Source organism: Zea mays, chromosome 10, assembly GCF_902167145.1.
Source record: "Zea mays cultivar B73 chromosome 10, Zm-B73-REFERENCE-NAM-5.0, whole genome shotgun sequence".
Taxonomy (NCBI): Eukaryota; Viridiplantae; Streptophyta; class Magnoliopsida; order Poales; family Poaceae; genus Zea; species Zea mays.
This window is the reverse complement of record NC_050105.1, coordinates 53352510-53424445: the sequence shown is the minus strand read 5'-3', so window position 1 is coordinate 53424445 and position 71936 is coordinate 53352510. Positions and strand designations below refer to the sequence as shown.

At 47.6% G+C, this 71936-nt stretch overlaps 1 protein-coding gene across 2 annotated transcripts; it reads left to right on the top strand.

Annotated features, from left to right (window-relative positions):
- Positions 1–36776: 36776 nt before the first annotated feature.
- Positions 36777–65036, top strand: LOC542482 (Chloroplast SecY-1). Of its 2 annotated transcripts, none has more exons than XM_020546190.2 (8): positions 36777–37015; positions 37107–37310; positions 38229–38614; positions 39260–39559; positions 39636–39725; positions 57963–58086; positions 58198–58361; positions 64523–65036. In XM_020546190.2, the coding sequence occupies exons 2-8, from the start codon at positions 37238–37240 to the stop codon at positions 64751–64753; spliced, it is 1368 nt and encodes a 455-aa protein (XP_020401779.1). In that variant the 5' UTR covers positions 36777–37015; positions 37107–37237; the 3' UTR covers positions 64754–65036. The 2 variants fall into 2 exon arrangements, with proteins under 2 accessions (XP_020401779.1, NP_001105505.2); NM_001112035.3 differs by having other exon boundaries at positions 36808–37015; positions 37135–37310; positions 64523–64963.
- Positions 65037–71936: the final 6900 nt, after the last annotated feature.

Sequence of the window (71936 nt, the reverse complement as noted above, 5' to 3'; positions counted from 1 at the left end):
ATGAAAAATATAATATTGATAATGAGGTGGAGAATTAAAGGAAATGGGAAGAAAAGAAAAGAAAAGAAAAGGAGAATATATAATACAAAGAGAAATTATATTTTCAAAATTGGTACTTCTTAACCTTACAATATAATTAAGAATAATTTTAGCACAAGTTTGAATTCAAACTCGAATTCAAATTGAACTTGGAAATATAGAAATGAGAATAGAGGATAAAGAAAGAAAAGAATAAAATGAACCAAGCCAACGTGGGCCGGCTGCCACACTTCTCGGCCCATTCCGAATCCCCCCCCGTGCGGCCCGGATCAATTCCTACCGTGGGCATTATTCTTTTCTTCTCTCAACTTCCCCTTTTTAGCCCATTTTCCATAATCGGCCCACGCCGCTCAGCCCAATCTCCTATCAGCTGCGCCTGCCCCAAATCCCAGCTCGCCAGCCGCTCAATAGGTTCACGCATGCATTCCTTTGCTCACCGACCCGTGGGGCCCTGTGGTCAGCTGCACGGTCGGGTCGTCTTCTTTCCCCCAACGACTTTCCACCATCTGCCCGTGGATCTCGCGTAATCACCGCGCCGCTCACAACACGTGCCTGCGATCTGGTAGAAAGGGTTGAGGGATTCCTGATCCCTCCTCTGCCCATATCACGTAGCCGCAAAACCCCTCAACCCTCATCTCAAGCGCCGCCAGCCCAGCTTCCAGCCTCCATCTCATCGCCATGGGAACTGGGAATCGTTCACAGAACTGCCCACTTCCATGGTGACGGTGCCCACTGCGCTACTTTTGGGCGGGTCTGGGGTGCTCGGGTCACGGCGGCCGCCTGAGCAATTAGGATTTATCTTCTTCCCCCCTGCGTCGCGCGAGAGCATGTGGTCGCAGCTGGGAAGCTCGAGTTACGCCGCTGCGGCGGCACCCCGACTGTTGTCGTCTTCACTGGATCCCTCCACCGCCTCGTGACGCGCGCTGTTGAGATCCTCCACGGCTGGCCTATCCCCTTTTGGCGATCTGACCGGGAATTTCTGGTGAAATCCGCGTCCACTGCTCTCAACTCTATGGTCGTCTCCCAGTACTCCGTTCCATTACCGCCCCGTGCCGTGGATCGGTTCGGTCGTCACCTCCACCACCGGTAAGATCGGGTCCCTGCTATTCGCCTCCCTCCACACTTCGTAATGGGTCTATCCAAGGTAGGAACCGTGCCCCCATGTACTTGGTTGTTTGGCCGGGGCACCGGCGACGCTCTGCCACTGGGTGTTCGCGCCGCCATGGTTGGGGGCGAGTTGGGGAGAAGATGGGTTCCTGGCCGTTAGATCCTTCCTGAGCGGACAGGAATAGTTCATAGAAGGGTTGTTTGAGTACATCGCATCCAGGCCATCGGATCTCGATCTAACGGTTGACGCTGCGTACCAGTTTATTACATCCACCATCTAATCTTGGTCGTTCAGACTTGATCGGGTGGCTCACAGTTACCCGTACCCCTTCGCCGTTTGATTTTGTAAAAGAGCCCCTTAACTTTTTCTATACCAACCCGCGGTCCTCGGGCCTGTTTCCCTGAGTCTCGGGAATATTTATAGAATAACCCCTGCCTTCTCTGGGAATTGAGGCCCAGTCCAGGAATTAAATGAAACCAGAAAATAGATTTAGAAAATGATTTTGAGTATAAAAATAATTATAAAACTTGGGTAATTCATAGAAAAATTATATTAAGCCCAAATTAATTTGTTCCAATTCCTATAAATCTATAATATTATTGTTTATCACATAGTACATCTGGTTTGACATGAAAATCATATTAAAACTTATTTCCTAATTAATCCTATACCAAACCCATGAAACCTTAGGAAAATCATAACTCCTTCGTTTTAACTCCGATTTGATCCGTTCAAGTTGCGTTAGTCTCGTACAAGCACGTAGATCATCATTACACAATATATTCTTATGTTTGGTGTGATGTTAATTTATCTATACCATGTTTGTTTGTATTGCTACGACTAGCGCGAGGACACGTGTCATCGGAGCAAATTGGTACCTGGAATCTCAAGTGCCAGGCAAGTTGTGCCCTTGATCACTTACTTTTCCCAGCCATGTTCTTATTAATTATAATGATCTGCATAGGTTAATTTTGATGGGACCCAATAGGTTACCCTAGTTTTGATATCTTTATACCTTGTTTACCACTGAAATATTTTTTGGGTAGTACCTGCTATTGCTTTATGTGGATTTGGGTATGGAGATACATTATTCATGATTACACCTTTATTATCTTTTTATTATTATTGCTCATGTTAAGATCATTATGTTAATGGGAACATGGAGCGACCACCCGGGAAAACAGTGCTACCACAAGGGTATAATGGGACGCCCTTGGCTGATTAACTAGGAAAGCTAGTGGAGGTCTTCCTTACCCGAAAGGGGCAAGGGCAGTAGGGGAGTGGTCAGTGTAGGGAGGTCCTTGGGTTGATTTTGCTGCGATGGCGGTCAGGCAAGAACCCTGCACTGGAGCTTCCTATAAACTGTAGCGGGATTTCTGAAGCTAGTGGAACTTTGTAAAGGCCTCGTAGTGTTACCCTGCCTCGCCTCCTCGGTAGAGGTGTATGGGATTGGCCATCTCTTGGTAGATGGGTAACATGACTTGTGGGTAAAGATGCGCAACCTCTGCAGAGTGTAAAACTGGTATACTAGCCGTGCTCACGGTCATGAGCGGCTCGGACCCTCACATGATTAATTATGGAACTTAAATTTAATTGGACATTTGCATCGCATTTGGGATTATTTTACTATTACTTTTCTTTATTATTATTAAGGTTTGGTATTTACTTACACTTAGTAATTGCTAATAAAATTTTGACCAACTTATAAAAGCAATGCTCAGCTTCAGCCTTTATTCCATTGATCAGCCTTACACTTCATGAACTCCCCACCTTTGGTGAGTTCATGCCACATTATTCCCCACGACTTGTTGAGCGATGAACGTATGTGAGCTCACTCTTGCTGTCTCACACCCCCCCACAGGAGAAGAACAGGTGGTTCAGGAGGAGCCACAAGGCGAGGAGTATGATCTGATCTAGGTGGCGTTTCTCAGTCGACATTGGCGCCAACGATCCTTAGTTCGTTTTACATTTATTCCTTTATTTTGTAATAAGTCTTCCGCTATGTAATAAATACTCTGATGTTTCATGACATTTATCTCTATACACTCTGTTATTATATATGTTGTCTTCTTTGGCGCATGTATGAGATGCACCCGGCTTTGTCCTTTAAAACCGGGTGTTACACTTCGTAATCGTATTCTCATTAACCTTCGTCCAAGGTTCATTATCCTCAAGGGAATAATGCTTCGTGGACGAAGGACGTTAACATTTAACATTTTATGTTGCCTTGTTCTTAATTCATAGCATTTGAGAACAAGTCCCCAACATTGGCGCCCACCTCCGGTGAACTCACTTCCACTTTTTTGAGCTGATGGCTTCGTTCAACGATCGAGCTGGAGCTGCTTCGGACCCGAAGCTGGTGCTCCCGATAACAGGTGGTTCGTGCTCAGAACCAGCCAACAAAAAGCAGAAGAAAGAGGCGCAGAGAAGGGTACAACATGTTGGAGTGCAGGGACCCTTTATCAAGTCAAGGTGGTCCCACATTCCAATCACCTTCTCCCAGGAGGACCTTCAGCTCAAGGATTTTCCTCATAACGATGCTATGGTTATTTCTTGCGTTATCAAAGGGTTTCTGGTCCACAATGTCTTGGTTGATACAGGCAGTGCAGCTGATATCATATTTGCTAAGGCCTTCAGACAAATGCAAGAACCAGAAGACAAGATTCATGATGCTACACACCCTCTCTGTGGCTTCGGAGGAAGACAGATTGTAGCACTGGGCAAGATCACCATGCCAGTGACCTTCGGATTCATCAACAACACTAGAACTGAGCAAGTTGTGTTTGACATTGTTGACATGGAATACCCTTATAATGCAATTATTGGTCGTGGCACCCTCAATGCTTCTGAAGCAATTCTTCATCCTGCTTACCTTTGCATGAAGATACCTTCGGATCAAGGACTCATCGCTATTCATGGAAGTCAGGAAGCTGCCAGAAGGGCCGAAGGAAACTGGACTGACTCCAAAGCAATCCATAACATAGATGGAGCTGAAGCTTGTGAACAGTACAAATTTAGAAGGGAGAAGGCAGCTTCAGCAGATCAACCGAAGCCTATGCTCTTATGTGAGGACATAGCAGAGCAGAGGGTGCTGTTGGGCTCTCAATTATCCGAAGAACAGGAGAAAACCTTGATAAGGTTTTTGTTCAACAACAAAGATGTTTTTGCTTGGTCAGCCAATGATCTTTGCGGAGTTAACAGAGATGTTATTGAACACTCGCTCAATGTTGACCCATCCTTCAGACCCAGAAAGCAGAGGCTTCGGAAAATTCTGATGATAAGGCCGAAGGTGCTCGTAATGAAGTCAAAAGACTCCTCAGTGCAGGAGTTATCAGAGAAGTAAAGTACCCAGAATGGCTAGCTAACACTGTTATGGTAAAAAAGGCCAATGGCAAATGGCGAATGTGTATCGATTTTACAGATCTCAACAAGGCTTGTCCGAAGGACGAATTCCCGTTGCCAAGGATAGACTCCTTAGTTGATGCAGCAGCTTCGTTAGAGCTTATGAGTCTTCTCGATTGTTATTCAGGCTATCATCAAATTTGGATGAAGAAGGAGGATGAGCCAAAGACCAGTTTCATAACCCCTAGTGGAACATATTGTTACCTTTGGATGCCTGAGGGGCTCAAGAACGCTGGAGGAAGTTTCAGCAGAATGACTGCGAAGGTTCTCCAATCTCAGATAGGCAGAAATGTCCTAACTTATGTTGATGATATCATTGTAAAAAGCACGAAACAGGAAAATCACATTGCTGATTTGCAGGAGACCTTCGCCAGTTTTAGACAAGCTGGCCTAAAGCTGAATCCAGAAAAATGTGTCTTCGGAGTAAAGAAGGGGAAATTTCTTGGATGCTTGGTTTCAACAAAGGGAATTGAAGCTAATCCAAGTAAAATTGAAGCTATACTTCGAATGGAGCCACCAACTACAAAAAAGGGGGCCCAAAGATTGACAGGGAGGCTGGCATCTCTTAATAGATTTATATCCAGATCAGCAGAAAGAAATTTACCATTCTTCGAAGTCCTGAAATCAGCCGAAGTCTTTCAATGGGGACCAAGCCAACAAAAAGCCTTCGAGGAACTGAAGCAATATTTGATAGATTTAACAACATTAACTCCACCAATGCCAGGGGCTCCTTTGTTATTATATGTGCCAGCTTCGCACTCAGCGGTAAGTGCAGCACTTGTCCAGGAGAAGCTTGATGGCCAAGTCAGGAAGCAGGTCCCAGTGTATTTTGTATCTGAGGTTCTTAGTATATCAAAGAAAAATTATACAGAATTAGAGAAGGTGTTATATGCTGTTTTGATGGCATCCAGGAAGCTTCGGCATTACTTTCAAGCATACAATATTGTTGTTCCTTCTTCCCAGCCGTTGAAGGATATTATGAGAAATAGAGAAGCTACTGGGCGGATTGGAAAATGGGCTGCAGAGCTCAATGAATTTTGCATTGATTATGTGCATAGATCTTCGATCCAGTCCCAAGCGTTGGCAGATTTTATCGCCGATTGGACGCCAGGGGCTCAGGATGAAGAAACAAATAAAGATGCCGAAGTATGGACAGTGTTTTGCGATGGGTCTTGGGGAACCTTCGGGGCGGGAGCAGCTGCTGTGTTGGTCTCACCATCCAAAGTTAAAACTTGTTATGCGGCAAGACTCGATTTCAGTTGTACAAACAATATTACTGAGTACGAAGCCCTGCTTTTGGGTCTTCGGAAGCTAAAAGCAATGGGAATCAGAAGGGCCATTCTTAAAACTGATTCCCAGGTTGTTTCGGGTCATATCGACAAGAGTTGCAAGGCTAAAGATCCGAAGCTTGAAAAATATCTAGACACGGTCCGAAGAGTCGAAGCTTCCTTCGAAGGATTTTCTGTCAAAAATATCCCTCGAGGACAAAATGAGCATGCTGATTTGCTAGCTAAGTCAGCAGCACAGGGGCTGCCCTTACCTTCGGATGTGTTCTTCGAAACAATAAAAGCACCTTCAGTGGAACTTCTTGAAAGAGCAGTCCTCAATATATCTCCTGTTTATAGCGAAGATTGGAGAACTGAGATCATCTCTTACCTTCAGGGTAAATTCCTTTCAGATGACGAAACTTATAACAGAAGGATAGAGGCAAGAGCTCGTCCATATGTCATGATAGAAGGGGAGTTGTACAAGCATGGAGTTTGTGCTCCACTACTCAAGTGTTTATCTAGAACCGAAGGCATAGAATTAATGAAAGAAATACATGCAGGCCTGTGTGGATCTCACATTGGATCTAGGCCGTTACTTGGAAAAGTTTTCCGTCAAGGGTTTTATTGGCCGAAGGCAGCTTCGGATGCAGCGGAATTAGTTCAAAAGTGCGAAGGTTGTCAGAAATGTGAAAGAGATCAAAAACAACCTTCGTCCTTAACCCAGCTCATACAACCCATCTGGCCATTGCAAAGGTGGAGCCTTGACTTGTTAGGTCCGTTACCACCGGCCCAAGGGAACTTAAGATATGTTGTAGTGGCTGTGGAATATTTTTCCAAATGGATTGAGGCAAAGCCTTTAGCTACAATCACTTCGGCCACCATTCAAAAGTTTTTCTGGCAGAATATTGTTTGTCGTTTCGGGGTACCAAAGGCTATCACTGTGGATAATGGAACACAGTTTGACTCCGAAGCTTTCAGATATTTCTGTGATCAAATTGGTACGAAGATCCATTTTGCATCAGTCAGGCATCCGGAGTCAAACGGACTTGTTGAAAGAGCCAATGGCATTATAATGACAGGAATAATGAAGTTAATCTTCAATCAACCCAGGGGAAAGTGGCCAGATCAATTAATCAAAGTGGTGTGGAGCCACAACACAACAACATCAAGGTCAACAGGCTTTACTCCATTCAAGTTATTGTTCGGTGACGAAGCAATAACTCCGGAGGAAGCTAAAACCGGATCAATAAGAGTAGTAGCTTCGGCAGAATCAGGTTCCGAAGCTGCTTATTCTGTGGAAAAAGATGCTTTAGAAGGGATCAGGCTTCAAGCTGTGGAGAACATCAATAAATATCAAGCCGAAACAATCAAATGGCGTGATAGAAAGGTTCGGCTAAAGAATATTGAGCCAGGACATTTGGTGCTCCGAAGAGTGGCCAACCCAGATACAGTGGGCAAGTTGCAGTTGAAATGGGAAGGACCTTTTTTGGTAGTATCTTCGTCAAGACCCGGTTCGTACAAATTGAAGGATATGGACGGTAACGACATTCCTAGATCTTGGAATGCGGATGAGCTTCGGCGATATTATGTATAACTTGATGTAATTTTTTATATTTCTTCACTTTTTCTTTCATGGCACCCTTTTCCTTTCTGAAGGGGGAGAAAGGTTTTTAATGGGGCCATCATATGTAATTTCCTTTTTTAGTTCTATAAGAGCAAAATCCCCCAAGGAATGTAAATGTAAAAGTTGAGAACGCACCATCGAGTGCCGAAAAGTAAAAAGCGAAGAAGCTCCAAAGTCGTTCCTAAGGGAATGCAGAGCTTACAGCGAAAAGTCAACGCTGATTCCGCCGAAAGTAAAAGGCGAAGAAGCTCCAAAGTCGTTCCTAAGGGAATGCAGAGCTTACAGCGAAAAGTCAACGCTGATTTCGCCGAAAGTAAAAGGCGAAGAAGCTCCAAAGTCGTTCCTAAGGGAATGCAGAGCTGATGTGTGATTGTTTCTAAGGAAATAATGGTTGTGATTATGGCTTCGGATATGTGTTTGGACATTCATTTGCACATCACATTACATCATAGCATTTGCATTCATAAACATTCATCCAGGCATATGTAGGATAATCATCATCATGGCATAAGTGGTTGCTTCGGCAAAAAGAAAAAAAAAGAAGAGCTTCTTCGTGTACAAAAAGGAGAGCTTCGGAAGAAAGGGAAATGTTGTTTTCTATGCTTCGCTGTGTACGAAAAGAAGGGAAGGTGTTTTTTCGCCTTCGGCTCAAAAAGATAATTTCGTCCACATCAAAGCACCTCTCATACATTAATGGAAGGATGAGAGCATATTACAAGGTATGAACAAAATTCATTAAAGACAAGTTTAGTTACATTTACAAAAGTTATCTCAAAAGTTTCTTGAGTCTGTCTACAGTCTACTCCTATTTAATCTTCAAGGGACTTCAGCTTCGGCGTCATTCTTTTTAACCATCGGCTTTAGCTTCGTCATCCTACATGAATTAAGTTGTTGTAAGTAAAAATCGAGCTTGAAGGAAGAGGTAAGCACAAGGTATGACTTCTTACTGGTTCAAGATGACTCCGAGCTTCGTCTCCAGCCTTTTCTCGCCCGCCTTTTGTCCATATCATCTTTACAAATCTATTGGAAATACTTCGGGCGAGATCAGGAATGTCATCTAGGATTGATGGTGATAAAGTGAAATTGGGCCTATTGACAATCTTTCCATGATCGCAGCCAGCTTTTAGGAAAGCTGCAGCAGTGCCCCGAGAAGCTACCCAGGCACAGAAGTCACCGTGCCCGGCTATAATGTAACACCCTGAATTTGGGGGTATAAAATTTCTTTGCTCATATTCACAAATTCAGGTGTTACTTCCCTTTTCTCATCCTTCCCCAATCTTCTTTTTCTCATTTCTATAGGAGAAAAGTGGTTATTTTATTTGTAATTATAACTTAGTAGGTTAAACTACAAGGGAGTATGAATTGTGCATCATGTTGAACCCTAGATTTCACTTTTGTTTGGTGCATAATTCTTAGAAAGTATAATTTGAATTTGTGGCTTATTTGGATTTGAATCAAATAGAGAAAATAAAAAGAAAAGGGAAAACAAATTCCAGAATAAAAGAAAAAGGAAAGAAGCCCAACCCTGCCGCCCCATCGGCCTTTCGGCCCACTAAGCCCATCCCGCGCGCGCGCCTCTTCCCCCCCCCCCCCCCCCCCCCCCCCGCTCTCTCTGCCCTGGCGGGCCCGCCCGTCAGCGCGGCCGCCTTCCGCGCGGCCGCCCCCGCTTTCCCCTCTCTCTCTGCTCGCGGGCCCGGCTTGTCAGCCCCGTCGTCCTCGCGTAACTGCCGCCCGAGCTGCGCGCGGCCGCCTTCTCCGCGCCCACGTCGCGCGTGGAGCTCGCAACCGCCCCGCCCCTGGCCACTTGAGCCCAGAGCCCCACTCGCCTTCTCCCCCTCCCTCATTTGCGCACCAGCAGACCCCTCTTCCACCTCCCCCTCGCTGCGCGCACGCCAGAGCGCCGCCGCCACAAATCCCCGCCGTCCCGAGCTTGTTTCCCCGTCGCCGTTGGAGCTCCGCCGTGCCCGTTGCCACGGTGAGCTTCGCCTCGACGTCCGCAACCTGGGACGCGCCCCAATTCCCCCTCCCCCTCCCTATTTCTCTCTGCCCGCGCTCACCCGCCGTCCTCCGTGCAGCCGCGGAGGTCCGCCACCGTCGCCCCGGGCCACCGTCGCGCCATTGCCACCGCCGAGGAGTCCCCAAAGCCCGCCTTGAGGTAAGGAACCTCTCCCGCCCCCTCCAAACCCGTGTATTGCCTTCTGCCATGTTTAATTCCTCGCCGGAGTTGTTTTATGCTGCCGCCGAGCCGCTTCGCCGTGAACCGCCCCCCTCCGGTGTCCCTGCCCCGACCCAGCCCCCACCGGGCGATTCCCCGTGCCCTCCCCAACCTTCCCGGCTGCTCAGGTCGCCCCAGAGACCCGCCGAGCGCCCGCGCCCCTCGTCTCCGGCGAGTCCTCCGCCGCGGGGATGAGCACCGCCGCCCCAGCTAGCCGTAGGAGAAGCCAAGGCCGGCCACCCGATCCCCGCCGTCCGTCCCAGATCGGGCGGCCCCGTTTTAATTAGGCCGAGCCCAATCCTGGCCGTCCGCCGGAGATCCAGCGGCCCAGGCCCGCTTCCCCCACACCCCGCCTCCCTGCCGTTTGGGCCCCGCCTGTCAGCCTGCCCGCGCCCCGCGCTGCCCGCTGGCCCCGCCTGTCAGCCACCCAGGCCGCCGCGCGCTCGCGCGCCCGCCCGCAGGATCTAATCCTGGCCGTCCGCCTGAGATCCAACGGCCGTAGGAGCCCGATACCCCTTCGCCCGCGCGTTTTCTTAATGAGACCCCCGGTTTTCTGGAATTTAAACCCGCCGTCCCTGGTTTCTCTCAGTTAGGTCCTCGGGCCTTTTATTTAATTCAAAATAGGTATTTAGGGTATATTTTTAACCCCTAAACTTGTAAAATTCATAACTTTGTCATATGAACTCCAAATTAGGTGCTTCAAATTGCAAAATGCTCATGGTATTTTTGTCTATCTATTTAAACCATGTTTCCCTGCTGTTTCCATGTACCAATTAATGGTTAATCATTAGGATAGGATTAAGGTTATTGGAACCCTATTTGAGATAATTAGAAGTTGGTAGACTTTAATAAAAGTGGGAGCACTTAAGTTTATGGACTTAAACACCTAAGTTTAGGAACTTAAAACCATGTAGTGATTTAATCCCACCACTGACTTAAACCTGATTAGTGGATAATGAATCACTTTGTATAGTCCTCTACCCCAGACCTAGGGAACACCAGAGTGCCTATCCCTTTTCTACTATGAACTTGTGATCTCTTTGCTGCATATGTTTGGTATGTTGCTTTTGTTTGTTATCCTCCCAAGTGCATAGTGTGAATGATTACTTTACGTAGACAACGAGCAGTCTGTGTTTCCCGAGGAGGTTGCAGAGGAAGTCCCTGATCAGCAGTTTGGTGAAGGCAAGTGTCCTCTGTCCCATTATGTCCTATACATTTATAACTTACTACCCCGCATTACTTACTTGAAACCTAAGGATTGACTAGCTTTACACTTTACTTTATCCTTGATGACCTTATGGGCTGTTATGGTTAGCACTCTGCTATTGCCTTAACTTAATCAATGAACATGATGTGACTATTTATGATACTGTTATCCCGATGATGTTGATGATCTTGTGATACTCTAGGGGGCTCAGGCTGTTTCCTGAGTACCTCTCCGTAAGGACTTGTTCGTTGAGAGACCACCCGGGATAACAGTGCAACCATGAGGGTGAAATGGGATGCCCTTAGCTGATTAATTGGATGAACTAGAGGTGTAGTTGCCTAGCCGTCGTGCCGTCAATGGGGTCCAGGCACAGTGCTTGCTCTGCCGAGGCTGAGTGCCGAGGTTCTTTCGTTTTGCTCTTTGTTAGTCACTCTCCTGCGGGGAGGGGTACTGTGTTTATCAAACTGGAGAAACCTAACGGGCAGCTATGATCTCTAGGGAATCTTTGTAAAAGCTACGTAGTGATGCCCTACCGGACCACCTAGGTAGTGGTCAATGGGGATTAGCTCTCCCCGGGTAGAAAGGGAATCATGACTCATGGGTAAAGTGTGCAACCTCTGCAGAGGGTAGTGAAACTGATATATCAGTCGTGCTCACGGTTAAGAGCAGCCTTGGGATCCTCTTTGATTAGAGATACAGATGGTTCGAGATACAAGGATTATGTTATGGTTTTGGTTCGACTATGATGATGTTGTTCCTCGATGAGGAAATGGTTTACGGGTTGTTAAATGCTAAAATCTGGCTTCTACTAATGATAAATACTTGACCAACTAAAAGCAACTGCTGGAGCCTAACCCCACATAAAGCTAGTCCACTTCAGCCAAACGGGACATTTGCTGAGTACGTTGATGTGTACTCATCCTTGCTTTACCACAAAACACCAGGTTGTCCGCATTGTAACCACTGCTCAGGAGAAGGCGAAGTCGTGGAAGGAGACTTCCAGGAGTTCCAAGACTACGACGAATTCTTGGTGTGGGTTGGCGGCAACCCCCAGTCAGCTGCCTGTGAAGGCCTTATCTTTACTGCGTTTCGCTAGCACTTTGATTTAACTGTTAAGTTGATGACTATGTGGATGTCTATGACTCTATGATGTAATAAGTTAATACTCTTTTATGTTATTATTCGAGTATTGTGCGATGATGTTCATTTATGTAATCGCTGTGTACGTGAGTTCTGATCCTAGCACGTACATAGTTCGCATTCGGTTTGCCTTCCAAAACTGGGTGTGACATAAGTGGTATCAAAGCCGTGCTGACTGTAGGACCGCTGACCTAGAGTAGCACTGGTCGTACTAAGGACTATTGACCTTCCCTCTCACCTTGACCTCTGTTGTTACTTCAAAAGTCGGTCACCTCGACCAACCCTATGTTTTACTACATATATATACTATATTATACCTTGTAAAAAAAATTTATCTTATTCTGCCTATGGTTTATTCACTTGTCATATTAGTTCTGCTCTTACTCTTATGCTTACGGTGTCTTTTGTAGATGGCTCGTCTTAGACACACTGCACGTAAGTCGGTGATTCCTTTCCTGCCGTCTCGACTTGCGGAGCGTCCTCTGCACCGCACCGTGTCCGGTCAGTCGAGTCACCTGGAGAGACTGCACCACCGCCTGCGTGAGGAGCAGGAACGCCGGCGCCAGCACAGAGAGCAGTAGGGCTCTTCCTCCCCACCTCAGCGAGAGGTGGAGTCCGTGAGGCCCCGTTCCTCTGTGGCCCAGCTGGAGGCGCCCCCTGCACCACCGCGGGACGCCCCGGCTGTTGGAGGAGCTACTGGAGGAGATCCTGGAGGAGACCCCGACGACGACGACTCAGACCACAGCACGGAGTCCTCTGAGCCACAGGAGGCGGAAGGATGGGTCGCCCGACCCATCACCCGTGACGCCGCTCGCGGTTGTCACTTCCACGACGCACTCGACACCTTGCTGCGCCAGGCTTTCGACCGGCACACCTGGTCGATCGAGTATCGTTGTGTAGTCTACCAGCACAGTCGCGGGAGGTACCCGGACCGCTGGGAGGCTACCTGCCTAGTTCGCCGTCCGGAGGATGACCTCCGGGGTGCGGAGGCCGTTTCGGAGCACTATTCCATCTCCGAGAGGGACACTGCAGAGGCGGCTATGCAGGATGCAGCACGGCGTGCACTCTCCCAGTACTGTTCTTTGTTCGGTGGGGTGGCCGACGGTCTTAACCTTCGGTACTACCCCCGCCGCCCTACTGGCAGCACCGAGAGTGTGGTTGTCTCATCTGTTGGTGAGGCTAACCCTAGGTTGAGCAGCACAGTCAACCTAGTCGCAGTGCTTAACACTGAGCTGGACCACTCTCTCGATGAGCTAAGCAGGGCTCGAACGGAGATTGCGGAGTTGCGTGCTGAGCTGGCAGAGCGCCATCACCAGGAGGGTGGTTCCCCCGCTCCTGTTGGGACTCAGCACCCATACCGCTCGCCGCCACGTGGTCACCACACTTATGGTTCCCCTGCCTGTAAGACCAGGATAGATCTGGATCCTTAGATCGTTAGCGTCGGAGGTTGTAATAATTCTTAAGTCAGATGTCTCAGTCTTAGGTAGTTAGTTTAGTTGCTTATCAGTTGCTTCCATTTAGTTTAGTTTGCTTATCAGTTGCTTTCATGCTTGTTATGATGAACTTGTGCTGGATTTGAATCTTTGTAATGACTGTTGCCAACCTGTGGGTTTCCCCTGCAGTTTGGCTTAGCTAGTAATGATAATGAAGTCAGTTGCTTAGTTGGGAAACCATTTACTTCTACTTTCCTTCTTATCTGAGAAGCTGTGTTGAATCATAATGAGGATCAGTGAAGCTCTTTATTCACTCAGTGTCATGAAGAATTCTGTATTCTCTTTTCTTATGTTGAAGGATTGTAAGATCAATGCTGATGTATGAATGTCTTCCACAGATGTCTGACAACAGGCGTCGATGCAACAGGCGTGCTCAGCAAGAGCAGCAGGACCAGCAGGAGGAACAACAGAGGCAGCCTCCCCCACCACCCCCGATGTTAGTGGAGCAGATGTTCTTGATGCAGACTCAGGCAGTGCAGGCCATTGGGCAGACTCTGGCAGCCATGCAGCAGGCTCAACAGCAACCCCAACCCCAATTGCAAGTGCAGATGCCCCAGATGCCACGGGATAAGCGTGGTGAGTTCATGAGAGGGCACCCTCCTACCTTCGCCCATTCTGCTGACCCCATGGACGCAGAAGACTGGCTGCGCGCAGTGGAAAGGGAACTGCGCATCGCCCAATGTGACGACAGGGAGAAGGTTCTGTATGGTCCCCGTCAGCTAAGGGGAGTAGCCCAGTCCTGGTGGGAGTCCTACCTCGCCACACATGCTGACCCCGAAGCCATCACCTGGGAAGAATTCAGCGAGAGTTTCCGCAGGTACCATGTGCCGGAGGGACTGATGATCGTGAAGAAGGAGGAGTTTCTGGCTCTGAAGCAGGGACCCCTGTCTGTTAGTGAATACAGAGACAAGTTTCTGCAGCTATCTCGTTATGCACCTGAAGACGTCAATACTAATGCTAAGAGGCAGTACAGGTTCATGAGGGGTTTGGTGGATCCCCTGCATTACCAGCTGATGAATCACACCTTCCCCACCTTCCAGCACCTGATCGATAGGGCAGTTATGACTGAGAAGAAGCGTAAGGATATGGAGGATCGGAAGCGCAAGATGAGTGGACCCCAGTCCGGAGGCATCAGCCGTCCATGTTTCTCAGGCAGTTCATCTCAGCAAGGCAGGCCTGGTCATCCACAGGGATATCAGAATCAGAATCAGCGTCCGCATCAGCAGCAGTTTCAGAGGCAGTACCCACAGCAGCAGCAGCAGTATCGTCAGCACAGCCAGCAGAGAGGTAATCAGTATCAGAAGCAGAACAACCAGGCACCTCGCCTTCCTGCCCCAGCAGCAAATCAGAACAACCAAGCAGCCCTAGCACAAGGAGGAGGCAGAGGATGTTTCCACTGTGGAGATCAAGGCCACTGGGCGATGCAGTGCCCAAAGAAGATGGCGCAGCAGCAGACCAACCCCAATGCTCCAACAAGGCAAGGTGTACTGCAGCCGGCAGCAGGCAATCGTAGCCAAGCGTACAACCGTGGAAAGGTGAACCACTTGGAGGCCGAAGCAATCCAGGATGCACCAGATGTGGCAGTAGGTATGTTCTCAGTCGAATCTCATCCCGCAAAAGTGCTATTTGATACTGGTGCAACTCATTCATTTGTCACTGCAACATGGGTAGAATTGCATAACATCTCAGTAGAGGCAATGATGCCGCCCATGAGGATTAATTCGGTTGGTGGCAAGGTGCAAACAGATAAAATATGTTCAAATATAATGGTGGAAATAAGGGGGATAGGATTCCCCAGTGACTTAATAGTAATAGACACCCCTGGGATAGATGTTATTCTAGGGATGAATTGGTTAATGAAGTATGAAGCAAATGTTAGTTGTGACAAGAGGACCGTAACATTGAAGTCCCCGTCAGGAGAAGAGGTAGTGGCCGAGCTAAGGATGCCTAAATCAGCGGAGGGAGTCTGTCACCAGATTTCAGTTGATAGTAAGGAGCCCAACCCGCTTGAGGCTATCAAGGTTGTGTCAGACTTTCCGGATGTGTTTCCCGAGGAGCTAACGGGCATGCCACCCGAGAGAAAAGTCGAATTTGCCATAGAGCTTATCCCTGGTACCGCCCCCATTTCCAAAAGAGCCTATCGAGTGTCTGGACCAGAATTGGTGGAACTCAAGAAGCAGATTGACGAGCTGTTAGAAAAGGGTTACATCAGACCAAGTACCTCGCCTTGGGCCGCTCCAGTGTTGTTTGTAGAGAAGAAAGATGGTACCAAAAGGATGTGCATAGACTACAGAGCCCTGAATGAAGTCACTGTCAAGAACAAGTACCCCCTGCCAAGGATAGAAGATTTGTTCGACCAGCTCAGAGGTGCCAGCGTATTCTCGAAGATAGATCTGAGATCAGGTTACCATCAACTCAGAATCCGACCCTTGGACATACCGAAGACAGCATTCATCACCAAGTATGGGTTATATGAGTTCACAGTTATGTCCTTTGGTTTGACAAATGCGCCAGCCTTCTTTATGTATCTGATGAACAGCGTGTTCATGGACTATCTAGACAAGTTCGTGGTAGTATTCATTGATGATATTCTCATATACTCTCAAAGTGAAGAAGATCATGTAGAGCATTTGAAAATGGTATTGCAAAGACTTCGAGAGCATCAGTTGTATGCCAAGCTGGGCAAATGCGAGTTCTGGATTCATGAAGTCTTATTTCTGGGTCATATCATAAATCAAGATGGGTTAGCAGTGGATCCAAAGAAAGTAGCAGATATCCTGAACTGGAAAGCACCGAAGGATGTTCGTGGGATCAAGAGCTTCATTGGAATGGCTGGATATTATAGGCGTTTCATTGAAGGCTTCTCAAAGATTGCTAGGCCAATGACAGCGTTACTAGCAAAGAAAGTTGAGTTTAAGTGGACCCAAAAATGTCAGGAAGCATTTGAAGAACTAAAAAATAGATTGACTACAGCTCCTGTGTTAGTCCTGCCTGATGTTCACAAGTCATTCTCAGTGTATTGCGATGCTTCTTACACCGGATTGGGATGTGTGCTAATGCAAGAAGGAAGAGTCGTAGCATACTCATCTCGACAGCTGAAGATCCATGAGAAGAATTATCCCACACATGACCTAGAGTTGGCAGCAGTGGTTCATGCCTTAAAGACCTGGAGACATTACCTGTATGGGCAGAAGTGCGACATCTACATAGATCATAAAAGTCTGAAGTACATATTCACCCAGTCAGAGTTAAACATGAGGCAGCGAAGATGGTTGGAATTGATCAAGGACTATGAGTTAGAGATACATTACCATCCAGGCAAAGCCAATGTTGTTGCAGATGCTCTGAGCAGGAAGAGTCAAGTCAATATGTTGGCCTCGTACCCGATGTCGTATGAGTTAGCCAAAGAGTTCGACAGACTGAGCCTCGGTTTCCTGAACAGTACGCAAGGAGTAACAGTGGAATTAGAGCCCACCCTAGAGCGGGAGATCAAAGAAGGGCAGAAGGACGATGAAAGCATCAACAAGATCCGGCAGCTGATCTTAGAAGGAAGAGGCAAAGACTTTCGAGAGGATGAAGAGGGGGTAATATGGTTCAAGGACCGATTGTGTGTTCCCGACCTCAAACCCATTCGGGAACTGATCCTCAAGGAAGCTCATGAGACAGCCTACTCCATACACCCAGGGAGCGAGAAGATGTACCAGGACTTAAAAAGAAGGTTTTGGTGGTATGGAATGAAAAGAGAGATCGCAGAATATGTCGCCATCTGCGATAGCTGTCAAAGAACCAAAGCAGAGCATCAGAGACCCGCCGGATTGTTGCAGCCGTTGCGGATTCCTCAATGGAAGTGGGATGAGATCAGGATGGATTTTATAGTTGGCCTACCTCGTACCCGGGCCGGTTATGATTCCATCTGGGTGGTTGTGGACCGCTTAACAAAGGTGGCCCATTTCATACCCGTGAAGACAACATACACCGGAGCAACGTTAGCTGAGTTATACATGTCACGGATAGTCTGCCTTCATGGTGTGCCAAAGAAGATAGTGTCAGATCGAGGAACGCAGTTCACCTCTCATTTTTGGCAGCAGCTACAAGAAGCTTTGGGCACACATTTGAACTTCAGCTCGGCTTATCACCCGCAGACAGACGGTCAGACTGAAAGAACTAATCAGATCCTAGAAGATATGTTGAGAGCCTGTGCGTTGCAAGACAAGTCAGGATGGGACAAAAGGTTACCTTATGCAGAATTCTCCTACAATAATAGTTACCAGGCCAGCTTGAAGATGTCGTCGTTTCAGGCACTCTATGGACGGAGTTGTAGGACTCCGCTGCATTGGGACCAGCATGGAGAGAGACAGGTGTTTGGCCCCGACATTTTGCTTGAAGCCGAAGAGAATATCAAAATGGTTCGGGAGAATCTGAAGATAGCCCAGTCAAGACAGCGAAGCTATGCGGACAGAAGGAGAAGAGAACTGAGTTTTGAAGTGGGAGACTACGTCTATCTGAAGGTGTCACCTATCAGGGGAGTCAGAAGGTTCGGAGTTAAAGGCAAGTTAGCACCTCGGTACGTCGGGCCATATCAGATCCAAGCAAAGCGTGGAGAAGTGGCCTACCAGCTCAACCTACCAGAGAGCTTGTCGGCAGTGCACAACGTGTTCCACGTGTCGCAATTGAAGAAGTGTCTGCGAGTACCAGAAGAACAGTTGCCAGTGGAGGGTTTGGAAGTCCAGGAGGATCTGACATACATAGAGAAGCCAACGCAGATTCTGGAGTTTGCAGACAGAGTCACCCGGAGGAACACCATCAGAATGTGCAAAGTCAGATGGGGCCACCACTCTGAGGAAGAAGCGACCTGGGAACGAGAAGATGATCTGAAAGCCAAATACCCCGAACTCTTTGCTGACCAACCTTGAATCTCGGGGCGAGATTCTTTTAAGGGGGATAGGTTTGTAACACCCTAAATTTGGGGGTATAAAATTTCTTTGCTCATATTCACAAATTCAGGTGTTACTTCCCTTTTCTCATCCTTCCCCAATCTTCTTTTTCTCATTTCTATAGGAGAAAAGTGGTTATTTTATTTGTAATTATAACTTAGTAGGTTAAACTACAAGGGAGTATGAATTGTGCATCATGTTGAACCCTAGATTTCACTTTTGTTTGGTGCATAATTCTTAGAAAGTATAATTTGAATTTGTGGCTTATTTGGATTTGAATCAAATAGAGAAAATAAAAAGAAAAGGGAAAACAAATTCCAGAATAAAAGAAAAAGGAAAGAAGCCCAACCCTGCCGCCCCCTCGGCCTTTCGGCCCACTAAGCCCATCCCGCGCGCGCGCCTCTTCCCCCCCCCCCCCCCCCCCCCCCCCCGCTCTCTCTGCCCTGGCGGGCCCGCCCGTCAGCGCGGCCGCCTTCCGCGCGCCCGCCCCCGCTTTCCCCTCTCTCTCTGCTCGCGGGCCCGGCTTGTCAGCCCCGTCGTCCTCGCGTAACTGCCGCCCGAGCTGCGCGCGGCCGCCTTCTCCGCGCCCACATCGCGCGTGGAGCTCGCAACCGCCCCGCCCCTGGCCACTTGAGCCCAGAGCCCCACTCGCCCTCTCCCCCTCCCTCATTTGCGCACCAGCAGACCCCTCTTCCACCTCCCCCTCGCTGCGCGCACGCCAGAGCGCCGCCGCCACAAATCCCCGTCGTCCCGAGCTTGTTTCCCCGTCGCCGTTGGAGCTCCGCCGTGCCCGTTGCCACGGTGAGCTTCGCCTCGACGTCCGCAACCCGGGACGCGCCCCAATTCCCCCTCCCCCTCCCTATTTCTCTTTGCCCGCGCTCACCCGCCGTCCTCCGTGCAGCCGCGGAGGTCCGCCACCGTCGCCCCGGGCCACCGTCGCGCCATTGCCACCGCCGAGGAGTCCCCGGAGCCCGCCTTGAGGTAAGGAACCTCTCCCGCCCCCTCCAAACCCGTGTATTGCCTTCTGCCATGTTTAATTCCTCGCCGGAGTTGTTTTATGCCGCCGCCGAGCCGCTTCGCCGTGAACCGCCCCCCTCCGGTGTCCCTGCCCCGACCCAGCCCCCACCGGGCGATTCCCCGTGCCCTCCCCCAACCTTCCCGGCCGCTCAGGTCGCCCCAGAGACCCGCCGAGCGCCCGCGCCCCTCGTCTCCGGCGAGTCCTCTGCCGCGGGGACGAGCGCCGCCGCCCCAGCTAGCCGTAGGAGAAGCCAAGGCCGGCCACCCGATCCCCGCCGTCCGTCCCAGATCGGGCGGCCCCGCTTTAATTAGGCCGAGCCCAATCCTGGCCGTCCGCCGGAGATCCAGCGGCCCAGGCCCGCTTCCCCCACACCCCGCCTCCCTGCCGTTTGGGCCCCGCCTGTCAGCCTGCCCGCGCCCCGCGCTGCCCGCTGGCCCCGCCTGTCAGCCTGCCCGCGCCCGCGCTGCCCGCCCGGCCCCGCCTGTCAGCCACCCAGGCCGCCGCTCGCTCGCGCGCCCGCCCGTAGGATCTAATCCTGGCCGTCCGCCTGAGATCCAACGGCCGTAGGAGCCCGATACCCCTTCGCCCGCGCGTTTTCTTAAAGAGACCCCCGGTTTTCTGGAATTTAAACCCGCCGTCCCTGGTTTCTCTCAGTTAGGTCCTCGGGCCTTTTATTTAATTCAAAATAGGTATTTAGGGTATATTTTTAACCCCTAAACTTGTAAAATTCATAACTTTGTCATATGAACTCCAAATTAGGTGCTTCAAATTGCAAAATGCTCATGGTATTTTTGTCTATCTATTTAAACCATGTTTCCCTGCTGTTTCCATGTACCAATTAATGGTTAATCATTAGGATAGGATTAAGGTTATTGGAACCCTATTTGAGATAATTAGAAGTTGGTAGACTTTAATAAAAGTGGGAGCACTTAAGTTTATGGACTTAAACACCTAAGTTTAGGAACTTAAAACCATGTAGTGATTTAATCCCACCACTGACTTAAACCTGATTAGTGGATAATGAATCACTTTGTATAGTCCTCTACCCCAGACCTAGGGAACACCAGAGTGCCTATCCCTTTTCTACTATGAACTTGTGATCTCTTTGCTGCATATGTTTGGTATGTTGCTTTTGTTTGTTATCCTCCCAAGTGCATAGTGTGAATGATTACTTTACGTAGACAACGAGCAGTCTGTGTTTCCCGAGGAGGTTGCAGAGGAAGTCCCTGATCAGCAGTTTGGTGAAGGCAAGTGTCCTCTGTCCCATTATGTCCTATACATTTATAACTTACTACCCCGCATTACTTACTTGAAACCTAAGGATTGACTAGCTTTACACTTTACTTTATCCTTGATGACCTTATGGGCTGTTATGGTTAGCACTCTGCTATTGCCTTAACTGAATCAATGAACATGATGTGACTATTTATGATACTGTTATCCCGATGATGTTGATGATCTTGTGATACTCTAGGGGGCTCAGGCTGTTTCCTGAGTACCTCTCCGTAAGGACTTGTTCGTTGAGAGACCACCCGGGATAACAGTGCAACCATGAGGGTGAAATGGGATGCCCTTAGCTGATTAATTGGATGAACTAGAGGTGTAGTTGCCTAGCCGTCGTGCCGTCAATGGGGTCCAGGCACAGTGCTTGCTCTGCCGAGGCTGAGTGCCGAGGTTCTTTCGTTTTGCTCTTTGTTAGTCACTCTCCTGCGGGGAGGGGTACTGTGTTTATCAAACTGGAGAAACCTAATGGGCAGCTATGATCTCTAGGGAATCTTTGTAAAAGCTACGTAGTGATGCCCTGCCGGACCACCTAGGTAGTGGTCAATGGGGATTAGCTCTCCCCGGGTAGAAAGGGAATCATGACTCATGGGTAAAGTGTGCAACCTCTGCAGAGGGTAGTGAAACTGATATATCAGCCGTGCTCACGGTTAAGAGCAGCCTTGGGATCCTCTTTGATTAGAGATACAGATGGTTCGAGATACAAGGATTATGTTATGGTTTTGGTTCGACTATGATGATGTTGTTCCTCGATGAGGAAATGGTTTACGGGTTGTTAAATGCTAAAATCTGGCTTCTACTAATGATAAATACTTGACCAACTAAAAGCAACTGCTGGAGCCTAACCCCACATAAAGCTAGTCCACTTCAGCCAAACGGGACATTTGCTGAGTACGTTGATGTGTACTCATCCTTGCTTTACCACAAAACACCAGGTTGTCCGCATTGTAACCACTGCTCAGGAGAAGGCGAAGTCGTGGAAGGAGACTTCCAGGAGTTCCAAGACTACGACGAATTCTAGGTGTGGGTTGGCGGCAACCCCCAGTCAGCTGCCTGTGAAGGCCTTATCTTTACTGCGTTTCGCTAGCACTTTGATTTAACTGTTAAGTTGATGACTATGTGGATGTCTATGACTCTATGATGTAATAAGTTAATACTCTTTTATGTTATTATTCGAGTATTGTGCGATGATGTTCATTTATGTAATCGCTGTGTACGTGAGTTCTGATCCTGGCACGTACATAGTTCGCATTCGGTTTGCCTTCCAAAACCGGGTGTGACATATAACTTCGTCAAGCTCATCAATTTCACCCTCAATATGTTCGAAGGTCTTTGGTAAATCTTCAGCTGACGGGGTAAATTTCTCACTGCTGGCTCCAACTGAGTGGAAAATTTTTCTTAGTCGTTGAATACATTTGTTGCTAAATTCCAAACATTTTTCTTGAAGGCCAGCCAATAGTTTTTTCAAATCTGAATTTTGTTGAACTTCGGCTTCAAGTTTTGCATTAAGTTCTTGCTTTTCTTGTTCAAACTGCCCAGATTGGCAGAGAAGCTTCGTGTTCAGTTCTGTTATTTTAGCTTCGGCTTCCGCCAATAAACCTTCAGTTGCTTGAAGCTCGAAGTTCTTCTTCTCAATAGCAGCTGATTGCTCCTTTATTTTGCTTTCTAAATTTTCAATTATAACTTCGTGTTTCTTGTCTTCCAAATCTTGCTGCATTTTCAAAGCTTTGCTCAACAGCATACTCTGCCCGAAAACAACCTTCGTTAGACATGTTTTCATTATTAAAAACAATAAAAGTTAAGGGAAAAGTAGTTCACCTTGAAATTGGAATAAAATAAACTACCAACGATATGTTGTCGTCGGTAGCGGCTAATGTCCGTTTCTAGCTTCGGAAAACCGATACTCTTTGACAGAGTACCGATAACTTTGGCTCCAGTTTGATCTCGGATACAATCTAATTTTTCATCATCAATACCTCCGAAGAGGAGTGCTCCTGGTTTATACCCGCAAGATTTGGCATACTCTTTAAGCTCTTCTATTTCGGGTTTTGACAATTTTTCTCCAACTAAATTTTGAAACATGAAGGCCTCGTCCTTTGAAGCTTCGTCAACAATTTCCTTTTCTTTCCCCGGCACTGCGGCCATAGCCTCTTCGGCGGCAGTGGTAGCTTCTTCTGTGGCCATGTCTAGCAGCATTTTGTCGATGTGTTCGATTGTGCTTTCCAGGTTCAAATCTTCAATTGAGGCAGCTTCGGCAGCCGCGACCTCCGAAGGTGTGATTTCAATATTTGTTCTTTCCTCAGCCGCTGGTGTCTTCTGAGCTGAAGCTCTCGGTGGTGTCTTGTCAATGACCTCTGTCACAGTGATGATTCTTTGTCTCTTTTCTTTAGTCGTTTTCTTCGTTTTTTCGGGCTCCTTTTCCTTCTGAAAAAACTTTGTCAGTTGAGGCCCCAATGGACTTAGCTTCTCAGGCAGGGATTCAGTCATTACCTTCAAAATTTCCTCCACGTCAGTGGCAGGGCATGATGCGGGAGTTTCTTCTTCGTCGGATACTTTTTGCTTCGGAGAAGACACTTTCCCCTTCTTCGGAATTTTCTTCTTTGATGGTTCTTTCTCATCTTCATTTAAGGCTTCAGTTATCCTTTTCCTTTTCTGGCCCCCGACACCTTTATTCAGATTTTCATAGTCAGGGTATTCAAAACCCAAGGCGTCCAGCACTCGATTCAGTCTTCGCTTCGGACGGGTGCCGAAGGCCGCAATCATCAACTGATCTTCTTTTTTGGAGTAATTGCCAAGTATTTCATTGCACATTACTTCAACTATTTCCAACCACTCTTGGCAAGGTGTTTTAAAGTATTTCTTAAACTTGTAATAGTAAGGTAACCGCACAAGTTCACCTTCTTTCTTCTCCCCCTTTAGCTTCGGCATTTCCCATTCTTTTAAACTAGGAAAAACCTTGAAAGCCAAAAACTCCTGAACCAGGTCTCTTGTACTGATATGCTCTGCAATAATTCTGAATTCATCCAACGCTTGTTGGGTTGGACCTTCTGGTGTCATGTTGCAACGAGGTCGGGTTTCTCCGAAGATTAATTCAAGTGGACTTTGCACAAGCTTCTCCTTGTCATCATCAACCTTGACATAGAACCACTCCGACTTCCAGCCTGCTGCCCATTTGCTTCGGTAGCTGATTACAGGAAACTTTGTGGTTTTCCGATAAGCAAAATTATAGCAACCAAAATTGTCATGCAATCCATCTTTTCTAGCCTTCGTCTGATAGTGCAGCTCGTGAACTCGACAAAAGCTGTCCGCAAACGGCTCCACCGCTTGGCTTCGGAGGGCCCAGATATAAACGCTAAGCCTAACGATAGCGTTAGGAGTCAACTGATGAAAGTAGATACCAAACCTCTTCAACACCTCTGCAATAATCCCATGCAGGGGGAATCTTAATCCAGCCTTTAAAAAGCTCTTGAAAATGACTATTTCATCCTTCTCCGGCTTTGGGGTAGTTTCTTCCCCGCCGAAGCGTAGTAGCTTCTTCTGATTTTCATTAAAATAACCCGACTTTACCATCTTGGAGAGATCAGCCTTTGAAACAGTAGACTTTCCGAAGTCCAAGTGGCTGGGCTTGCTCGGCATAGCAATACGATAATCATCTTCGGGATCAGTTTCCTCAATATTTTCTTCTTCTGCTTCGGCAGTTGCATGTTCTGCTTGTTCTGCATCATCACTGGGGATCTTTTCCGAAGTTACCAGCCCGGATCGTTGCATCGCTTCGGAGATGGGAACAGTCTCCGAACCTTCAGCTTCGCCCCCCTCACGCTCAACCCTAGCGGTAGAACGCACTCTGGCCATTTAATTCTGAATTTGTGGAAATTAAATACTTTTTTCTTCCGAAGTTTTTTCTTCTGACGAAGCAGGCTTCAAGCTGGAGCTTCGTTCGATTCCGAGAGTCAAGCTTCGGCGATGGTTAAAAATTTTGGCAGCAAAACAATGCAAATAGCAATGAATGCTGTGGTAACTTCACACCTACTCGTCTGTTTATATAGTACTGCAGGTAAGAAGGCGAAGCGCCAGGATTTTTACACCAGGCGGACACCTGCTTGCACTCGCTGCGTGGTGGACCGCAGAGACCAAACAGTAACTCTGCAAGGTGGGACCGCTACGCGCTGGGAAACTGAATCGTTTCTCGACAACGAGCTCAGGGAAGGTGTTTTTTGGACCTTCGGCTCCCCGAAGCTTAAGAGACTTTTTTCACGGATCAAGCTCGTTACGAAAAACGATCTAGCACCGCGAAAGGGGCTACTGTTGGGACTATGCTTCGTCGCCGAAGGTCTTGTAGGAAGAAGCGGCTTTCGGCTGAAGCTGTTTGTATGAGATGGCCGAAGGTTCCTCTTCATGAAGCTTCGGTATTACAAACCGACTTAAGGATAGAATGACCTTTTAGTCCATAAAGGTCTGAGTCAATGTTGTAAACTTTTATGAGGGGCATAATTGTAATTCCTCACAGGCTGTGTCCTGTGCCTATAAATAGTGAACAATATTCCTTTACTGTTCACGCATTCTTGTGATTGCAATCGCATCATTCGGGAACCAATCTTTGCCAAGGCAAAGGTATAACTGTATTCAATGATTTAATATATTAAGTAAATATAAGATGATTCGTTTATGATTCATTTACCTTTGATACCCTTTATTTTATGTTATCTTATACAATCTATTAAAATTCAATTACGAAGACTTAACCTTCGTAATCGTATTCTCATTAACCTCCGTCCAAGGTTCATTATCCTCAAGGGAATAATGCTTCGTGGACGAAGGACGTTAACATTTAACATTTTATGTTGCCTTGTTCTTAATTCATAGCATTTGAGAACAAGTCCCCAACATTGTATTTTCCCTTATATTTTTAATCATGGCTTTTCTTGATTTCCTAATGCCTAATAAAAATATAATCTTAGATTAGCACTAGACTATGGTTCCATATATTTTCCTATGTTCTATATAACTTAGGCAAACTAGGAAAAATATGGCCATTCTCTCGTTTGTATTTTCTATTAACTTTTTCATTTTTCTAAAGTTTGGGCAGAAACAGTCTTTAATGGACATTTCTGGTTTATTCTTATATACTGGGGTGTTCAATATTTTTAAACAATGTGTATACTAGGTGAGTATCTCCACAATTTTTCTTAAGTCCAGTATAGAAGTATTTCTATTTTTCTCTGTATTAATTTGGTTTGGGTAGTTTCCTAATTTAATTTCAAACTCTAAAAATTTGTACAGAAAACTTGGGGTTCAATATTTTTATTTGACAGTGCATAAATCACAGAGCCTAACAAAATTTGTTTGACTAAATCCGGATGAGTATTCTTTAAGCTATTCATTTAACTCGTTTGCTACGGATTTAAATCTACTTTGTACTAGGGTCCCTGGTATATTTTTCATGCGTCCCTTACAACTAGGTCCTTAGGTTACTATTCCACCGAGTCTTTGACAATGCAGAAAACCCCCTAGGGTAACCCTAAATCTAACTGCGGCCCTTCCCCTATTGGAACAGTACCTGCGGTGGAGAAAAGGGCGGCGGGGCTTACCGGCGGCGATATAGCTCCAGCGAAGTGGTCGACGACGTAGGGGAGGTCACGGTGGTCACGTTGATGTGCGGGTTGTTGGCGGGGATGGCCGGAGTTGGTCGGACCTCGTGCGCAGGTGGGGAAGCTCGTTGGCGGCGAGGATCCCGGCCTAACCACGGCGGGATAGCTCAATCCAGTGAGTTGGGGAGCTTCACGGGAGGCCAGGGAAGTCGTAGGCTTAAGGAATTGAAAAATGGTTCACCTGGTAGCCCGGTCTACGCGAGGTGGCGGGTGGCCGAAGTCCGGCGAGGGTGATCCCGCTGCTCCGGTGAGGCAATATCTCAGCTCAAGCTTGGGAAAGCTTCACAACTCCATGGGGAAGCTATCCAGGGGCTCGGGTGAGGCTAGGTGTCTACGGGAATGGTTGGCCGCGGTGGCCGACGCTCGGGTGGCTCGGGCAGGCGGCATAGAGCTCGCCGGAGCTAAGAGCTGGGTCTGGGAAGTCAGGCGAGGTGCGTAGGGAGTACGACCGAGGCTGCACTGCTCTTATAGGCGTGGGCGCGGTGTAGGGTCGGGCGTGGACCGGTGCGGGCTCGCGTGCACCGGCGCGTCAGCCGCGGTCGAGCACGTGGCACATCGCTTCTGCTCCTGTTCTAACGCCGATAGGCTTCATATCTTCGTGAATTTGGGCAAGATCGCCGTGTAAGATTTGTTACCTGATGTAAGCTTTGTCGTTTATGTGTGGGAGCTGAGGGGTTTTTGGCCGTGTACAGTGAGTTGTCATGTCATCAAGTTGCCAGTGTCTCACTGCTGCGTCCCAAGGCAAAACCATGTCAAAACATGTCAAACGGCCGAGATTTGCCTCCAAACTTTTCCAGGACGTGCCTAAGGTAATTTGGCGCCAATTTGGTATTTGGATTTTGTGGATTTGAGTTTTGGAAAACAGAGAACACGGCTGAACTTTATGAAGAGGTTGAAATTCAGATTCTGAATTTTATGAATTTCCCATTGAGTTTTCACTTGAGGGGTTATTTTGAGAATTTTGCAAAACCCCTTTGATAAATCTTCCTTACTACATTTTGTAGCTTATTTAGTGTACTATAACTTTATTATTTGGTCCTCATCATGATTTTATGTTTTTCACAATCTTTTTACAAATTTTTCCCTTTGCACTTAAATGGCTTACTTAGGGTTATTTTAGGTTTTGTGCATTTTTCTCACTTTGTGGTGCATGATATGGTTAAGGTATGATCCTTAAGATAAAAATACTTACTCAAATTTTTGCTTCTCAAGTTTTGGAGTCTTTTGCTCAATTATGTTTACATGTGTTAATGGTCACCAGTTGGGTACTGAGAAGAAACCCTAGGTAACACCTGGTGTTACAGCTTGCGCCCTGCGTCCTCCTGGCCCCAGGTTCCCTCCACCAGAAAACCCTAACACCTCCACCGGTAAAAGTGGATCTGATCTCTAATATTGCATCTCCACCAGTGGACGACCACGGTCGCGACGCCTCTGGAGACCAACATCGAGTTCGGGCTTATTCTCGACGGCGGTGACTGCGACCCCCCGTCCCCGGTGCTAGTCAACGTGAGCTGGGTTGTCCGCGACGTTTGCCTTCTCCCCGCCGACCCATGCACAACACGTCGGCCTCCCAGTCCCCAAGATCGTGCTGCGGCGGGAAGGCCACCGCTAGAAGGCAAGGTGGAGGCGGTGGTCGCTCGTCGTCGTGGAAGATGCTGCTGCAGTACCTCTCGTTCCTCCCGTCGCTGTATCGGAAGGTCAGGGCTCTGGGGCAGTTCCCGACGCCGAGGCAGCGGCCCCGCATGGCGCTGGTTAGCCTGGCGTGCGCGTCCACGTCTAGCCTCGAGTGGTGCCACGACCATCCTCTATTGCAAAGAAGTGCAACGTGTGTCTGCCCGTTCTCTACTGCAAGAAATGCAAGAAGTGCTACAAGAATACCTTAGACACATTGTATTCTTTTGTTTATAGTTTTCCACTCTGCACTATTCTTTAGCTTGGGTCAATTTACCGTAGAGCTGCTGCCCCTAATGAAGTCTAAGGTATTCTGTGTGCCCAAAACATAACCCCCTAATAGTAGTTTCATTTAAAAAATTATTTGGGTTACAAAGTACACCACGAAGAACATTATATCATCAAAGCATCACTTCAGCTTTGTGTGGCGAAGATATTTCTGCATCCTTGGTGTTCTTAATCTACTTTAGCTTTGTTCAGTAATAATTTGGTTGCTAGAAAAACTCACGCCTTCTCCTTTTCCTAGGAATATGGAGAATACAATTGTGTCCCAGTGGAAGCAGCTGGTGGCTTCCTTTGGACCAATTGAGTAACCTTAGCATTTGGGAATAGAGATAAGCGAAACAGTAGCATGAATGTATGGTCGATCAGGTGTTGTTTCGATGGACTAAGTTTCTACATTTTAGAGCTTTTTTGGCTAAACGCACGAGGAACCAAGGAATTATCTTGCAAAAATATGCATGCATAAACGACCTTTGCAGCTTCCGATATCAGCAGCTAGCCTTTACAGCTTTAGATATCAGCACCTAAACCCTGAACTGGACACTACACTTTCGACAAATAATGTGCAGGAGCAAAACTTCTTCATTTATATGGTTGTCCATGCACATACTCCATGGACCAAAGGTCTCTGGACCATTTCAACACCTTCATGGTAATTCACTATTTCGATATCTCTAATTTCATTTGGTTCTTTTATCATGTATTCTTTTATAGTTGTACCTCTCTTTGTCTATAGCCTTTTCTTATCAAGGATGAACATGTTGAGGTGCTAAACTTTAGATGCTAGAATACATTACATGTTGCTCAAAGTTCACATCAAGATGAAATTATCATGGCATTTGGCATTATGGGGTCGGTATTCTACAAAATATGAGTATTAATCAAACTAACATGTCACCAACTCACCATCGGATATGTTCGTTTGGATAACATAAGTATTCAATCAAATTTGGATAACATCAATATTCAATCATAGTTCTGAAAGTGGTGAATGAAAGGACTAGAGTGAGGTGAATAAAGCCAATAGTTTTTTCTCATGTAGAGCTTAGTTGGGTCCGCCCCTGGTTCCACAACCATGAAAGTTGCAATCAGATTAGGATTATGATTATATATGATTGATCTCTACAATTTACATGAACTAGCACCTAATCTTGTGAACATTAAGGTTTGAGTTAGTGTCTTATTGGACCTTTTAACTGGCACATATAAATAGAAAGTCAGGAAGTCTACATTTATTTTATTTGAAACTATAACATGAAGTGTACAATTATTTTTTTTTGAAACCATAATTCTCGTGTAGTTCACTTCTGCAGGAAACCTCCTTTTGTAGCATAATCGAATTCAACCTTGTGGATTGTTCTAGGAATGTTTGTTTATGTGTTTCTACTTTTTACAGGTTGAGGAATTGTAGATCTCGATTGAAGATGAGCAAAAGAGTATAACATATGAGCTGAGAGCTATTGCTGGAGAGCATAAGATGAGCATAGAAGGGAGCGTTAGTGCTTCAGATTCCATGGTTGTTGACTAATCGAGATATCTGTACTAACTATTAAGAGTCTATTGTAGACCGCCCCTGCCTCCCCTCCCCTCCGCGCGCAAGTGATGCCTCTCCTCTTCCCACGCCCCTGTCACATCCCACCCGCCCGCCCGTGACGCCCGTCTTCGCGTACCCCGCATCCTCCGCCGCACGCACCGCAATACTCCTCAACCATCCGACGCCATCCATGCCAGCTTCTCTGGATCCCCCACTGCTCGCGCATGGGCGCCCGCCCTCGCTCCCGCTCGGCTCTTCCCCGCCCGTCCTCCCTGCCTCGGCGCCGCCCTCGACCTCGCTTGATCTGCCTGCTCCCGCCGCGCCCATCGTGATCCGTCAGTTGCATCCGCGAAACGCTCCACCTACGCCGCCGACCTCCACCTCCTTTCCCATCGCCATTCGCACGTCGCGTCCGCCCTCTCCCCCGCATGCCCCAGCTGCATCCCTCCCAACAACCTCCACATGCCTGCTGACCCGTGCGGTGCGCTCTCGATCCGTGCAGAGCACAGGTGGTTGGATGGCCGCCCGTGCGCAACTACCGGAAGAATACACTCGCCGCCGTGACCGCCTCCAGGAGCAAGGCGCCGGTGGAGGAGGCCGCGTCCGGAGCTGGGCCCATGTGGATGAAGGTGAGCATGGATGACGTGCCCTACCTCAGGAAGGAGGAGGCCACGTCCGGAGCTACAAGGACCTCTCCCTGGCGCTCGAGAAGATGTTCAGCTGCTTCATCGCTGGTGAGTGGTGTTCGGTTCTATGCCTCTGTTCCATGCTTTTCCCTCTTGTATGTTGCATTCACGAACATTTTTCGAAGCTTGTCGATTGGATCCGTTGTGATGTACTAGGATTTAATACTACAAATAAGTAGGAGTTTGAATAATTTTGTCGAATAAAAGTTGCTTTCTTGAAACAAAGATTCATAAGACTTGTATGAAGATAGCATTCATACATCGATGTGTTATGCATGTATAATCATAAACAAACACCAGGCACAATACAAAACATACGGTCATTTTGTGCACAACGAGATATTTCTGCTTATCATGCCACGAACTCCACCTGACTTGGCTACACTGCTCTTTTTTATCATAGTTCCGTGTAGCTCTACTAACGGACAAGTAATTGGGACACACGCACAGTTTTCACGGCCTAACAAATAATCATTAATGTGTGGACAGAAACTAAATGCCATACAAATCACTGAACAATTTTTGCATAGTATATCTTTTTTTTTCACAAGGATATTTACTTAGCCTGTGATTTTAAAGGTCAAAGTGGTCTGCATAAATCATCGAGCAAAGGCAGGCTGACTAATGGCTCAAAGGTGGATGCCCTCAAAGATCAGGAGTATGTCCTTACATATGAGGATAAGGATGCAGACTAGATGCTTGTCGGTGATCTTCCCTGGGAGTAAGTACCTTTATATGTCATATATTACTTTCAATATAACTATAGACCTTGCCCTTAACCCTAGCCTCTGTATGCTTAAATCATAGAGTAGATTACCTTCGGGGTTGGAGGAGCTCACCATTAGGGCGGTTCTTTTGCCTACCGACAGAGAGGAACGGCGGTGGCCTCACAGTCTCACAAAGGGGCAGTGAGGTGTGGTGGCAGGCTTCCCTTCACTAACTGCGGAACAGAATAGATCAGATCAGTGTTTTCGTGTGGGGAAGAGTTGGTAACAGCGAACATTGGGTCTCGTACCGGTTGCTCTTCCCCCTTTATATGCACGGTGCGAGAGGGAGCCACAACCAATAGGTTGTTACGCCCCTTGATCAGGGCACATTATGACAGGATAGGATCGACTCGGTCCATAACTGAATCGATTGGGATCAACCCAACAAAGTTTAGTTTATTTGTTGTTAATGTTATTGACATATTATATGACTATGAAAGGAATATCGTTCACATTATTTCTCCACTTGTGAATGCATTACGTTATACCATCAGTAGCTCGCTGTAGTGTTAATTTTTCCTCAACTAGCTACGTTATGCCAGAGGAGCAGCAGGTGAATGAGAGCTTCTTGCCCAGCCGTTTTCGCAATTTCTGGCAGCGATTACAGCTAAGGTATGGTTTCAGCACATCCTTTCGGAAGATTGAGTCAAATCAAGTGGAGGCACGACAGTTTGCACTTGTTTGGAATGAGATAATAAGCAAGTTTCGGGAGGAAGACATTGTTAGTGATCGTGAGGTTGGTTGTTCTATCTATTTTTTCACCATTTGATACCTACTGCTATGAACCATACTTGACACTTCAAAGCTGACAAATTCTACTTTACCTGGTTTGCATTTTTAACGTGGGGAAGATAGTAATGCATACAACAAAGGGAAGACACTTGTTTTTAGCAAGGTACCCTTACCTGATTATCGAGCAGATCTGGACGACAGGCATGGATCAACACAAAAGGAGGTACTGTGTGTCTGATTGATAGTTTGTAATAACATCATTATATGGGTCCTCTTCTTGATCAATGCTTATATTTTTACTGGGGCAGATTAAGATGTCTAATCAGATAGAGGCGCGAGTCGAAGACCTTTTGTCCAGGTCAAAGTGGAACAACAATTCTGCAAGCACATCTTCTGTCTCAACGAGACAAATTTTCCCTGGTGCATCCTCGTCTGTAGTTGAACCAGCAGCACCGAATGATAAAGAAAAGCTCAGTTCCCAGCTTAGGGAGTTGCAGAATTCAAGGAAGGTAATGTCAGTGACCATGCCCCCTCCATTTCCCTCCTTAAAAAAGTATCGGCAAGCATTCTTCAGGGATCCCACCATCCATTTTTTATTTCAGACGACAACAAGTGCTAGATCAATGCAATCTTTTAGGGAGCAATTACCTGCATTCAACATGAGAGAGGGGTTTCTGAAAGCAGTCGCAGCCAATCAGGTAAGTTGTCTCCAATGTTGTGTTCTTGTTGTTGTATCCATAATCTGAACGTTCTATATGCACAACTCGTGGTTCATTTCCTTAGCCGCCAATATCTCTACTACCTATTAAGGCTGTAAGGGGTAGCCTGTCGTTCTGCCGTTAGACAATCTCAGCCACCCGTTCTACTATTCTATAATCTAAGTCGCACGATCACGCACCATCGTCCGCTCTCACCAACTAGCCCCGCAGACAGCTCACCCCATCACTTGAAAGGCCGAAACCATCGCTCCTCCCCCGAATCCAGAGCGGACCATGCGCCCAGGCGTCGCCGTCGCCCACCTCGAGGTTTGTCGGAGCGGGCCATGCGCCCGGGATCTCCTCCGCTGCATCACCACCACCCGGTCCCTCGATTCACGTCGCGCACAAACGACTCCCCCCACCCCCTCCAACCAACCCCCACTCCGATCGCGGCGAAATCATCGCGAGCGGGCTCTATTCCAGTCAATTAGTCAGCGCGCACACCAATCTCCTTACCGGCAACGAGGAAGGGAACAGTGAAGTGGAAATAGTGGCTGACAGCAGTGAGGACGATGAGGCAAATAAAGGAGTGGAGACAGCGTACATCCTCCTTATCAGGTGCCATGCGAGGGTGAAATGGGATCTGCAAGCCTACATGGGCTTTGATTGTTCTTTCCTTCTTTTTTCAATTACATCGGTTCGATTCAATCTCAGTACCTAGAAATGAATTTGCGAAACTGATGAGCCATCATGTGGTTTTTCCTACGTGTCGTGACATGGTCTCTGCAGAATCTGACATTCCTATTTACAGTACATGTACTTACTGATCGACTTTGATTCAGATGCTTGATATTTTTAACGCTGACAAAATTTACCAGGTCTCGTGAATCCTTCTAAGCTCCTGGACAGCATTGACGAACAGATAGCGAAAGCTAGAGAGGATCCATCCAGGAGAGAAATCATGGAGAAGATAAAAAATGGTTGCTGGCTTGCGAGGAAGAAAAATGGCTTGAGGAGTACAATATGGTAGGTACAAATGTGGGTCTAGATACATCGAATGCTAATTTCAAATGTGGAAGACAAATAAAGACCAGACAAACTATATTGAATCGGAGAGGATAAAGCCTATCAACAAATGAGAGGTGATTATTTTATCGTCGTGGAAAGGTGACGATAAGCAGCAGTGGCGGCTGCTAGAAAGAGCCCCTCATGGCCACATCCAATTCTAAGATCGAGTCTTACTTGTAGTTCACCACAGATAACGATTAGCCTCTGTTTTAACAGTGACTATTAGTTTATTACCATGAACTGCTAGATGAATCAATTCTGATAAGTGTTGGAGCACAAGAGTTGAATTCAAGTGTACACAATGTACTTCAAAGTGGCGAACAATCTATATGACATCATTTTTACAAGGTTCGTTGGGTGCTGCAAAGTTCAGGGATATGCAAAGTGGTGACAACGATGCTATTTGGTTGATGCAAGTGTGTTCTCTATTTGTTAGTATTTTGCTTACTATTGGATTTGTCTGTGAAAGTAGTTATTAGAAATATGAATATAGATTGGATGCCTTGGTTGTTGCGCTTCTCCAGTTGAGAAATTTCTTGCTCTATTGTCACATTCTTGGATGTATGGATATGCAAGGATCTGTATCAGTTCCTTGCTCTATTGTCTGCTTGAATGTTAGTATATTCTATTTATTTGTACTGTAGGATCTTTTTGTGTCATCTTGTTCTACCCGGTAACATACTACATCTTTTATTATCTTATGCCTGCTTTGTAATGCATTGTGTTTTGATCCTTCCATTGCCTCATTTCACTATCAAGAGACCCTCAAAGTTTGTTTGCATGATTTATATTGAACATTGGTCTTAATATGTATTTTGTCAATGCTATTTTATTTTACATGCTGAATTTACCATTATTTCCTATCATCTTTGCGCATTGTGCTATCCTTATTGCTTGTACCAAAGCAGACAATAGTGGTTCCTTTCATGGGTTCTATATTTGTTTTTCCTGGGTGGTAAGCCATGATATTTCTAACGCTTCCATGCTCTGCTTGTTGCAGAACTCATTTGACTGACAGACGGTGTCAACAAAGGTGTTATGCAAATGCCGAACACCAACACTAGAAAATAAGGATGGGGAAATAATTGTTCTTGAAAAACTAAAAGATGGAATGACAGGGTAAGATATGCTAAAGAGAAAACATGATGCGGCTAAAAGAAATAGCCCTTTGGACTTTGTAATGCAAAACTTTATTTCACAAAAAATCATTTCCTTGTTGAACATATGTTGTTTGAGATTTTGGTTTAGTGCATTATTTATAGGTTGAGCATTTAAGGTAGCAAGAAAATTGATATTATTCATAAATATCATATCTCTACTTCTATTACTAAGGGGCAAAGGAGGGCGTGCACAGGGGCGAGGCCATGCCCTTGTCCCGGCGCCCCCTCGCCCCGTCCTCCCGATTGTTGTCCCCGCTCGCTCGTCCCTCGAGAAACCTCGTTGTTGCCCTCCCCCACGACCTTTGCGTTGTCAATTCCACCTGTTTGGCTCGGGCGCTCGACCTTTCCATTCCGTTCCATCATTCTTCTCGTACACGACCGATTGCGACCCTTGCCCTCGTCTCCCCATGCCACTGAAAATGCCCCGCCTCCGCAGCCGCCACCCGCGACTACCCATCCTCCCCGCACCACCTCAGGGACGCATTGGTCGACGATGTGGTGGGAGCATGCTATACCTACTCCTCAGGCTCCTCTTGGCGTGTGGCGGGGTCTAGCCCACCTCACTGGCCCCTCGTCCTGTGACCTTCTCTGAGGACAACTCTGAGGGCCGCGCCTACTTGCTCTAGGGGCGCGACCTCACGCGCTGCCACACCAACGATGTCGCCGTCGCCCAGGCCAACCAGGTGCCCACACCAACGATGTCGCCGTCCCCCAGGCCAACCAGAACCAGGTGCCCATAGACCTTTTCTCATAACAATATAACACACATTTTTACATAAGTTATCATGATATTATATATTTCCGTTGCAACGCACGGTCACTCACCTAGTATTCACATATGTTGCATGCTTGCAAAAATCCATCACATGGTTTTTGGACAATATGGAATCCTAACGGTTTGGTAGATGTCTTTTGTGATGTCTCTATAGTCTATACCTCATGTAATGCACAGAGTATTGATTTTTCATGAATAAACTTCTATAGTTGTCCTTCATTGATGCATTGCAATTTTTTATTGTTCAATATTTTTGAATGGAGAGAGAGGGGGGCAGAGGGAGAGGGAAGGAGGGAAACACAAGGTTTAAGAGGTATTTTTTTATTTTAGATACTTGTAGCTATGCTATTCCTTGAGGCATCAAGGATAGTTCTTTCAGTTTTTCCCTGATAACTCAGTCATGCTAATAACATCAGCTACATACTTCTCTGTAATGCAGTTTTTTCCAAATACTGTACCATGCTAATATATTGTTTTCTAAATCATGATAACTGAAACAAACTATTTTAAGATTTATATGTGCAGTAGTTGTTGTCAGTTGAATACATGTAGTTCTTTCATTAAACTGATCCATGCTACGAAAGACTGTCAACTATCAGATGGTATATATACTTTTTTAATACTACTGAATCATGCTAATGTGATGTTTTAAAAATCCTACTGACTGAAATTAACATTCTCTTCTCAGTATGTGCAGTAGTTGTTAACTAAATATAATATGCATGACTATGGTAAACTGGTGACCACCCTCCTCCCACAGTTCCACATGTCGCGGACTATGGTAAACTGGTGGCCACCGATGTCGATTAGCTAATACATATGGCAATTTACGAACTACTACAAAGTTTTAAAGACATATTAATTTTGATTAACAACACAATATATAGCCATGCATATTGTTGTTGTTGTACTATTTTTTTTCTGTTGCAACGCACATGTATTTTTATGTAGTCAAATAAATTCTAGTTTTTTCATAATCCATAGCTCATAGTCGCTTATTATTATCACCTCCGGAAGGCCAAAACCACTCGTCATCCTGTGCCCCCCTCCGTCCACTCTCGGCCCCACGCCTCCATGGTCACCGCCACGACAACCCCGCCGCAATGCTGGCGAGGGCTCCCCGCCTTGGCCCGGGCACCTCCACCCCTCTCCTCTCCTCTTCGGCCGCGTGCCGTAGCGGCTGCGGCTCCCATCTATCCTCTCAGGCGCCGCATCGCTATTACTACAACCAGAGGAAGGCGAGGCACACTGGACTGTTCCCCCAGGTACCGAAATCCCAGCAGATGAAACGTGCCTCCTGGTTTCAAGCACCGTGCAACCAGACTTGTTGAGTCCTCTTGTTGATTTTTTGGTTAGGTTCCTTCTGTCTGCTGTGCTCGTGCAGGTGTACGCTGGAAACCGCCGGCCCTGGCTTCGACCCTCTGGGGCTCTACGAGGAGGGGTCTAATTCTCTGTCGCGGTCTCCCCTGTCTACCTTCTTTGGTATCATGGCGCCGGTATTTGGGAGCTCCAGCGGCGGTGGTGCAAGTAGGGAGAAGGCGTCCGGGCGAGGAGCAGCAGGTTGCCAATTCAGAGCTATTTCCTTTTCACTTTTATCAGGACTAATACTTAGGAACGATTTTGGTGGATTTTGCAATAATGCTGTGCTATCGCACTAGTTAGTTAGGTTTAGTGGTATGCTTCATTAGCTTCTATACTGGTACTCCCTTGCCCCAAAATAACTGATGTTTTATGTTTGTCCTATGCCAAAGCATTTCAAGTTTGACCAAATTTATACAAAATATCAACGTTGAAGATACCAGCTAAGTATTATTAAATTTTTATCACTAAATATATTTTCTTATTATATATACCTGGTGTCATAAATATCAATGTTCTGTCCTATAAATTTAGTCAAACATAAAATGGTTTGACTTAAGACAAACATAAAACATCAGTTATTTTGGGGTAGGGAGAGTAGTAAATTTTGAAGTGAATCTTAGTGAAGCAAAACAGTGGTGCTATGCTACTTGCGTTGAAGTGTTGCAAAATCATATAATCAAATTAATGTTGTGGATAGATGAAGGAGAAACATACTTCCATGTTAGTTAAGGGAATAGTGCAGTGCAGTTTAAAGCAAAGCTGATCTATTTGGACTTGACAAGCCCAAATATCCTAAACAGCCTTGAAGACAAAAGTTAGAACCTGTATATTGCATCAATTTGGATGTGGTTCATGATAAGTTTCTTAAAATACCAACATTCTTTTGACGAATCAATAATGTATCTCATATCATGCTTAAATTTTACGATTTTCTTCAAATTTATCTGCTCTAGTATCTTGGCACTGCATCTTTAACTGCTGATTTTTTTTAAGTTTTTAACAGCTAGGATCAGTTCTGCAGATGGATTTGCTGGAATTCACTTTCTTTAGCCAATCAGTATTTGCTGTTTAAAATGTGTCTCAAATCTCAATCCAAGTACCTTTCCTTTTGAGCAGCTGCAATTGAGGATAGCTCCATTGACATTGGTGACTTCTTCAAGGGCCCTCTACCTGGGAAGTTCCTGAAGCTCCTTGGTTTTTTGGCCTTGTCTCGGCTTGGTGTGTATATACCTTTGGGTGGGGTCAACCGAGAAGCTTTTGCTGGGAACCTTGACCAGAACAGCCTGCTGGGCACTTTAGATTCTTTCTCTGGTGGAGGCATTGGCCGGCTTGGAATTTGCTCCCTTGGCATTGTACCATTTATCAATGCACAGATTGTGTTTCAACTCCTTGCGCAACTCTACCCAAAATTGCAAGACCTTCAGCGGAAAGAAGGGGAAGCAGGAAGAAAGAAGGTTCTTCAGTATACAAGATATGCTTCTGTTGGATTTGCAATTGTTCAGGTTAGGTTCCTTGAAATATTTGAGAAGTGGGATTTTTATGCGAAGATGGCTTAACAGTGAGAACCTTAGATTTTTTCTATATTATGATATTGTTTCAGCAATGAAACTTCTTTGAGCTTTGTTTTAAATGTGAGGTAATTCCGGCAACTGAGTCAAAAGTTAGAACGTGAAGAGCACTATAGGATGCTTGAAGTTCCTTGCGAGCAGAACTCATCTGTCTAAACCTCTATAGACTTGCACTTTTTACATGCAAAACTGAACTGACTTATACCTGGGAAAATGCTACTATGTGACATAGCTTCAGGTCAAACTACCTGGCATAACATAAAAGATAAAGGCTGGAACTTGTTTACAGATGCTAACATTAATATGCTTTGAAAAATTACCTGTATTTTGATTAAGAAAAAAGTAAGATTATAGCATACACAGTAACGTTTTGCTTGTCATGTCAGTAAGTTTTAGGAAGCGCTGTAATGCTGTGTCTGAATTGTGTTGTTGTAAGTAAAGATGATATTGTCTGTTTTTTTACTGCATGTCTTGTCAGTACCCATTTGTTGTGTCACCATGTAATCATTTATGATGTTATTTTACCTTGAATTTATTTATATATAGTGGGATTGTAAAAAGTATTGTATTTGTTTTTAGGCCATTGGACAAGTTCTTTATCTCCGTCCCTATGTGAATGATTTCAGCACAGAATGGGTTCTAACATCTGTGACATTATTGACACTTGGATCGGTCTTTACTACTTTCATTGGTGAAAGAATATCTGATCTGAAACTTGGAAATGGAACATCACTTCTTATATTTACAAGTATAATATCATATTTGCCTGCATCATTTGGGAGGACAGTTGCGCAGGCATTTCAAGATGGGAATTATGTTGGACTTCTCACAATCATATTGTCATTCTTACTATTAGTCCTTGGGATTGTCTATGTTCAAGTAAGAAAATATTCATTTCAAGGTATATTTACAGATTTTCTTTCGTGTTCTAACTGCCTGGGTGTTTCGATTTCAGGAAGCTGAGCGCAAAATACCCCTCAATTATGCTTCTCGTTACAGCAGTCGAACTGGGGAACTTCAGCGATCTGCATATTTACCATTTAAGGTTTCATACTGAATATACTTTTATAGTTTTATTTGACTCATGATGTTACAGACATAGGATCAAGAGATGCAGGAATGGAGGGGGGAGGGGGAGGGGGAGGGGACGTTAGGAGAAAAAGAAAGGTCATGGGTACACATGGTACCAAGGGTTGATAGTGGGAGAGCAAGGAGATAGAGGAAATACCATTTATTTTGCAACCTTTACTGATAGCCTCCCCCTCTGTATATTGGAGGAGGTTACTTGTCCTCTAAGCCAACTACCTAGATTATATGTTGGCACAATTTAATCTCGTTGCAGTCATGTCTTAGCGATCCTAATTATAAAAGGAAATACATGAATAAGGGATACTCGTAGGTCCAACATGGACCCCACACGTCCAACCTTCTGAGGCTAGCGCCTATAACTGCGGGCAAACCATGGCACATGACTTTTCATATATTTTGCATGTTAAAAAGTGAATTTCCATTTGAAAATTTTGGTTCTTCTGATATGAAATATCAGTGTTTTCAAACTATCATCAGCTTAAATTTGATTAACATTGAGGTTAAGTGTAAATTCACTTTTGTTTTACATCATATGTTGCTATGTTTTTATTCTGAACAAGATTCGACCTAAAACTTCATATCGAAACTGTGTTATTGTTTCTTCTTGTTAGAGCTCCAGGGTCAAATTCCTTTTCAGACAAGAGAAATAGTGCTCTCTATTCTAGTCTTAGTGGGGGTGTACTGGCGCTGTTTTATTTTTCTTCTTAATATAATGTTACATAGTTCTCCTGCGTGTTCGAAAAAAACTATATGTTATTCACAAGCATGGTGTAGCTTGATAAGCCTTCATTTTAGAGGTTTGTATTTGACATTAATGATTATATTATACTTTATTCTTGTACATACTGAATTCTGTGTGAGCTGTTTTTTTTCCCGAACACGCAGGAGAGCTGCGTATCATTTCATTAGAAGAAGGATGGTATTTACAATGACCTAACACACCACTCTCACACACACACACAAATATCAAGAGGTATAACCTCCTCCTAGCCGAGGTTGAACACAAAAGCTAGGCTCGAAAGACGGGTCAAGCCTTTGGCCCCCGCAAAACACCACATATTGAACTCATCATTGGCTGAGGTAAGCAATCCAGCTATAGAAGGCTGAGCACCATTGAAAACACAATCATTGCGGTGTCTCCAGATAGTCCAAGCCCCCAGGATCACCAAGGAGTTAAAGCCATCTCTGAGGTCCTTAGGAATAACCTCTGCCGATCTACCCCACCAAGCTTCAAAATTGATATCTTCCATGTCGGGGGAAAGGGCAGACATGCCGACACGTTGGAGAAGAAGATACCAAAATTGCCTCGCGAGGACACAGGAAAAAAGTAAGTGATGAATAGACTCTTCTTCCTGGTCACATAAGGGGCAAGAACTAGGATGGGGAAGACCCCTCATAGCGAGCCGGTCAGGCGTCCAACATTTATTATGTAGGACCAACCAGAGGAAAAACTGACACTTAGGTGGCGCCTAGGTGCTCCACACTCTTTCAAAGCCCGCCAGGGAGGTAGAACCGCAGAACATTATCTCATAAGCAGATTTGGCCGAATAGGTACCATTGGTAGAGAACCTCCAATAATGTTTATCTGGAACTTCCGGTTGAAGATCAACGTCAGCCACAACATCTGCCAGCAAAATGAAGTCAGCAATGACCTCCCAAGTTACCACTCCCCTTAAATTCTCAATCCATGAAGAGCTACACAGAGCATCAACCACTGTCCTTCGCTTTACCAGCCTTTTAGGAACCAAACTAAAAACATGAGGGGCCAAGTCTGCAATCCTCTGACCCAAGAGCCATCTGTCATGCCAAAAAAGAGTGGACTGCCCATCAGCCACTATGGAGGCCATTGCCAACGAGCACAAGCTATCCAAGAACCGGTTTGATCGGAACGGGAAATCAGTCCAAGGTTTGGAAGAATCAGTTTTTTGGAGCCAAATCCATCTTACACGTAGGGCCCTATTTAAGCATTGAAGATCAGAGATACCAAGTTCCCCCAACTCTTTGGGGCGTGTTACCTTGCCCCAGTCCACCAAACAATGGCCACCATTAGCCTCTTTACGCCCTCTCCACAAGAACCCGCGGTGGATTTTATCAATGGCTTTAATAGCCCACTTAGGCAAATCCAGAGCCATCATTTGATAAATAATAGTAGCAGTAAGCACAAATTGCATCTGGGTAGCTCTGCCAGCACGGGTCATCAGGTCAGCTTTCCAAGCTGGTAAGAGATCAGCCACCTTGTCAATAAGAGGCTGAAGCTGAGCTTTAGATAACTTCTTCAGAGAGAGAGGGAGACCCAAGTATTTAATTGGAAAAGTTTCAAATCTGCAGGGAAGGAGCTGCTGGACCAAATTCAAATCAGCATGTGTGCAACGGATGGGTACAATACTGCTCTTCGCTATATTAGTTCTCAACCAGAAGCTTCCCTGAACAGATCCAAAATCCTCACAGCAGTGTTTAGGTCCCTGGGCTCTGGTTTTAGGAAGAGAGCCACGTCGTCTGCATAGAGCGAGATCCGGTGCTGAAAGGAATTAGAAGAAATGGGCTGCAGCAACCCATGCTCCTCAGTCTTGATAAAAAGCACAGTGAGGATGTCATGGGCATCATAGGGAGCGGTCACCACCATGCAGTCCGCACCCGCAGGAAAGGAAAGAATAAGATTGAGATGATGAATTGTGGAGAGTTGGTTAGCAGCAGATAAGTCCAAGAAAGTAGGAGTTAGTTGAGAGTTTGTAGGAGAAGTTGATTAGCCATAGGGCTATTTATAAGCCGCATGGCAGCAGGGAATAAATCAAGCAAGATCATTATCAAACCAATCTCTCTCTCTCTGGCAATGACCCTCCCAAGCGCCTAGGGCTGCTACCCTAGAACCAAGCCTGCGGTAGAGGGGTATAACCTCGTCGGAGAAGACAGCTATCCCCATGGATAGAAGGTCCATGACACCTGGTATCAGAGCCAGGTTATCCTCACCACCACCAGCCGCCCATCCTCACCACCACCAGCCGCCGCCCCATCAGCCGCCACAACGCCCTCCCACCCGCCCTCTCCAACTCCAGATGCATTCACTCGGCTCGAAGAGAGTTTTGGCCGTTTCGCAGAGAAGTGGGATCAGTTCGTTGTGATGTTCCACCGCTACAAGGAGAAGACAGAGAAGGAACTCCAAGCAGCGGTGCGGCTTCAGGCGGCAGCGCGAGGGTTCCTGGCACGCCGCCAGGTACAGTCCCTTCGTGGGGAGAAGCACCTTGCTGTGGCCTCCAGGGCCACCCCATGGCCGTCATCACATGAGCAGACCGTGGTGCGCCTGCAAGCCGCAGTGCACGACTTCCTTGTTAGGCGGGCGGTGCGGAAGCTGCACTTGCTGATCAGCTCATCGCTGCACCAACTCGCAGCCTGCGCGCCCAACCACCAGGTCTCGTCTATACTTTTTGAACCCCCTGCAGAAGTCGAGATCTGGGTATGCAGCCCCCCTGCACGGCCAAAGAGGGTCGTCTCCTTCATTTGGGCAACTGCCTTGGTGCTGGACAAACCCAACATAAGAACGGGCTGGTTCCTCCTTCACCTTTCATCCAACGTGAAGTCCGCACTCCGCGACAGGAAGCACACTTGGGTCAGTTCATCAACCAGTTCTTCTCCGGTTCTTGTCAAGCTGGATAGGGTGTTTTGCTCTGTGGACTGGGAGCAGCAATTCCCTGGTTGCTTATTGCAAAGTGCAGCCTCCGATGATTCAGACCATTGTCCTCTTGTTTTAGGTCTGAAAGATGTGTTCCATGGCAAAAAACGATTCCATTTTGAGTCTTTCTGGCCCAAGTTTTATGGTTTTCAGGAGACTGTTTCTTCAACTTGGGATTCGGTGGAAGCGACTGCTTGCCCCCTGGAGTCCCTAGCTCTTAAATTGAAAGCCACTGCTAGAGGCCTGCAAAGTTGGAGTGACCGTAAAGTGGGAAATTTTAGTAAGCAGCGTGCGTTGGCAAGAGAGATTATCTACCAGTTCGAGCTTGCGAGGGAGTTCAGACAGCTTTCTGAGTTGGAGATTTGGATGTTAAACAGACTCAAGAAGCATTCTTTGGCATTGGCGTCGCTCATTCGTACAGTTGCTAGACTCCGCTCTAGGGTGTCTTGGTTGAGACATGGTGATGCCAACACCAAGGTTTTCCATGCATGTGCTCGTTATAGGAAGAAGAAGAACTTCATCGCCAAGTTGTCTAATGGTGAAGGGCTGGTTACTAGTCATGATGATAAAGTGGAGGTGCTGCTCAATTATTTTACGGAGCTGATTGGTAGCAGCAGCGACAGGGAGTCTTCTATTGATCTTGAGGCCCTTGGGATCCAACACCATCTTCTGGATCACCTTGTCAGCTCATGTTCGGAAGAAGAAGTTTGGGATACCATCAAGCTGATGCCCTCTGACAAAGCGCCGGGGCCCGATGGCTTCACGAGAAGATTTTATAAGGTGTGTTGGCCGATCATTAAGAAGGACATCATGGCGGCTGTTGCAGCAGTTTGGAGGAAGGACTTTCGGAATTTTCGGGCTCTTAATTCAGCCTTTGTTATCCTCCTTCCCAAGGTTGAGAACCCGTCTAATGCCAAGGAGTTTAGGCCTATAAGCCTCATTCATAGTTTTGCCAAACTAATTACGAAGATCCTTGCAAACCGGTTGGGAGGTCAACTTGATAGTATGGTGTCCAAGAACCAAAATGCTTTCATCAAGGGAAGATTTATTCAAGACAACTTCATGTTGGTCCAACAAACAGCCCGCTTCCTTCATTCTCAGAATCAGCCAACAATTATGCTGAAACTGGACATATCAAAGGCGTTTGATTCAGTATCATGGCCCTTCTTGTTGGAAGTCTTGCGGAGTCTGGGGTTTGGTGCTGGATGGTGTGACATTGTGAGTGGGCTGCTTGCCACATCCTCCTCTCAGATTCTCCTTAATGGTATTCTAGGGGACTTCATTCCGCACAGAAGAGGGCTGCGGCAGGGAGACCCCCTCTCCCCTATGTTATTCATTTTGGTGATGGACGTTCTAAACCTCATGGTGGGGCGAGCTGTTGAAGCTGGGCTGTTGCAGCCCCTGTCAACTCGTTCCTTTCTGCATAGAGTCTCTCTTTACGCGGATGATGTTGCACTTTTCATCAAACCTACAACGGATGACCTTGTTCTGGTGGGAGATATACTCAGGCTGTTTGGTGAAGCTTCCGGTCTCCAAACAAATATTCAGAAAAGTAGTATTATCCCTATCAGGTGCTCACAGTCGGAGGTAGCCACTGTTCAGGATCATCTGCCTTGCAAGCTGGAGGAATTCCCTTTTAAATATTTGGGGCTGCCGCTGTCCTTAAAAAGGCTCAATAAAGCGCAATTACAACCCTTCATTGACCGCTTGGCGAACTCTCTCCCGGGTTGGAAGGCTGATCTTATGACTAAGGCAGGAAGAGCGGTCCAGGTTCAATTTGTGTTGACAGCTACTGTTGTCTATCATGCTATGGCTCTAGATCTCCCTCCTTGGGCCCTCAAGGCCATGGATAAAATCAGGAGAAATTTTCTTTGGCGTGGCAGAAGCGAAACTAATGGAGGTCATTGTCTGATTGCTTGGCCTAAAGTCACTAGACCTAAGGAGCTGGGCGGCCTCGGCATCTCTAATTTACAGTCTTTGAATTGGGCTCTTCGTGTTAGATGGCTTTGGCTTCAAAAGACTAGTCCGGACAAGGCTTGGGCTTCTTTTCAACTCCAGTTTTCAGATCAGGTGAAGTCTCTCTTCGATCTTGCCTTAGTCTCTGAAGTTGGAGATGGCAGCAACACCTTGTTTTGGTGTGACAGATGGCTGTTAGGGCAGCGCCTGGTTGATCTGCCCCCCCACCTATGTGCTATGATTCCTAAGAGAGTAGCTAACAAGAGAACGGTCGCTGAGGGTTTAACTGATATGGCTTGGGTTCACGATCTTCGTGGTACGGTCACTGCTGTGGTCATCGCTGAGTTCATTAACTTAGCGGAAGCTGTTTCAGAGGTGTTGTTGTTGCCTGATACCCCTGATAAGCATATCTGGAGATTCTCAAGCTCGGGCCAATATTCAACAAAGTCTGCTTATGAGATGATCTTCATGGGCTCAATCACTTTCGAGCATTGCGATCTTATTTGGAAAAGTTGGGCGCCTCCAAAGTGTCGATTCTTCTTATGGCTGGTTGCCCACAACCGTTGCTGGACGTCCGACCGGTTGGCTAGGCGCAACCTCGACCATCCCGACGCTTGTGTCCTTTGTGACCAGGAGGAGGAGACGATCAACCATCTGCTGCTGTCTTGCGTTTTCGCTCCACAATTCTGGTTTATCCTTCTCCAAAGGATTGGGCTTGCTGGTGTGGCACCGCAACCGGGTGAAGAGGACTTCATGGCATGGTGGAAAGGCATCTCCACTCCCTTGGGGGGATCTTCTCAGGCTAGCCTTAATTCTATAGTGATCTTGGGGGCGTGGTGTCTTTGGAAGCATCGGAATGATTGTGTTTTCAATGGGATGAGTCCAAATCTTTCTGCTGCCTTAGCCATGGTTGGACATGATATTATGCTTTGGAAGCTGGCTGGTGCCAATGGTCTGTCGCTGCCAGATGTTGCTACCTAAGTGATATTGTGCTTCATGTGTGATTGTGTGTTTGGGGCTTTTATGTTTGTCTATGTTTCTCTCCTCTTGTTATCCCCTGTAATTCTTGTGTGGCCTCTTGGCTATAACTTTTGTGTTTTTGCTTCTTCTATTAATATAAAAAAATACGCAATTCTCTTGCGTATTCGAGAAAAAACTCTTTCCTTGGGATCCAGGAGGACAGGAGGACATAACTGCAGTTCAAATTTATATTTTAGTTCCACAATTATTTTGTATTTTCGTCTTAAATAATAAAGGTAAGCCGAGATGTAAAAGGCTTAACCTTAAGTCGTGTCAGGTAAGTCTATGGCAGCTCGAGGACGAGCTGGTCCTCAAGGGAGGGGGAGATGTCATGGGCATCATAGGGAGCGGTCACCACCATGCAGTCCGCACCCGCAGGAAAGGAAAGAATAAGATTGAGATGAGCTGGGATAAGGCTAGAGAATAAGATTGAGATGAGAGAATTGTGGAGAGTTGGTTAGCAGCAGATAAGTCCAAGAAAGTAGGAGTTAGTTGAGAGTTTGTAGGAGAAGTTGGTTAGTCATAGGGCTATTTATAAGCCGCATGGCAGCAGAGAATAAATCAAGCAAGATCATTATCAAACCAATCTCTCTCTCTTGCAATGACCCTCTCAAGCGCCTAGGGCTGCTACCCTAGAACCAAGACTGCAGCAGAGGGGTATAACCTCGTCGGAGAAGACAGCTATCCCCATGGACCGAAGGTCCATGACAGAGGACATCCATAACAATTATAAAAAGTAGCGGAGACAAGGGGTCACCTTGCCGCAAGCCCCTTCTATGAGAAATGAACCTCCCAAGGACCCCATTGAGCAGGATCTGGGTGGAAGAGGTCATAAGAAAACTACTTATCACATCCCTCCACACGGGACCAAAGCCTAATTTTTCCAGAACTTCAAGAAGGAAAGGCCAAGAGACCGAGTCGAAGGCCTTGGAAATGTCCAACTTCAAGAGAATTCTGGGCCGATTTTTAGCATGAAGGAATCTTGCCGTCTGCTGGACAAGCATAAAATTGTCTTGTATGAAGCGACCTTTGATGAAGGCGCTTTGAGCTTTAGAGACCAGCCCCTCCATATGGCACCTCAACCTATTTGCAAGAACCTTAGTCACCAACTTGGCGAAACTGTGGATCAAACTAATGGGTCTGCAATCCTTGGCAGCAATAGCATCGTTATGTTTTGGCAGCAGCGTAATGAAGGCTGTGTTAAGAAATCTGAAATTCCTGAAATCTCTCCCCCAAATAGTTGAAACAGCTGCCAGAATGTCATCTTTTATAATAGGCCAACAACATTTATAAAAATGCCCGGTGAATCCATCTGGGCCAGGAGCCTTGTCCGAGGGGAGCTGCTTGATAGTGTTCAAGATCTCCTCAGTAATTAAAAGCTCAAGAGCCTGAAGGTCATGTTGCTGCAATCCTAAGGCATCAAGGTTGATAGTTTGGTTTCTCTGCACTTCACTTCCAATTAGATTCATATAAAAATCCCAGAAAACCTCAGCCTTCCCATCATGGGAGGTGAACAGCTGGTCTCCATCCCTTATTGAAGCAATAAAGTTCTTCCTCTTGCGAAATCTTGAGCAAGCATGAAATAACTTGGTGTTGGCATCGCCGTCCTTGAGCCAAGACAGCCGAGATCTGGTCCTGGCCACCGTCCTGAGCAGGGAAGCAAGAAACAGGCAATGTTTCTTCAATCGCTGTAGCAGCCAGCATTCGAGATGAGTAAGAGGTCTACCATCCCTTGCCGATTCTAGCTGCAACATCACTTCTCTAGCTAACTCGAGCTGTAACTTGAAGTTGCCCACTTTTCTGTCACTCCATCGCTGTAGCCCCCTGGCTGTAGCCTTGAACTTGAGGGAGAGGGATTGAAGGGGGCAAGCATTATTCTGGACAGAGTTCCAAGCATTAGAAACTGCATCATGAAAGCCCTCAAATTTTGTCCAAAAAGACTCAAAGTGAAATCTCCTCTTGCCCCGAAGATGCTTCAATCCAAGAAGGAGAGGACAATGATCAGAGCCCTCAGAAGCAGAACATTGGAGTAGGAAATCTAGGAATTTCTGCTCCCACTCCAAGGAACAGAAAACTTTGTCAAGTCGCACCAACACATCATGTGCCCCTGCCCAGGTGAACTTCCTTCCATGCAGATCTATGTCCTTGATTCCTAAATCATGAATACATTTCCTGAATCTTCCCATCATGATTCGGTTGAGATTAGGATTATTTTTGTCTTCATCTCTATAAATCAAGTTGAAGTCTCCACCAACAATCCAAGGTCCAGCGCAATTAGCTCTAATAAGGCGCAGTTCTTGCAGGAACATGAGCTTCCTATCGTTACCCTGAGGCCCGTATACACAGGTCAACCACCACTCATCACCAATAGTTGGACAGAATTTGACAGAATACATCAATTCGGGAGTCGACAATAGCTCCAAATTTAGACCTCCAGGCCAGCAGTATACCACCACTAGCACCAACAGAATGAAGAGCCACGAAATTGTTGTCAAAATCAGGACCTAATAACGAGAGAACAAGGCGATGACTGCAGCTTTGCATCTTGGTCTCTTGTAAACAAATTATGTCTGCACGGACCGACTCTACTAGACTTCTTACAGAATCTTGTCTCGCAACGGAATTTAAGCCGCGGACATTCCAGAACAGAATTGTTGAAGGGTCCATTAGTAAACACTTAGAGGACAACACACATCCACCACATTAGCAGACCAAGGTGGCCGCTCCACCCAAGTAATCTGGGACTGCCCAACCAAAAAGTGCTGCAAGGGCTTGAATCTGTGAATAGGAAAGAGGGTGGCAGAAAAGCTTGGCATAAGTCTCCAGATCCTCACAGTTGAGCTGAGTCGCGTCTGAAGTATTATGAATTGCCTTCATCACCACCATCTTGGCCCTGGGGATCTGCGGAATGTGCTCAGCGCCCAGACCAGCCACCCGTCGACTACGGCAGAGTTCCTGCGAAGGAATGGCAGGTTTTCTCCGCTTCGTAGCATTTGGAGTAGGAAGTAAACTACCAATCTTCTTGGACACCATCTCAAAGAACTGTTGTTTAGAAGGAGATTCTTCCTTTGGTGCGTCAACCTGTCCAACTGAATCATGTTGTCTTCTTCTACTGTAGACTTTAAGTGCTGTCTCGTAAGGATTTGGTTGCATTCTGCAGCTTTGGATTATGGGCGAGTTTAAGATAGCTGATTCCAGCGGCTCACTTAACCCCAGCGACCTGGGAGAAATGGGCGGGAGGGTGGATAAGTGAGCTGCTACCTGACACTGGGGCGAGACAGGCCTATCAATTTCCAGCGGCCCAGCAGAATGTTGGGGGGAAATTAATGCAACCTGCCCCAGCGGCCCATCGTCAGAGTGGGTCTCTTTGAAACTGTCAACACATAGATTGTCCAACATATTTATTTTCTCGGAAACCAGTCCACAATTCTGTTCATTAGCCCCAACATGCGGCTCTGGGTTGGATCCGTCCTGTAATAACATCCCGCGTATGCACGGAACAGATGCTGCCCCTAAAACTGACTCCTCGGGAATGTGCATCATCATTGAATATTCTACACAGCCGCCATTGGGCACCGGACCCAGTGTGCCCTCCTCCCGCTGCCCAGGCCTATTAAATTCCAGCGGCCCAGCAGAATGTTGGGGGGAAATTAATGTGACCTGCTCCAGCGGCCCATCGTCAGAGTGAGTCTCTTCGAATCTGCCATCCCATAAATTGTCCAGCATAATTATTTCCTTAGAAACAAGTCCAGCACAGTAGCCCCAACATGCGGTTCCAGGTCGGATCCGCCCAGCAATAAAGTCTTGCGCATGCATGGATCAGATGCTGTCCCCAAAACTGACTCCTCAGAACTGTGCATCTTCAAGGAAAGTGAATCAGAAATTGAAGGCTGATTTAATGTTGCTTCGCCTAGTGTGCCCAGGAGTGATTCTCCAGTTTCCCGCTGCCCTCCTTCCATACGCCGAGAAGGCAGTTGCGGGCCCAAACGAGAATGGACTGGGCGCCGCCCACCATCACTGCACCTTGGACGTCTCGCTGGCGACCCAGGGAAGGAGGAATCATCGTCACCATCGGGGGGTCGCTGTCGTTCAACGGAGTGGGGGTATGTCATGTACGACCGCACTTACAGGCGCCGTCGTGACGCCAGGAGGGCTGCAGATCACGCAGCCAAGGCAGACACCACAATCAGTGGCTAAGTTTAGAAAGATAAGGATTAGTTTCCCCCTTGCATGCCTTAATAATAGGAGGGATTGGTTAAGATTAGTTTCCTTTTCATATGCCTTAATCATAGGAAAGGTTGGTTGAACCAAAGGCTATATATATGCCGTGTAATAGGCTGGGAAATAATCAAGCAAGATCAATTATCCAAAACTGCTCTTCTCCCTTGTCTCTCTCAAGCCACCGGTGAGGAATCCCTCACGGTGAAGGTCTGGAGCGCGACTACGAACTGCGTAGCCGCGGTCCAGCGACGTTGGGCGTCGAGGCGCTTGACAACCTGGTATCAGCGTCACGTCGATCCTCACCCACCCGCTCTTGCCCTCCACCATCCCCTTCCACGCCCACCGCCTCCACCGACCACTCCATCACCATGGCTGAGCCCACCATCAAGGACCTCATGGAGCTGATGCAGTCTTTCCAAACCGAGTTGGCTGCCGTGAAAGCCACCATGAAGGACAAGTCGTCCTCGTCGTCCACCGACGGCGGCGGCGAGCGCGAGGATCCCCCTCGTGTGGATCGGCCCCCCAGGTTCCAGAAGCTCGACTTTCCCCGGTTCGATGGCACCACCGACCCGATGCTCTTCATCAACAAATGCGAATCCTATTTTTGCCAACAGCGCACCATGGCGGAGGAACGCGTGTGGATGGCCTCTTATAATCTAGAGGACGTCGCGCAGCTGTGGTTCATCCAGCTGCAGGACGACGAGGGCACACCATCCTGGGGGCGGTTCAAGGACCTCCTCAATCTTCGCTTCGGGCCACCACTCCGCTCAGCGCCCCTGTTCGAGTTGGCGGAGTGTCGCCGCACCGGGACCGTGGAGGAATACTCCAACCGGTTCCAGGCCCTGCTGCCGCGCGCGGGTCGCCTCACGGAGGGCCAGCGTGTCCAACTCTACACAGGCGGTCTCCTTCCCCCATTGAGCCACGTCGTTTGCATCCACAACCCGGAGACACTTGATGGGGCCATGAGTCTCGCCCGTCAGGCCGAGCAGCTGGAGTTGGCACGGGCACCGCCACCGGCCGCCAGGGGAGCCCCTCGCGCCCTTCCCCCAGCGCTGGCGCCCAAGCAGCCGCTGCTCGCCCTCCCTGCACCACCCGCGGGCGCACCCCAGCCGCGACCAGAGGGTCCGCCCTTGAAGCGGCTGTCACCGGAGGAACAGGCGGAACGGCGCCGCCTCGGCCTCTGCTTCAACTGCAATGAGCCGTACAACCGCGGCCACAACCGTGTCTGCCGCCGCATCTTCTACCTCCATGGCGTCGAGCTCACGGCCGCTGCCGAGGAACTCGCAGGGGACGACCCGCAGGACGACGCCCCTGTCTTCTCCCTCAGGGCAGTCACTGGCATGCCCATCTGCAATTCCATGCAGGTGCGGGCCACCCTAGGCGCCACCACCCTCCTCGCGCTCCTGGACACCGGCTCCACGCATAACTTCATTGGGGAGGATGCCGCCCGCCGCACCGGCCTGCCGATCCAGCCGCAGCCGCACCTCACGGCCACTGTGGCCAATGGTGAACGCGTCACCTGCCCAGGAGTCATTCGCCGCGCCCAGGTCATCATCGAGGGCGAGCCATTCTTCATCGACCTCTTCGTCATGCCGCTCGCAGGGTACGACCTCGTCCTGGGGACTCAATGGATGGTCACCCTTGGTCGCATGGTGTGGGATTTCGTCGACCGCTCCGTCTCCTTCCTGCACCAAGGCCGCCAGGTCTCCTGGTCGGACGTCGCCGACCGTCAGCATCCCCTGCTCGCCGCTACCATGACACCGAGCGCCCTCCTTGAGGAGCTCTTGCACTCCTTCGACAGGGTGTTTGCTGAGCCGGCGGGTCTGCCCCCACAGCGAGCTCGGGACCACGCCATCGTCCTCAAGCCAGGCTCTACACCTGTGGCGGTCCGGCCGTACCGCTACCCGGTGGCGCACAAGGATGAGTTGGAGCGGCAATGCGCCGCCATGTTGACCCAAGGCATCGTACGCCGCAGCGACTCGGCGTTCTCCTCACCAGTTCTGCTGGTCAAGAAGCACGATGGGGCTTGGCGGTTTTGCGTGGACTACCGCGCCCTTAATGCCCTCACCGTCAAAGATGCCTTCCCCATCCCCATCGTCGACGAGCTCCTTGACGAGCTGCATGGTGCGCAGTTCTTCACGAAGCTGGACCTTCGCTCCGGTTATCACCAAGTCCGGATGCGGCCGGCTGACGTGCACAAGACGACGTTCCGCACCCACGACGACTTCTACGAGTTCCTGGTGATGCCGTTCGGATTATGCAACGCACCGGCAACCTTCCAGGCGCTCATGAACGACGTGCTCCGGCCATTCCTCCGTCGGTTCGTTCTTGTCTTTTTTGATGACATTTTGATTTATAGCAAGACCTGGGCAGATCACTTGCGCCACATCCGCACCGTCCTCGACGAACTTCTCCGCCATGTCCTCTTCGTCAAGCGATCCAAGTGCATTTTTGGGTCCCCATCGGTGGCGTACCTAGGCCACGTCATCTTCGCCCACGGTGTGGCCATGGACCCGGCCAAGGTGCAGGCCATTCACGACTGGCCGACACCTCGGTCGGCGCGCGCGGTGCGTGGGTTTTTGGGCCTCGCTGGGTACTACCGCAAGTTCGTCCATGACTACGGCAAGATTGCAGCACCCCTCACCGCGCTGATGAAGAAGGAGGGCTTCTCCTGGAGCGACGAGGCCCAGGCAGCCTTCCAGGACCTCAAGATGGCCGTGACCTCGGCTCCGGTTTTGGCGCTGCCGGATTTCACCAAGGCCTTCATCGTCGAGTGTGACGCATCCACACACGACTTTGGGGCGGTCTTACTGCAAGAACATCATCCGATCGCCTACTTCAGCAGGCCAGTCGCCCCCCGTCACCGCGCGCTGGCAGCTTATGAGCGGGAGCTCATCGGGCTGGTGCACGCCGTGCGACACTGGCGGCCGTACCTGTGGGGGCGCGCGTTCCTCGTCCGCACCGACCACTACAGCCTCAAGTTCCTCCTCGACCAGCGCCTTTCGACAATCCCGCAACACCATTGGGTGGGCAAGCTCCTCGGCTTCGACTTCTCGGTGGAGTACAAGCCGGGCGCCACGAACACCGTCGCCGACGCGCTGTCTCGGCGCGACACCGACGCGGAAGGCTCGGTCTTGGTGCTGTCCGCGCCCCGCTTCGACTTCGTCGACCGTCTCCGTCAGGCTCAACTTCAGGACCCGGCCCTGGTCGCCATCCGGGATGAACTCGCGGCCGGCACAAGGGGCGCACCATGGTCGCTGCTCGACGGCATGGTGGCATACGCAGACCGGCTGTACATCCCGCCGGACTCCCCGCTGCTGCTAGAAGTGGTGGCCGCTACGCACGACGACGGTCATGAAGGGGTGCAACGCACTCTCCATCGCCTCCGCCGCGATTTCTTCTTCCCCGCCATGCGCCGTGTGGTCCAAGACTTCGTCCGCGCCTACGCTACGTGCCAGCGCAACAAGTCTGAGCACCTACACCCGGCGGGCCTGCTGCTGCCCCTGCCCGTTCCCCAGGTCGTGTGGTCCGACATCGGCTTGGATTTCATCGAGGCGCTGCCCCGCGTTGGGGGTAAATCAGTGATCCTCACCGTGGTCGACAGGTTCAGCAAATATTGTCATTTTCTTCCTCTGGCTCACCCCTACAGTGCTGAGTCTGTGGCCCAGGCATTCTTCGGCGAGATCGTTCGCCTCCATGGGATTCCTCAGTCCATGGTGTCGGACCGGGACTCCGTGTTCACCTCGGCGTTCTGGAAGGAGTTAATGCGCCTCACAGGCACCAAGCTGCACATGACGTCCACCTTCCACCCGCAGTCCGATGGCCAGACGGAGGCGGCCAACAAAGTCATCGTCATGTACCTCCGGTGTTTCACTGGGGACCGACCCCGTCAGTGGTTGCGTTGGCTACCGTGGGCGGAGTACGTCTACAACACGGCGTACCAATCATCACTCAGGGACACTCCTTTCAAGGTGGTTTACGGCAGGGATCCTCCCTCCATCCGTTCTTATGAGCCTGGCGATACCCGGGTGGCGGCGGTGGCCAAGACAATGGCTGAACGCGAGGAGCTCCTAGCGGATGTTCACTACCGTCTGGAACAAGCCCAGGCCGTCCAGAAGAAGTTCTACGACCGCCTGCACCGACCGGTCTCCTATACCGTGGGCGACTGGGTGCTGCTGCGCCTGCGTCATCGGGCAGCCTCCTCCCTTCCCCACGCGCCCAAGGGCAAGCTGAAGCCGCGCTTCGTCGGGCCGTATCAAATCACAGAGCTCATCAATCCGGTGGCAGTTCGCCTAGCGCTACCTCCGCGTGCCAAGTTGCACGATGTCTTCCACGTCGGCCTTCTCAAGAAGTTCGTCGGCGTCCCACCAGCTACACCACCTCCTCTTCCACCCACTCACAATGGGGCGGTGATCCCAGAACCGGAGCAGGCTGTTCGGTACAGGGTGGCCAGGGGTATTCAGCAGGTGCTCATCCGCTGGAAAGGGCAGGCCACTACTGATGCTACATGGGAAGATGTCGCCGACTTCCGCGACAAATTTCCCCATTTTCAGCTCGAGGACGAGCTGATCGTCGAGGGGGGGAGAGATGTCATGTACGGCCGCACTTACAGGCGCCGTCGTGACGCCAGGAGGGCTGCAGATCGCGCAGCCAAGGCAGGCACCACAATCAGTGGCTAAGTTTAGAAAGATAAGGATTAGTTTCCCCCTTGCATGCCTTAATAATAGGAGGGATTGGTTAAGATTAGTTTCCTTTTCATATGCCTTAATCATAGGAAAGGTTGGTTGAACCAAAGGCTATATATATGCCGTGTAATAGGCTGGGAAATAATCAAGCAAGATCAATTATCCAAAACTGCTCTTCTCCCTTGTCTCTCTCAAGCCACCGGTGAGGAATCCCTCACGGTGAAGGTCTGGAGCGCGACTACGAACTGCGTAGCCGCGGTCCAGCGACGTTGGGCGTCGAGGCGCTTGACAGGGTAATAGTAGCTTTTTCCGAGGCATCGTCTGGGGTGACCATCAGGCTGATCTTGTAGGACAAACAACACTTTTCTCCTGCCGCAGACCCTGGCTTTGAGATGATGAGAGTCATGTCACGATGTAGATTTCTCGGATCCAGACACCACACCTTCAACATGAAGGACAATAGGTCAGTCTACAATGCTGTTGCCGGGTGCAACTCGGAAATAATGCACGAATCTCGCAACAGATGATCTGCTGTAGATCGAGACCATGCATGGGCTGGAATGCCCCTGATCTCCACATTAATCAAGGCCGGGAGCGATGTCGCAACCGCATTTGCACAACGCGTCCACCTCTTAAACACGAGATCAAACTGTGGGCCTCTGAAAATACTTCCACCATTGAATACCCTTGAAGCTGTTCTCTCATCCGGCAAGAACAAAATGAAATCCTCGGGCATTGCCTGATGAATGGACATTGCACCCACCTCGACGTTAAAACTTCGAGCAACTTCATTGATGATCTCGGCCCCTAGGACCTCTGGCCTAGTACCAACTATTGTGATAAACAGCGCCTTCCGCAATGCTGCGTCCTCACGCGCCATCTCCGCCGAGAATTCCAGCACACAGGAAGGAGGGAACAGAGGCCTAACTTGTTGATCATTTTTCTGCTCCTTCATTGTAATCTCCTCCAAAGCCGTTGGAGCTACAATATCGTCAGAAGATACAGAAGCTGGTGATAACTGTTGCTTTGCCGCCTCCTGACGCAGTTTCGCCCGACGCCTCTTCCTCTTTCTGCGATGAACTGGTGGAGCAGCCTCCCCGGAGCCCGACGCCAACAGCAGGGGTGAATGATATTCGTCCCCGGTGGCCGGCTGCAACGGGGAGATTCGCTTCCATACTGATTCCTTGCACTTGAACGTCTGGAAATCGCCTCCTTGAGCGCTAGAGCCTTGCATCCTTGTTAAGCGCTGCCACACCGGAACGCGGGAACTTTGGCGCGCACGGTGCGACCTCGCTGTCTTCTTTGTATCAGCCTGGTACGAGCACGCAGAAGCTCGGTGGCCGAAACCGTGGCACACCAAACAACGCGTGGGTCGTCTACATGCAGCAACGAAGTGGGAGGGAGACAAACAGTTGAAGCATCTACCTTGGAGATCCTTTGGGGACCATCGACGAGGATCAGATGCAGCACGTCTAGCTCGCCTATGCACCACCTCCTGCCAATCACCTTCAGCGTGAGAAGGGAGCACTGGCGGTCCAGACTGCACTGTCAGACGCCAGCCCGTCTTCTCTGCCGATATGAACCGATGGGAAACCTTCAATGGAGAGGAAACGTCAACAGTCGGTGGAGAAGGTTCCGGTCTCCCACCAAGGACGAGCACGACCTCTTTATAGGATCGGGACACCGTCCCCGCGCCACCGGAACTCGAAGGGACAGGGCTGGCGTCCTTCCATCTTTGAGACTTTGCCCGCCCACCCTGGGAAGCCAAAACGGTGTGCACAGAAGAACCTGAGGCTGGAAGGGATGGGGGAGTTGAGGAGGTGGTCGCGGGGTTCGGGATGAGGTCCGGCGAGATGGGATGGTGGTCGATGGTGTCCTGGAGGGAGATGGCTGGGCTGGGCATGGGAGGCAAGGGGCTCGGCGTTGGAGACGAGGGGCTGGGGGCTGGACGCGGGGTGGGAGACGAGGGGCTCATCTCGTCTGGCATCTCTTTACATACCTTGCTGTATAACTCAATAGATTCCCTTTTCCCCTAGTCCCCTACCACTATGATTCTTAGAAATATGTCCCTTCGATGCAGCTTATCAATGCTTTAGAGTTGAGTAAAGAGACCATGAAGACGGTCGTGTGAGCTGTTGTTGGGGCTATATGTACGAAAAGCTGAGAAGCATATCCTGTCCGTTGCTGCGAAAATTGCGGATTAGTAAATTGTATGGCATGTTGACATGGACAACAAAATGCTTGTGTCTTTCTGACATGGACATTACAATTGCATGTGCTAGTGTGTTCTAATTTCAACTGATAGTGTATTGCTGAGGTGAACAGCTTGCACGTTGAAATATATAGGTAGTGGGGTTTAAATTTATAAGAGAGATAGGTTTGATAAGACATATGCCATATGTATGAATCAGGATTAGATCAGTTCATGAATGTTCTTGTAGATTTGCCCACGATGATTTGGAGGCTGTTAGGGTCCTCCAAAATAGCATGTTTGCAGCATAAATGAAGGAGATTGAAGAACTTTTATTTTGTTCCTAGGCTCGTAGTCTTTGTTCTATCTTTCAAACTCATAATAAACTTGTTTTTGTGCAACCTTGTAAAATACCGAAGGATGTATTAATTACTTCTATACTGTTATGAGCAGGTCAACAGTTCTGGAGTCATGCCTATCATATTTTCTACATCTTCACTGGCTTTGCCTGGTACTTTGGCACGGTTTTCTGGCTTAGACTTTCTTAAGAAGGCTGCCATAGCCCTTAATCCAGGAGGTAAACTATCTTGATTTCTAGTTCATTGAAATTTCTACTTTTTTCAGGAGAATGCCAAGCTCATGAATTATTTTTTCACAAACTGAGCCGAATTTTAATTTTCTGCTGTAGGTGCTCTCTATCTTCCAACTAATGTATTACTTATAGCCTTCTTCAACTATTATTACACGTTTCTCCAGTTAGATCCTGATGATCTTAGTGAACAATTGAAGCGGCAAGGTGCTTCGATACCACTTGTTAGACCAGGAAAAAGTACAGCTGCTTATATTAAAACAGTGAGTTCTTACACTTCCATTTAAATATACGCTTTTCTTCAATTCTAATGCACATGTTTCAACTAGTTACCTTATTGCTGTAAAATGTGGAAGTTGTCCATCTGCAACTCTATGACATGTTCCCCTCAACAAAAAAAGAACTTGTGAATACAAAATCCTACCTAGCAGGGACTAGGAAATTGTTGGTGGGGCCCTATGACAAGTTTGTATAAGTGATGAAGTAGAAAATATTTGTTGTTTTATGAAAGAATCTTTTTTTTTTGCAAAAAAGATGTGGGTTGGGTGATGCATATTCTCAGGTATAAAGATGTCACAGTTGGGCATGGGGCGGGTCGTTGTAGGAGGGGACCGGTGGATCGGGCCGCACATGCTGCTGGTAGACACAGGCGGGATCAGCGAAGCGAATCGAAGGTAGTTAGAGAGGCGGGGCCACACGTGGCACGTACAGTGGCGACGGGGCTACGCGTTGTGCAGTCGAGGGTGACGGGGCCGCGCGTGGCGTGGAAGAGGTTGTCAAGACCAGGGGGTAGGGTAAGAGAGACGTGGACGAGATCGACATCAAGGAGGGAATCAAGGCCATGAGGTGGGGAGGAGCCAGCAATGGGGAAAACATCATTGAAGACAACATGATGAGAGAATAGAGATGAGATACAGTGGGTGAGAGGATCAAGACATCGGTACTCCTTATGATCCGAGGAGTAACCGAGGAAGAGACAACGAGTGGAGCAAGGTGCAAGTTTGTGGGAAGCAGTGGCAGAGGCGTTGGGATAGTAGGCGCAACCAAACACTCGAAGGTATGTATAGGACGATGTGGTGTCGAAGAGGGCAGGAAAGGGAGTGGGATGACTGTTCGCCTTGGAGGGGAGGCATTTGAGGAGATGAGTGACATTATTCAGCGCCTCCACCCAATAGTTGTTGGGGAGAGACACCTGGAAAAGAAGCCAATGAATCATGTTAGTAGTGGTGCGAATTATGCATTCGTTTGGCCATTCTGAGGGGACGTGTAGGCGCACGAGAGCCATAGCTGAACCCTGTGAGAAAGGAAGAAAGAGCAGGAGATAGAGTGGTCGAACTCGCGACCATTGTCGCACTGGATAGCACGAACTGGGCAGCCGAAATGGGTGGAGACCCAAGCAAAGAAGTGCGAAAGTAGTGAAAGTATCAGACTTCAATCACTAAGTCCAAAGAAAATGCGAAAAATCATCTAGAGTCACCAAGTATATCCCGAGAGGCTGAAAACAGGTGATGTCCATAGATCATAGTGAACAAGATCAAATGCCTGACCGCTCGGGTGGCGGAACTAGAGAAAGGGAGGCGAGCATGGCGGCCTAGCTGACAAGCGTGACACAAACTATAAAAATGGCCCCTGCTACAAGATATGACAGAGCTGCGCTAGACATGTTGGACATGATGTCGGGCCCAGGGTGTCCAAGACAATGATGCCAGGAGGAAGCGGTGCGGTGGAGGATGTAGTAGCCAGAGTGTGTACAACGACCCTGAGCTATCACTGCAGGCGAGAAGAGTCGTGGTAGCCAACATTGTTTTCAGATCGCCTGATCGTGTGATTGATGCCACCGGGCGATCAGACGATTAGTCGCGATTAGGCGACGATCAGGGCGGTTAGTCGCCCTGATCGACCTTAATCGTCCCCGTGGTCGTCCTGGAGCCATGCCAAACATGCCCTTAATAGACCATGACCAAGAAGGCAACACCTATATGAGATCATACAATTGAAGTCTGAAGTCTTAACTGAAGTCTGAAACTATGAACTGAAGTCTGAACCGAACAACAGAATGAACTGAAGTCTGAACCCTGAGTAATTAACGTAACTGAACGCTAACCAGACGACTAATCGCTACATATTGCCGACTAGTCGGACGATATGGACGATCAAATCATCTGATCGAATCGATCCCCCTTATCGAGCACTGAGTACCGATCAGCCCGACTAATCGCGACTAATCACGATTAGTCGGACGATCCAAAAACAATGGTAGCCATATCCTTCACAGATAAACCAAAGTGGTTAAACTCAATGAAACTAGAGTTGTCGGTGGTGAACCGACGAACAGAAAGAAGATTCTGAATAATGTGGGGAGCAACAAGAATGTATTTGAGGTGGAACGACCCCGAAAGAACCGAGTCACCTACTGAGGTAACTGGGAGGGGTCCCGGTGCAGGGGTTATAGGAGGACGACCACACATGACCGCCTCCGGACCAGTGGGGTCACCACGGGGAGGGTCGTCGCCCCCGCGACTGCCCTTGCGAGGTCGGCGACCGCCTCTGGAGCTAGGAGCTTGATGAGGAGTTCCAGGAGTAATGGGGGCGACAGAAGGGTGCATAGGGCCGCCCTTGGCGGCTGAGTGCGAGGGGTGATCGGCGGAGGACGCGGGGGACTCAGCATCCAAAGTGAGCTCCTCGAGAAGAAGCTTGTTGTGGATGTCGTGGAAGGAGGGGAATGACACAACACGCTTGATGAGGGCCTTCAGGTGGTCGTTGTGGATGTCGGGGACAGGCTTGCCGAGATCCCATAGGGAGTCTGCCATGCCCTTCATCCGTCAACATTACTCAGTGACGGAGAGGTCCCCCTGGGAGAACAACCGGAAGGAGGCGTCGAGTTGGAGAGCGCGGGCCAACCGATTGACGAGGAACTGGTCTCGAGGGCAACCTAGGCATGGCGAGCGATGCTCCCCGCTCGCGAATGATGTCCTGAAGCTCGATGACGAGCGTGTCAAGGATTCACGAGAGGACCACACTGCCCATCCGGTGCCATGGTGGGAGCAGCTGGAGGGCGACATCGATGAGGATGTGGTCGTCAAGGGCATAACATTGAAGGGTGAGGAGCACCTGGTCACGCTAGCGGGCGCCATGCGTGGACGCGGGGTCGAGGACGATGGAGACAAGCGACTGAATGGTTAGGACACTGGCCGCCTGAGTGTGGAGGTTCACGATGATCGTGGCCTCATACTCGGTGGGAGGGGTGGCACTGGGGCCATCGAAGAGGGCTCGACGATGGAGAAGCCATGGAGGAGACACCTAGCCTCAGCCAGGTGAGAGCAAGAGCATTCACCGCGGTACGCTCGTGCTGGCAGGCGAGGACTGCAACACGTTCGCGATCACGAGCGATGGCCATGGCTGTGGCGAGGGCGACCACCAAGGTGGAGTGGGCGACGGAGACATCGAGGTGGGGGTGTCCGAAGTCGGAGGCTGGAGACGCAGAGGTTGGTGGGTGCAATGTGATGGGGATGGGCGCAAATGGCGTGAGAAGGGAGACGTCGATGATGACGGAGGAAGACGCATGAGCGTCGGTGCTCGGAGACGGTAAGGCGAGCGCATTCGCTGTCGTAAGGGCCCATGCCTGGGCGACCCATGGGGAGAGAGACCAGCCGGGCGTAGGCAGATTGAAGTCGACGTCCGTGGGTGCCAGGACAGGAGGTGTTGATGTCGTCCAGAGGTTGTTGGCGGTGGAGAGATGTGTTGGCGCGATTCATTGGTGGAGCGTCGAGGGCGCAGCGCCATGGAAGTAGGCTGCAGGGGCGTGGAGTCTGTGGCATGGGAAGGAGGCCCAGGCAATTGGAAGGGAGCGCATGGGGGGGGAGGAATCTTGGCAGCGCAGAGGAGCTCAGCGGCGGTGGCGTGGTGCCAGGGGAGGGGCCGAGCATCGGTGTGGTACTAGGGTAGGAGTTGAGCGCCGGCACGGGGCCAGGGAGGGGGAGGTGCTTGGTGGTGGCACGGTGCCAGTGGACGGGGACACGCCTGGTGGTGGCGGCGTGGCTCCAAGGGAGGTAGATGTGGGCGGCGGCGTTGCGCCAGAAGGGGAGCACCAGAGACATCAACGCCGGCCACCACGACCGACCACCCATGAGGAGGGTGTTATCGGCGTTTAGGTGAGAGAGGGAGGGACAGAGGGGAAGGGAAGAGAGATTTTTTGGCTGAATACCATGTTAGGAAGGGAAAACCCTAACCCTAAATCAGGGTAGGCATGTGTATATATATTATGGGCTGCGCCAAACCCCAATTACACAGATAAGGATACAATTATCCAACAGTCACATCTAACTCGCTTGTGGCATGCCCATTAACTCATGTATTGCATTTGGAAGGTTTATGTAAAGTTAGCTGAATTTATAGAAGTGTTAGGTGACAATAGCGTGAATATTGCTTGCATACAACTGAATAATAGGAGTACAATATATAGACCTCTACTGAGGATCTTCCTCTACCTGATTTATAGAAACAAGATCATGGAGGAGATCGGAGATCATACACATAAGGAATGGCTAGGTGGGAATGATTCAACCGCCAGCCACCTAAATAGAGAAGGGGGTCATCTAAACAGGAAAGAAACTCTAAAACACCTCCTGCAGTTAGAACATCCACATGTTAGATATTAAGATTGGTGTGGAACTCACAAAAAAAAACAGAAGTGCGAAGCCCCTTGGTGAAGATTTAAGCAAACTAGGATGTCGTCACTCGTCGGGGCATGGAGAACGCGAAAATCGCCAATAGCAACATGCTCGCGGGCAAAGTGGAGATCGATCTCGATATGGTTCGTTTGCTTGTGTAGTTATGCTGAATAGGGTTGGTCGATAAGTAGACAACACTTTTTTTTTCTCGAACACGCAGGAGAGCTGCATATCATTATATTAAAAGAAGAAATAAACAAGGTCTAAAATAGACCGGGGTACAACTGACGCCTTACGACGGCCTGAACGAAACTAGCATAGACTGACTCATCTATAAAACTCTAGGCTACATGAGAGGGAGGCAACAAGGGATGTCAACCCCTTGGCCCCGGCAGTCTCCCACAGACGGCGCTCATCCCCCACATGGATTAGGAAATTAGCAACATTAGGGGAAAGGCCATCAAAGATGCATCTGTTCCGGTGATTCCACAAAATCCAAGCACCCAGCATAATGAGGGAGTTTAGGCCATCTCTGAAGGACCCCTGAATAGCTTCATTTGCTTGATGCCACTACTCCATAAAATTAATATTCGTTGGTTGGGGGGCCAAACCCTGCAGCCCGAATTGCCTTAGGAGGAACCAACATTCTCTTGAGAAAACGCAATTCACAAGCAGATGGTCAATTGTCTCCCTCTCCTGCTCACATAAAGGACATTTTTCCGGATGATCCAACCCCCGCTTCTCAAGTCTATCTGCTGTCCAACATTTCTTGTGAGCCACCAGCCACAAGAAGAATCGACATTTGGGCGGAGCCCAAGTTTTCCAAATCCGCTCAAAAGGTTCAAACTCCACAGATCCAATGAAGAGCCCCTCATAAGCAGCTTTAGTCGAATATTTGCCATTAGCAGCCAACCGAAAAATATGTTTGTCCTCCTTATGGGGTCCAGATCAATATGGGCCACCAAATCCCAAATACGCAGGAAGTCTGCAAGTGCACCAACAGATAAACTCCCAGGAATATCATTAATCCAGCCATTATCCTCGATCGCCTCCTGAACTGTCCTTTTGTTAATCAGCTTCTTAGGAATGGTCTCAATAAGTCGGGGAGCGATATCCCCAATCCGCTGCCCACCCAACCATCGATCACTCCAGAAAAGGGTAGAAGCTCCATTTCCAATCTCAGAATACAAGGCTACTTGTAGAAACTCTCGAAATTTTTTCGGGGTATGCAAAGGCAGGGATGCCCAGGGCCGATCTGGCTCAGTTTTTTGCAGCCAAGCCCAACGCATTTTAAGGGCCCAACTCAGTTCAGTGATGCTGAAAATACCCAATCCACCAAGCTCTCGAGGTCTGCACACACTGCCCCAGGCCACTGCACAATGGCCGCCCATGGCATTTTTATGACCACGCCAAAGGAACCCTCTTCGAATTTTATGTCAGTGTTGTCTACTTTGATAGGTGTTCTAACGTGTGAGAATGATGTTTGTTTACCATGATAGATATTGCTGCTTGATAGGTTTTCTTGTTTTTGTTCTTGCAGCTGGGAACTGCTTGCGAATGATGTTTTTACTTGTGTGTTTGTTTGCAACATCTTAACCGTGGAACCATGCCATATTTTTAAAAGCAACTGATAATTTTTAAAAGCAACATGAAGTGCCCTGCATTCTGTCCATTGCAGCTTGGTTGCATATAAGTCTGTGACTTTGCCAACTCCCTTTACCTTATATTTTATTGAGACAATTATGTCATTGCAGGTTCTTAGTCGCATATCTGTCTTGGGATCTGCATTTCTGGCTGTGCTAGCTGCTGGACCATCTTTAGTTGAACAGACAAGTCACTTGACAGCATTCCGTGGATTTGCTGGGACTTCAGTGCTTATCCTTGTTGGATGTGCAACAGACACAGCTCGAAAAGTTCAAGCAGAAATAATTTCCCAGAAATATAAGAATATTGAGTTCTATGATGTCAACCGTTTTGGCCAATAGTTGATCTCACTGGTCATTCTTTTCAACCTGTACTTAGATTTTTATTTGTGTAATTGAATATCGGATCCGTAAGGCCGTAACTAAGTATTTCCTTGTTGTTCACTTGGATCTTAATTTTTTTCTACTGTGTATAGTACTGAAATCTGTACTCAAGGTACACAAATCATTCATCTGTACGCTAACATGTCAGAGCACTCAAATCTTAAACCTATGAATGCTTATTGTTATTCACAGTTCTTGTTGCTGATGATGTAACATGTATTGTTACATTATGATTCCCTTCCATATTTATTGTGTTCAACTTTATTAGATCAACTGAAGAATTGGCTTAGTCGTCATGATTTCTATTAGACAAGGTGAGATGTACTGATTAAATATGGCTGGAGAGTTAAACTCAGCTGTTTCATTTTGTACACCACTGTGAACATGCACATCCCACTTTCTCATCTTAGGTGGGTAGTTTCTCTTTTTTGTTTCTGTTTATTTTCCAGGTTTTTATCTTGTGGTATCAATGATTTCAAGTCGTCCGACTAATCGCGATTAGTTGGTCTAGTCGGTTTTAGTGGTGCGACCAAGGTATCCGACCCGATTAGGTTGACTAATCATCTAGTCGTCCGATTATTCGTCGACCAAGAGCGATTATCGTCCAGTTAATGTGTGGATGACTAGTTAGGTTTAGTTGGCTGGTGGCTGCCTGTTTTTGCTTTGGGCTGGACGTCTAGAATTAAGGCCCATTTAGTGTAACCCTTAGGGTTTTAGCTAAATAGGGCTGTCGGCTGCTTGCTCCAATTATCTACTCTACTGTTTCGGCGACTGGTGCGCTGGTCTCTCCCCTTCTCTGGAGGTTGCTCACCTCTCTCCTTGCACCCTGCTCGGTGGCGGTGGCTCATTGCTCACCATCCTCGGCACCCTGCTCAGCGGCCCAGCAACCCGCAGCGGGCATCGGCAAGGCGGCAACATGAGTTCATCATCCGACGGTACATGCATTGATGCGTCGATCTGTTGTCTACTCTGTTCCGGTGTTCCCACTCTTGAATTCCTCTCAGCTTCCTTCAATTTCTTTCGTTCTTTTCTGAATGTGTAGAGGGGGGTTGGCGCCGTGAACGTGCAGCAGCTGTTGAGGTGATCATGGGAGGCTCGTACATTGGAGAACTGGTGGTGGTGATGCGGCTGCTATTCTAGCCACGACAACATCTGCTGGTGGCAGTACTGGTGCTGGTGGTACTGCTTCATTGATTGCTCCAGATGTTGCCTCTCTCACTGAAAAGGCTATTGCAGCACTGCCCCCTGCTTTGGCTGCACAAGCTGTTGATTCTAAAAGGAAGGCTCGATCACAAGACCCTGGATGGAATTTTGGATGGTGGCCAGATCCCACAAAGAAATATTTTGTGCAATGTATTTTTTGTTAGAAGGTAGTCCCTGTAGGAATAAAGCGGTTCAAACAGCACCTTGCTGGTGGATTTGGTGACACAGTTAAATGTGCAAGAGTTCTGAAATTGGTGTCAAAGGATATGCTTGCTTATCTTAGAATGAATTCAAGGCCTCTTCCTTTGATCAATGTGGAAGAAGAAGAAGATGCAACTGAAGAGGTTGCAGCTGCAGAACCTAGTTATGGGACAAAATGCAAGCAAGCTAAGAAGAGAAGTGCTCAGAGTACAATGACATCGTTTGTTGTTTCTACAGCAACAAAACCAATTACTCAGAAGCCTTCAAAGTCGATTGCTTCCATGCTCTGCAAGACACGTCTCAATCCACTCTAGAGCATTGCACAAAAAAGGGAAACGAAGCTAAACAAATAGTTGACAACCATGTAGCTGACTTTCTTTATGAAAATAAGATACCATTGCATGTCGTCAAGTCAAAGAAGTTGGGAGATTACATTGGAGTCTATTGGGCAATATGGTCCTGGATATCGTGGTCTATCATACCATGAAGCTAGGGTGCCTTGGCTTGAGAGGGCTGTTAAGAGGACATCTGAGTTGAGGTCGAAGCATGAAGCGTCTTGGAGGGAATATGGTTGCACGCTTATGTCTGATGGGTGGACCGACACAGCACACCGTCACTTGATCAATTTTCTAGTAAACAGTCCTACAGAGACCTGCTTTTTAGCTTCTGTTGATGCTTCAAGTGAGGTAGCTAATGCTAAAATGTTGGCTGATTTGTTGGAGAAACAAATTGACAAGATTGGAAGAGAGCATGTGGTGCAAGTTGTCACAGACAATGGAACCAATTTTAAAGCTGCATGGAGAATCTTGATGGATAGGATCCCCCATTTGTTTTGGACACCTTGTGCTGCCCATTGCTTGGATTTGCTATTAGAGGACATTGGACAGATCAAGGACTTCAATAGCTGCATCAATATGGCTAAGAAAGTGTCGAGGTTCATCTACAAGCATGGTAGAATTCACAACCTAATGAGAGAGAAGCTAGGTGGTGATCTTGTTAGGCCAGGTGTGACTCGATTTGCTACCTCATTTCTGAAATTGGCGGGCATGCTTAGGCATAGGAATGGTCTAAAGAGTATATTTGTCAGTGATGAGTGGCACCTAACTAAGTTTCCCAACACTGAAGAAGGGAGGCAAATCACAAGAATTGTGCTTTCTATGCCATTTTGAGAAAAAGTGGAAACTGTCTAAGGGCTTCACAACCACTCATTGCTCTAAGGATTGCCGATGGAGATGAGACACCAGCAGCCCCATAAATCATGGCAGCAATGGATGTTGCAAAAGCCACCATAAAGGAGTCATTGAAAGATAAGCCAAGATTACAAGTAGATGTACTATCATGCTTTGAAAAAAGATGGGAAAATCAAATGGATCAAAAACTGTATGAAGCGGCCCTATACTTGAACCTGAGCAAGTTCTTTGCTTTAAGGGATAAAGATAGGAGACAAGCTGCTAGACTTAGATCCATGTTCAATGATGTGATGTGGAAGATGATCAATGATGATGACGAGCAAACAAAAATTAGCAAGCAAGCGGATGACTATGAGAGGTCTGAAGGTGAGTGCTTCTCAAAGCAAGGAGCAATAAGAGATAGAGAAAAAAATCCTAGTAAGTTCTTTTTGTATTTCAGTCACACTATATGTAGTTATTGGATGTTTGCTAATGAATTAACAAAGTTGCCTTTTTAATTCTTTGGTGGGGAGCTTATGGTGGCCTCGCATATGAATTACAATGCTTAGCAAAGAGGATTGTTAGCCTATGTTATTCAGCATCTGGATGTGAACGAAATTGGAGTGACTTTGCCCAAGTAAGTATTATTTATGCTTGTGGAGTTGCAGCAATAAGATAGGCCCTATATGAGTAGTATTGTTTCTAATGGTTGCTGATTTGATGTATGCGCATGTGCAGGTTCATACAAAAAAGAAACAGATTAAAGCACCAAAGATTGAATAAGTTGGTGTATGTGAGCTACAATAAGAAAATGGAAAATCAGTTTGCAAAAATAAGAGAGCTCGATTCCAAAGGCAAGAAAAGCAACCCACTGGTGCTTGAAGAGTTTCAATGGGAAAATGAATGGGTTGATGAGGAATCTGATAGTGGTAATCTTTGGGCTGCCGTTGATGAAGCATTGGGTGCAACAGAGGGTCTCCGGGGCCGAAATGTACCTAGGGCCGCTGGTGGTCAGGTTAGGGGGACCTCTTCTTCTTAGCCTCATCCAAGGACCTACGTTCGAACTAGGAAGCGTCCAAGGAATGCTCAAGATGTTGGAGAAGAAGATGGTAGTTATCATGATGATGAAGATGGTAGTGATCATCCAGTTGAACAGCCAGTACAAACTCAAGGAGAAGTGGATGAGGAAGAAGAATCTGAGTCAGGTGGAGGGGCTGCTAGTGATGCTGCTTTTTCAATTGGATGAGGCTCTACTGCTTTAGGTGAATAGTAAGTCTGTAGTTCTGTACTTGCCTACTTGGCATTTATATACTAGTAAGTCTGCAACTCTACATCATATGTTATGTAGTGAGTAGTGAGTGATGTTTAGTTCATGTTCTGAAATCTGAATTCATAATTCTGAAATGTGATCTGAGTGCCTGACAATTCTAGTATTCATAATTTCTATGATGTTCTGAAATCTGAATTGTCCACCCTCCACTGTCCAGTTCTAGTATTCATATTTGTTTTGTTTAGTAATTTGGTTACTTTGATATTGCCTCCTATATGGTATATTGCTATATGCTATGCATATATATATATATGTATGAATATGACATTATTACACATATATATAATTATATGTATAGGTCCTATACCTGTAAATAGGCAGGAGGACCAGTAGGGACGACCAGGTCGACTAAGACTCATCGACTAATCGTGATTAGTCGCCTGGTCACCCAGGTGTCTCGATTAGCTAGTCAGGCGACTTGAAACCATTGTGTGGTATATTATTTTGTGACTAAGTTCTGCTTTTTCTCTTCTCAATATCTAGCTTTGACTCATGCAAATAGATCTATATGTTTTAATTAATCTTGCACCTGGAGTTGGCACATTTGATAAAATTGTTTTGGTGTCTGCAATATTCGTTTCCCTGAACCATTAATCCATTCAAGCGTTATGTCAACATCTTTCACAATAAAACAATGCAAGAATGGAACGAGGTCATGGAATTTTAGGAGCCTTAGCTGTTATACAGAGAGAGATAATCATTTGTTTGATTCTTAAGTCTCCTCACCTATTTTGACTTAACGAATGCATGCTATTTACTATTGTTAGACATGTAGAGAAACGAATGCATGCTATCCCAATGGAGTTGTGTTTGGATATAAGTGCTTAGAAAAAAGCTATCCACGTGCCTAAACCGTGATTATGCCTTTTTTCCTTTTAGTGCTCTCAAAAGCTTTTCCCATCCCTTTCTCTCTCTTTCCCCTTTTGGTGACACCTTGTTGGGTTTCAACTCTAGCCTACCCTAACTTGCTTGGGACTAAAAGGCTATGTTGTTGTTGTTGTAGACATGTAGAGAAAAGTGGCGGCTGACCATTGTGTTTTTTTCTTTCTAAAAGTTTTAAGGCTATTTGAGAAGTGGCTGTGGACCTTTTCGCCTTAGCTTTTCTTTTTCTTTCTAGGTCTGTCAGTGTTAGGATTAATCTTGTCATATATGCATATTAGTGTTAAACATGCTTGTATAAGCCTAGATGGCTCCTATATGAGAGAGCCACATGAAGCCAGCAGCTATGAAGTTTCCTGTACTAGCTAGTTGTTAATTGAGTGAGTCAACTTGAAGTTTACCACTGTAAGAAGCAAGCTACTGTGGTGAAAATGGAGCAAAATTGATTTATTTTACTTCTAGCTGTAACAGCAGGTTACTTAGCTAGCAAGTAGGGTAATGTGAGCGTATGTCCATCTGTTATTGAGTTGCCCCTGCTCATGACCATAATCTAGGGTACACGAGTGCATCTGTTGGCTGACCACTTTCGCGTATGCATCCCTGATAGGAACGGGGGTGCCCGATCTTCCGTCAGGTGAAGATAACTATCGATTTGGTGGAGATGTCACACAGACGATCCGGCTTCCAATCAACAATACTAGAACCCCGCAATCGCAGCACCACTTCTTCTCTGGTTATCAACCGTGCGCTGCATGATTGACCTCGCCACGAAGGCTAATCCTTGCCTGCGAATCGAAGACACAAGCAAGAACAAGAAATAACACAATCTAGAATATTGCGGATGAATGATTAAGCTCACAAGTTGGGGTCTCACAAACCGATCGACGGCGGCTGTTCTCGACAGATCTAAACTTAAGCAAAACCCAACCCTAATGTGGCGGCGGCTGCTGAATAAATAGAGTATTAGGGCGGGCGTGACCCCTGGACGCGCCCCTAATGGGCTCCGACGCGATACACGGTCCAACGGCCCAACAGACGGTGTCGCAGCACCAAAACAGAATCTGAACGCTGAATTGTTTCGACGATTCCCGTTGACTCCGGCCGAATTTTAGGGTGGAACCAGTTGGGTTGGTTAGATAATCTTCTTATCTTTCCAACCATATCAAGTCCGTCGCAATCGGAGTCCGGATGCATCTTGGACGTCCATTTTAGTGCAGACTGGTCCTAGAACCCGAGATGGAGTCACAGCCGAGTCGGACTTGATCTCCTTCCTGTTGTGGGCGCCCTTGCTGCTCCTCCTCAACAACTAGGCCTTTCCAAAGTCCTTGCTGGTCCTCTCCAAGGTTCCTAATCATTAAAACATCCATGGCCCCAAGCATAAGCTCTGAAACACAATTGACTAGGGTAGAACGTACCTGGAGAATTAGCTGTCGTGCACGCGATCGTGTTATCGATCCATTTATTGTATGTATAGAAGTGATGTCCTCATCATCCTCCCCCTCTTGAAGTGGAGTCGTCCTCGACTCAAGCTCATCTTCTTCCCCCAAATACGGTTTCAAATCTACAATGTTAAATGTATGACTAACCTGGAACTCGGGAGGCAACTCAAGTTTATATGCATTATCATTTATTTTCTCCAAAATCTTATATGGACCAGCACCACGTGGCATCAATTTAGACTTTCTTAACTCTGGAAATCTATCTTTTCTCAAGTGCAACCACACTAAATCACCCACTTCAAGCTTAACTTTTTTCTACCTTGACTACCAGCAATTCTATATTTTTCAGTCATCTTTTCAATGTTTGCTTTAGTTGAAGCATGAAGTTTCAAAATAAAGTCAGCATGCTCTTTAGCATCACAATGTACTTGCTCGGTAGTAGGTAGAGGCAAAAGATCAATAGGAGCACGAGGGTTAAAACCATACACTACCTGAAAAGGACTTACCTTGGTGGTGGAGTGTTCTGCCCGATTATATGCAAACTCCACATGCGGCAAACACTCTTCCCACATTTTCAAGTTTTTCTTCAATATTGCTCGCAGCATTGCAGACAATGTTCTATTCACAACTTCTGTTTATCCATCAGTTTGGGGATGACAAGTAGTAGAAAACAGCAATTTTGTCCCCAATTTGTTCCATAGAGTACGCCAAAAATGACTCAAGAATTTTACATCACGATCTGAAACAATAGTAGAAGGCATACCATGCAAACGAACAATCTCTTTGAAAAACAGGTTAGCAATATGAATGGCATCATCCGTTTTGTGACAAGGTATAAAATGTGCCATCTTAGAGAAACGATCAACCACAACAAAAACACTATCGCTCCCCCTCTTCGTCCTAGGCAATCCCAAAACAAA

What these genes read in the sequence shown, in the direction of transcription:
- LOC542482 (NM_001112035.3), top strand. Translation starts at nt 36,825, where the DNA reads ATGGTCACCGCCACGACAACCCCGCCGCAATGCTGGCGAGGGCTCCCC. An exon ending in CTGCATATTTACCATTTAAG is followed by an intron (nt 39,726 to 57,962) that starts GTTTCATACTGA and finishes TGTTATGAGCAG; the next exon opens with GTCAACAGTTCTGGAGTCAT. An exon ending in CAGCTGCTTATATTAAAACA is followed by an intron (nt 58,362 to 64,522) that starts GTGAGTTCTTAC and finishes ATGTCATTGCAG; the next exon opens with GTTCTTAGTCGCATATCTGT.